This window comes from Schistocerca cancellata, chromosome 7 (assembly GCF_023864275.1).
Source record: "Schistocerca cancellata isolate TAMUIC-IGC-003103 chromosome 7, iqSchCanc2.1, whole genome shotgun sequence".
Taxonomy (NCBI): Eukaryota; Metazoa; Arthropoda; class Insecta; order Orthoptera; family Acrididae; genus Schistocerca; species Schistocerca cancellata.
The window spans coordinates 499,943,607-500,015,695 of record NC_064632.1 but is presented as its reverse complement, the minus strand read 5'-3'; the positions used below and the strand labels follow the sequence as shown (position 1 = coordinate 500,015,695).

Below are 72,089 nucleotides of genomic sequence, written 5' to 3'. Positions count from 1 at the left end.
AGCTTGCGACGTCGGCATGTAAACCTGAACTATCGTTGTCGGTGTTGGTTTACTGTCGATTCTAATAAGAACAACCCTATCACTGAACTGTTCACAATAATACACTCTCTGCCCTATCCACTGTCCATAACAAATCCTACTCCTGATATAACATTTTCTGCTGCTGATGATATTACCCTATACTCACAAGACCAGAAATCTTTGTCTTCTTTCCATTTCATTTCAGTAACACAATATCCAGACTAAGCCTTTGCATTTCCTTTTCAGATTTTCTAGTTCCCTACCACGCTCAAACTTCGGACATTCAACATCCCGATTCCTAGAACGTTATGCTGTCATTGGTTATTCAGTATTTTCTCATGGTCACTTCCCCCTTGGCAGTCCCGTCCCGCAGATCCGAATGGGGAACCATTCGGGAATCTTTTGACAGTGGAGAGATCACCATGATACTTTATGAATTACAGGCCACATGTCCCGTGGCTACACGTGATGTGTCTTTAACGCAGTGGTTAATTGCCTCCTTGCGTCCTCATACCGTTGATCACTGCTGATTTTTGCACCTTCAGGGACAGTATCCCACTCCAGCGACGAGAGTACCCTGAACTTATGTCCTCTTCGACATGGGCAATGAAGGTGACTTCTTACGTCGGACGTCTTCGGCCGCCAGTGCTGATTATTAAGATGTAAGCGGTGAAGTGTTTCAAACCGGGCACCGAGGACGTTTTGATTACTAATCAATGATGCTACCCTTATACCACGGGTGCTATAATTCTCTTTACTTGACAAAATTGCTATAGTCTTTAATCACATCTTCAACTCTGTCAAACTATATTTCCGTAAATAATTCTCATAATGACAAAGTGAGACAAAGACGAGGAGTTGTTGTTGCTGTTGTTGTGGCACAAGCTCCTCTTCTCCCCAATTCTATTCAATACCTCCTCATTAGTTATGTGATCTACCCATCTAATTTTCAGCATTCTTCTGTAACACCACATTTCGAAAGCTTCTATTCTCTTCTTGTCTAAACTATTTATAGTCCACGTTTCACTTCCATACATGGCTACACTCCATACAAATACTTTCAGAAACAACTTCCTGACATTTAAATCTATACTCGATGTTAATAAACTTCTCTTCTGCAGAAACGCTTTCCTGCCATTGCCAGTCTACATTTTATATCCTCTCTACTTCGACCATAATCAGTTATTTTGCTCCCCAAATAGCAACACCCCTTTATTACTTTAAGTGTCTCATTTCCTAATCTAATTCCCTCAGCATCAACCGAATTAATTCGACTACGTTCCATGATCCTCGTTTTGCTTTTATTAATGTTCATCTTATACCCTCCTTTCAAGACAATGTCTATTCCGTTCAACTGCTCTTCTAAGTCCTTTGCTGTCTCTGACAGAATTACAATGTCATCGGCGAACCTCAAGGTTTTTATTTCTTCTCCATAGATTTTAATACCTACTCCGTACTTTTCTTCTGTTTCCTTTGTTGCTTGCTCAATATACAGATTGAATAACATTGGGGATAGGTTACAACCCTGTCTCACTCCCTTCCCAACCACTGCTTCCCTTTCATACCCCTCGACTCTTATAACTGCCATCTGGTTTCTGTACAAATTGTAGATAGCCTTTCGCTCCCTGTATTTTACGCCTGCCACCTTCAGAATTTGAAAGAGAGTATTCCAATCAACATTGTCAAAAGCTTTCTCTAAGTTTACAAATGCTAATAACGTAGGTTTGTCTTCCCTTAATCTTTCTTCTAAGATAAGTCGTGGGTTCAGTATTGCCTCGCGTGTTCCAGCATTTCTACGGAATACAAACTGATCTTCCTCGAGGTTGGCTTCTATCAGTTTTTCCATTCGTCTGTAAATAATTCGCGTTAGTATTTTGCAGCTGTGACTTATTCAACTGATAGGTCGGTAATTTTCACATCTGTCAACATCTGCTTTTTTTGGGATTGGAATTATTATATTCTTCTTGAAGTCTGAGGGTATTTCGCCTGTCTTATACATCTTGCTCAACAGATGGTAGAGTTTTGTCAGGACTGGCTCTCACAAGGATGTCAGTAGTTCTAATGGAATGTTGTCTACTCCGGGGACCTTGTTTCGATTCATGTCTTTCAGTGCTCTGTCAAACTCTTCAAGTGGTATCATATCTCCCATTCCATCTTCATCTACATCCTCTTCCATTTCCATAATACTGTCCTTAAGTACATCGCCCTTGTATAGACCCTCTATATACTCCTTCCACCTTTCTGCTTTCCCTTCTTTGCTTAGAACTGGGTTTCCATCAAAGCTCTTGATATTCATACAAGTGGTCCTCCTTTCTCCAAAGGTCTCTTTAATTTTCCTGTAGCCAGTATCTATCTTACCCCTAGTGAGATAAGCCTCTACAACCTTACATTTGTCCTCTAGCCATCCCTGCTCAGCCATTTTGCACTTCCTGTCGATCTCATTTTTGAGACGTTTGTATTCCTTTTTGCCTGCTTCATTTACTGCATTTTTATATTTTCTCCTTTCATCAATTAAATTCAATATTTCTTCAGTTACCCAAGGGTTTCTACTAGCCCTCGTGTTTTTACCTGTTTGATCCTCTGCTGCCTTCACTATTTCATCCCTCAAAGCTACCCACTCGTCTTCTACTGTATTTCTTTCCCCCCATTCCTGTCAGTTGTTCCCTTATGCTCTCCCTGAAACTCTGTACAAACTCTGGTTTAGCCAGTTTATCCAGGTCCCATCTCCTTAAATTCTCACCTTTTTGCAGTTTCTTCAGTTTTAATCTACAGTTCATAACCAATAGATTGTGGTCAGAGTCCACATCTGCCTCTGGAAATGTCTTACAATTTAAAACCTGGTTCCTAAATCTCTGTCTTACCATTATATAATCTATCTGATACCTTTTAGTATCTTCTGGGTTCTTTCATGTATACAACCTTCTTTCATGATTCTTAAACCAAGTGTTAGCTATGATTAAGTTATGATCTGCGCAAAATTCTACCAGTTGGCTTCTTCTTTCATTTCTTACCCCCAATTCATATTCACCTACCATGTTTCCTTCCCTCCCTTTTTCTGCTCTTGAATTCCAGTCACCCATGGCTATTAAATTTTCGTCTCCCTTCACTACCCGAATAATTTCTTTTATCTCATCATACATTACATCAATTTCTTCGTCATCTGCAGAGCTAGTTGGCATATAAACTTGTACTACTGTAGTAGGCGTGGCTTCGTGTCTATCTTGGCCACAACAAAGCGTTCGCTGTGCTGTTTGTAATAATTTACCCGCATTCCTATTGCTTTATTCATTATTATACCTACTCTTGCATTACCGCTGTTTGATTTTGTATTTATAATCCTGTATTCACCTGACCAAAAGTCTTGTTCCTCCTGCCACCAAACTTCACTCATTCCCACTATATCTAACTTTAACCTATCCATTTCCTTTTTTAAATTTTCTAACCTATCTGCCCGGTTAAGGGATCTGACATTCCGCGCTCCGATCCGTAGAACGCCAGTTTTCTTTCTCCTGATAACAACGTCCTCTTGTGTAGTCCCCGCCCGGAGATCCGAATGGGGTACTATTTTACCTCCGGAATATTTCACCCAAGAGGACGCCATCATCATTTAATCATACAGTAAAGCTTCATGCCCTCGGGAAAAATTACGGCTGTAGTTTCCCCTTGCTTTCAGCCGTTCGCAGTACCAGAGCAGCACGGTGATTTTGGTTATTGTTACAAGGCCAGCTCAGTCAATCATCCAGACTGTTGCCCCTGCAACTTCTGAAAAGGCTGCTGCCCCTCTTCAGGAACCACGCGTTTGTCTGGCCTTTCAACAGATATCCCTCCGTTGTGGTTGCACCTACGGTACGGCTATCTGTATCGTTGAGGCACGCAAGCCTCCCCACCAACGGCAAGGTCCATGGTTTATTTTTGCACCTTCAGGGGCAGTTTCCCACCCCAGGGACGAGAGTACCCTGAACTTACATCCTCTTCGACATGGGCAATGTAGGTGACTTCTTACGTCGGACGTCTTCGGCCGCCAGTGCTGATTATTAAGATGTAAGCGGTGAAGTGTTTCGAACCGGGCACGAAGGACGTTTTGATTACTAATCCAAGGCGCTACTCTTAGACCACGGGTGCTATAATTCTCCTTACTTGAGAAAATTGCTATAGTCTTTAATCACATCTTCAGCTCCGTGAAACTATATTTCTATAAATAATTCTCATAATGGCAAAGTGAGACAAAGATGAAGTAGAAATACTTAACCAGTTGCATAAACTGCGACGTAAACCCCGATTATACGTATTATTTATACTGATTGTGAAGTTCTCGCTGCGAGAGAAAATTATACGCTATTGATGTAACTGACTTTCTGATTAACACTGCTACTAGTATATTAATATGATCACTGTGTTAGTTATGATATTCGTTTCACTTTATCTGTTATTAGGTAATGATTCTGTTGTCTCGTGATATGAACAAAGATGGGAGTCGTGTTTGAAGTCACAGATGTATTCGCTCGTTTAGCTCAAGATCTAACCCACAGTCTAATATAATAGTCGTGACACTCCATCTGTTTTTATGGTACTCACTACGATAGCAGAGCGAGAAGCGGCCAGCTTCTCAATGCAATATCGCATGAGTGCGAATACTATAGTTTATATTGATTTTTAACATAGTTTATCCATTAGGGAGCGTATGTAGTGCAATAAAAATCGAATACAACTGAAAATGACAGCAAATATGTCGTTCTACAGTTTCCTAACACCCCTGGGAAGTTTGAAACGGCACTTTACACCACTGCCGTAGCGGAAGGAAAAGACACCCAGACGTGATAACAACACGTCAAAGGAAATGAAACTGTTTCTCAACACCGAGAAAGCATTTCCACAATAGTTGCTACATCTGAACCACAATCGGCAAGAATATATTCGCTTTTGAAGCAGAAGCAATTACAGTTACGAAAATAGTGATGAATTAAAAAGTCGAGTAAAGTGTAAAACTTAGTGAATCGTGAGAACCCGCAAGAAGTTCATACGTGTCAAGCAAAGTACCTGTCATAATACGAACAGACAGAAATATATTCTTCTCAAGCATAAATATGGGTTTATACTCTCTTGCTTCCGGTGGTATAAACTGCAGCTATACAGATATTCCAAAGTATTTCTTAATGAGTAAGTTGTAGTTTATGTGATTAAATCAGTGCTTTTACCTTTCCTTCACGATAATTATGCATGGAACATGGAACATAACAACTATTTCGTTAACTAAGTACAAAAATAATTTAAAACAAACGTTGTCATTACGAGGCACGTAACTATGTGCTTTCTCACCGCATGGAGCGCTAGTGTCGCTGCAGTTGTCAAACGCTAAAAACTTTCACCCAGAGCGTGTCACGACTGTATTTATTAGACTGTGGTCTAACCTGTGTCTCCGCTGCCGTTGTTCTCGAAGCTCGCTGATGTGCTGCAAGATGGCGGTGGCAATAATGATGATTACTAAAACAATGACGAAACCTGAATTAAAAATATACGGCTGCCTAGTCGCATCATTTAGCGGCAGAATTTACAGAAGAAACGAACTTTAACTGTTTTCAGACTGGCTATGGGACTAGATCTTATCGGGTTAGAAACCTATACACAGATATTGCTCTTTAACAATGACGGCATCGTAACTACGTGTTCAGATAACTAGCCGTCGGATTCTTATTCCACTCAAAACTAAAGGGTGGAAGCTTGGTCTCATACTTCTAAACACAGTTTTGTACGAAATATGTGACAGTTCTGTTCTCAGAATACGTTCTGCTAAATTTCCACTTTGCAAAACAACAAAGATCACAGTCTTTACCTCGCCTTTTATATCACGAAAACGCTCAGTTGGCTGTCCAATATACAGGGTGTTACAAAAAGGTACGGCCAAACTTCCAGGAAACATTCCCCCCCACACAAATAAAGAAAAGATGTTATGTGAACATGTGTCCGGAAACGCTTAATTTCCGTGTTAGAGCTCATTTTAGTTTCGTCAGTATGTACTGTATTTCTTCGATTCACCGCCAGTTGGCCCAATTGAAGGAAGGTTATGTTGAACATGTGTCTTTACAAGTACGACACAACATGTGGTTCATGCACGATGGAGCTCCTGCACATTTCAGTCGAAGTGTTCGTACGCTTCTCAACAACAGATTCGGTGACCGATGGATTGGTAGAGGCGGACCAATTCCATGGCCTCCACGCTCTCCTGACCTCAACCCTCTTGACTTTCATTTATGGGGGCATTTGAAAGCTCTTGTCTACGCAACCCCGGTACCAAATGTAGAGACTCTTCGTGCTCGTATTGTGGACGGCTGTGATACAATACGCCATTCTCCAGGGCTGCATCAGCGCATCAGGGATTCCATGCGACGGAGGGTGGATGCATGTATCCTCACTAACGGAGGGCATTTTGAACATTTCCTGTGTTTGAAGTCAGGCTGGTACGTTCAGTTGCTGTGTGTTTCCATTCCATGATTAATGTGATTTGAAGAGTAGTAATAAAATGAGCTCTAACATGGAAAGTAAGCGTTTCCGGACACATGCCCACATAACATATTTTCTTTCTTTGTGTGTGAGGAATGTTTCCTGAAAGTTTGGCCGTACCTTTTTGTAACACCCTGTATATCACGATAAAATAGTATTCTCCGAACTCTTCCTCGTTTACACACTACTAAAATAGCTGTTTTCTCACAAAGTAACAGACTTTTCTCAAATCTGCAACACGCTGTCCCGTCTTGAACCACCTCGCTCATCAATTGTCTCCTTTGCGCAGGTAAAACTTTTACACAGATTTGATTTTTTGTACTTCCAGAAATACATAGACATTATGTACAAATACTTTTCTAATGATATTACAACTCAAAATAATATCAATTTACACTTTTTCATTACATGGTAGTACACATCATAAAGTTTTCATTCACGGTCGTCGAGGAGACCGTGTAGCCCCTTTGTTCATCTGGGTGGGCAGTTTCTCAACATTTGCCCGTATATTTGCCTGTACACATCTTCAGAGCCGTCTTTCATCCCTGTCACCAACGGCCCATGGTGCAATACAGTTGCTTGGCACCCGTACTGGATAGCCAATTCGCCAAGCAAAGTTTGCTTTAACCATGGCGCCACGCGAACAGTTTACGAACTTCGGCGTTTCGGAAATGCTTCCATCCTTGGCCCAAAAGCCAATGATCATGCCTTTTGGACGTCAGTTAAATCGCTCCGTTTCTGCGATACGACAACGACTGCACTGTTTTCCGCGTCCTCCCGACTAGCATCAAATACTCTCCATTACTAGTGCTGCCACCTGTCGTCTAGAAATGGTTATTGAACGTTCATACAGGACGTAGGTGGTGGTCACATTAGTGTGAATGGATCGTGTAATATATACAGTTCAAATGGTTCAAATGGCTCTGAGCACTATGCGACTTAACTTCTAAGGTCATCAGTCGCCTAGAACTTAGAACTAACAAAACCAAACTAACCTAAGCACATCACACACATCCATGCCCGAGGCAGGATTCGAACCTGCGACCGTAGCAGCCGCTCGGCTCCAGACTGTAGCGCCTAGAACCGCACTGCCACTCCGGCCAGCTATATACATTTTTGTGTTGCTACTTACAAGATATCGACTTAGAAAAACAGTGTTAGAAGGATAACAAAACGAAGGCGAAGATATTTCAGTCACTGATTCTGTCGAAGAAATTTTTCTCGTTTTAGACATCAAAAAAGATTTGCATCACCCCAGTTCTCTGAACTCCTGAAGATAGACGTTGACTATAGATATTGTAACACAGACACAGTCCCTTTGACGTTCACAGATGCCACTAAACACACCCAGAGATGTAAACAACCATGCATGATCAGCACCTATTAGACGGAGGAGGCCCAACAGCCGATCAGTTCCGGTCATTCCACCAGGAAGGAGGTACACAGCTAGTGTTTACTGTAGTTCAGCCATGCCTAGACAGTCAATACCATGGTTCGACCGCGTCCGCATTGTTACTTTGTGCCAGGAAGGGCTCTCAACAAGGGAAGTGTCCAGGCGTCTCTGAGTGAATCAAAGCGATGTTCTTCGGACATGGAGAAGATACAGAGAGAGAGGAAATTTCGACGACGTGCCTCGCTCAGGCCTCCCAAAGGGTACTACTGCAGGGGATGACCACTACCTAAAGATTATGGCTCGTAGTAACCCTGGCAGCAACGCCACCATGTTGAATAATGCTTTTCATGCAGCCACGGGACGTCGTGTTACAACTCAAACTGTGCGCAATAGGTTGCATGATGCAACTTCACTTCCGACGTCCATGGCGAGGTCCATCTTTGCAACCACGACGCACGGTACAGTCAGGCCCAACAACACGCCGAACGGACCGCTCAGGATTGGCATTACGTTCTCTTCATCGATGAATGTCGCGTATACCTTCAACCAGACAATCGTCGGAGACGTGTATGGAGGTAACCCAGTCAGTCTGAACGCCTTAGACACAATGTCCAGCGAGTGTAGCAAGGTGGAGGTTCCCTGCTGTTTTGGGTTGGCATTATGTGAGGCCGAAGTACGCAGCAGGTGGTCATGGAAGGTGCCGAAACGGCTGTACCACACGTGAATGCCATCCTTCGATCAATAGTGCAACCATATCGCCGGCATACTGGAAAGACATTCGTCTTCATGGATGATAATCCGCGCCCCCATCGTACACATCTTGTGAATGACTTTCAGGATAACGACATCGCTCGACTTGAGTGGCCAGCATGTTCTCCAGACATGAACCCTATGGAACACGCCTGGGATAGATTGAAAAGGGCTGGGACGACGTGACCCACCAACCACTCTGACGGATCTACGCCGAATCGCCGTTGAGGAGTGGGATAATCTGGTCCAACAGCGCCTTGATGAACTTGTGGATAATATGCCACGACGAATACAGGCATGCATCGATGCAAGAGGGCGTGCTAATGGGTGTTAGAGGTACCGGTGTGTACAGCAATCTGGACCACTACCTCTGAAGGTCCCGTTGTATGGTGGTACAACATGCAGTGTGTGGTTTTCATGACCAATAAAAAGGGCGGAATGATGTGTATGTTGATCTCTAAGCTAATTTTATGTACAGGTTGCGAAACTCTCGGAACCGAGGTGATGCAGAACGTTTTTTAATGTGTGTATTACTTTTTAATGTCTATCTTCTGTTTCAGAAGTTTTCTAATTACATGTATTGAGCTCTGATGTATCTTAAAAATTTTGTGATTACGTTTTACCTTAGTACAAAACCCTTCTAACATTTTTGTCAGGATTATGGCCTCAGTTTTATATTTCTTAGCGTTTAATCACTACTGTCGTGAAGCATGTCATAGCAAAGGATTTTCATCGACGTGTTTTCAATGGTTAAGGCAGGTAAGAGTTCATGATCTTGCCATTTCATTTTCATCATCATAATTTTTACTGTAAAAAATTTGTTACCGTATCTGCATTTTACCTACTGTACAATTTCGACGCTGCTGCTCAGATGATCTCTGTGATCGGGACGTAGGTGCTAGGCAGTCTGTAGCCGTAATTGGGCTGGCTCCCCGTGTTATTGGCATTCCAGATGCCCGTAGGCTGGTTGTAGCGGATCGGTCAGTTCTGTTCGGCGAATGCGCATAGGCCTCCGCCCGTGGTCGATATTCACACCTGCGTCCCCATATCTGTGTTCGTGAGTCATCTTCCCGGTCCTGAACATATGGGCCACACGTGACGTGCGTACATATATTCGCTAAGCAATTAGAAGCGTGATATCCATTGAAATCAGCTCCAATGCTTTCGCTATGATTAGAATTATGACCACACTGTTCCTTATCTACAGATTCAAAAACTCTCTTATTGTCAGTCACATAGTCTCTTGTAACAGTGCATTCAGTTCACAATCAAGAGACTTTCGATCACCGTGATATGGACACTTTCGGCGTCTGTTTCTTGGTATAGATATATAATCTCTTTATTGTTAGGAACATATACAAATTCATGTCTGAATCCTAACAATGCTGTCCAATACATCACTTCTTATGACTGCCGCAGGGAGTAGAATTTACAGTGATACGGTACTTCTGATTCCATGCTGCATCTGTTGAGGCTTTAGTGGTCGCCGCCGCTTTGTAGAAAACGAACTTGATTATTTAATTAGGAATCTATTATACTGTAATGTTCGTTAGAAAATGCCACACATCATTTGAATTCATTATCAACTCAGAAAGTACTTTGGTCCCATTATGATAGGATGTATTACCTCGCAGGATACTAGAGAATCTTTTGATCGTAATTTAGGACTGACAAATCATCTCAGATTACGAATGCCACGAACTTTCATCCTGATTTTGGTATCGGTAGTGTCAAATTCCATTATACCTTTGTTAACTTTATTTGTTCGTCATACTGCAGCATACCCTCAGGGGAGTGTAAGTCGCCTAATGTAGATCTATAACACGCGAACGAGAGTGCATACGAAAATTTCAATTTATTTGACATCCGTGAGTGTGTAAACGTCTCCGTCGTTGTAGCGTGGAAATGACGACAGTTTAAAATTAATGCAGAAGTTTAATTACCTTAGCTTTGTTCCTTGCTGTGCAGTGTTTGCATAATTCCATCTAAAGACTGTAACAATGCTTTATCGCCTCAAGAAATATCATTATTTAGTAAGTTATAAGTTTTGTTGGTCATTTGCAAGACTGCTATAGAAATGATGTGAAATAAGTCCGTTGAAAGGCACATTTTACGTGGTTTGTTGGTGGTTGTAGGTACAGGCAGGCAACTTGCAGGACAGTAGGAATATGAAATTTCCTGGCAGATTAAAACTGTGAGCCGGACCGAGACTCGAACTCGGGACCTTTGCATTTCGCGGGCAAGTGCTCTACCAACTGAGCTACCCAAGCACGACTCACGAACCGCTCTCACAACTGTAATTCCGCTAGTACCTCCTTGTGCAAGGTTCGCAGAAGAGCTTTTGTGAAGTTTGGGATGTAGGAGACGAGGTATTGGCGGAATTAAAGCTGTGTGGAGGGGTCGTGAGTCGTGCTTGCGTAGCTCAGTTGGTATAGGGAGTGCCCGCGAAAGGCAAAGGTCCCGAGTTCGAGTCTCATTCCGGCACACGGTTCTAATCTGCCAGGAAGTTTCATACACCGCACACTCCGCTGCAGAGTTTCACATTTCTCATTCTGGATACAGTAGGAATAAGTAAAGAAAAGTTACTACGCTGTTCGAATGTCTGGTTAACAAAAATTTTGTTAGATATACTGGCTTACATTCGTCAATAGGGCAATTTTCTTTTGAGTATATCCACTACACTGTTCTTGTTCAGACTGTACTGTTCTACACTCATTGGCGTGATCTTCTGAAAACTCCCACGAGTTGATTTACGAAACGTGATGTAGCAACTTGGAATGCTCAGAAATTCTTACGTACAGGATTTCATCATATGTAAAACTTCACCTTTTATGAACAGAGCCTGCACGTAAATCAAGATCACTAATGTAAATATTTACCTTATAGCTTCAAAACCCACCTCAGCAAAACAGCTAAGAGAAAAAATATACTATGTACTGTAGCTCTCTCGAGATAAAAGCACAAAATATCGGTTCTCGATCCAATGTGAGTGGCATTACACGTGGTATTTTGTTAGAGATGACCAGTATCACACATTTACTGCACTGTCTAAGTATCTGATTTTCGAATTTGGGCCAAAATGTTTGATTGATGAGTGTTGATTCAACAAGATACCCAGATATCGCAATTACAAACAACTTTAATTGGAGCCATCACTTGGAAAATGTTATTTTGTTTGTCCATTCTTCTGATTTGAGGTTTGACGGACTTGGGCCGTTCACTTACGTAATAAAATGGAACACCTACAGTCATGCTTACGATGTTTATTATGTGGCTGCCAGTTTCGATGCTTCTGTGCACCATCCACAGGCTTTTACTAACGCTGACAGTGTTAACTCAAATGGTTCAAATGGCACTGAGCACTATGGGACTTAACATCTGAGGTCATCAGTCCCCTAGACTTAAAACTACTTAAACCTAACTAACCTAAGGACATCACACACATCCATGCCCGAGGCAGGATTCGAACCGGCGATCGTAGCAGCAGCGCGGTTCAGACTGAAGCGCCTAGAACGGCTTGGCCACAGCGGCGATGGTGTTACCTCCAGTCGAATACAAGATTCATTAGTGACCAACATCTATGAACTGGTTTTCGCAGACTAATCGTAAGAACGATATTTTGTCCTCAACCATCATATACAAACTCATATAAAGTATGCTGCAATGCTTCTGGGCTGCTTACAAAGACAGCGAGTTAATCACTTCCGGCTAAATCACTGACGTCGAAACTTCGACATGTCATTATATGCTACTGAACACAGTACAGTTAAAATGTGAATCGTGGGGGATAGTGCTCTAACCTGCTTATTGTCCATGAATAAAGATTGTGTTGCTTTAAACAGTGAAGGAAGACGACGACTGCAGGGGTCGTAATTCTGTTCCTCCACACCAACGCTTTTCTGTATGTCCACGTGGATCAATGGGAATGAAAAATGAAAATTTTTTGGCATGAAGATTATAGTCATGCCGTCTCTCACCCGTTTACTGTGAAAGTGCCTTTGCATTATAAATCTCTTACGAAGGGAAAAGTAGAAGACTTCAGGGCGACGCAGTCTAATCTATACAGCAAAATTTTAAACGAAGCTTTCAGAAATACCTGTGTCCTGCTATGAATAGCATTTCGAAATCATTGCTCACTATGAAGAAAAATCATGGACAGTTTTCTCTGTGAACTGTAGAAAAAAATTATGTGGCAAACGGTTAAGCGAAGTTTGGCTTGCAGGTTAATATTCAATTGGATAATTTTTTTCGTTGCTTTCAGGATTCCCATACAGCCACCTCAGTACTGTAATGTCAGTTATGGTGAAACGAACGAAAAGAAATCACAACAACCAGTCCCAGAGCGAAGAAAACCTCCGAGCCGACCGGCAATCGAAACAGTGTCTCTTCGCTAAGCATTCCACGGCACTTGCCTCGCAGCTACCGAGGACCGAGCGAAGTGGTGCAGTGGTTAGCACACTGGACTCGCATTCGGGAGGACGACGGTTCAGTCCCGCGTCCGGCCGTCCTGATTTAGGTTTTCCGTGATTTCCCTAAATCGCTCCAGGGATGGTTCCTTAGAAAGGGCACGGCCGACTTCCTTCCCCATCCTTCCCTAATCTGATGAGACCGATGACCTAGCTCTTTGGTTTTCTTCCTCCAAAACAACACCCCCCCCCCCCCGCCCCCCAAGCTACCGACGCGGACGATAATCTTTAACACACAAATTCCGAGCCTGTGACGTTCTTCCTAGCGCATTATTCATAGTCTCTCACCGGCAGTGTAACAGTAAACAAAAGACATTCCTTCAGCATCTCATACATAGTAACAACACATTTAAAAAAAAAATGTTGCACAACACGAATCGAGCGCGATGTTCTTACGCTATGTTATTGCAGAAGATGAGATACAGGTATACCATTAACTTTATCGCTTGTTTTTTATTTGCTACGACTTCCTGGTTCCAAGGTGCGTTGCACAACAGCGTAAACTAACACAAACGTATTAAACTTCGCACGTATCAGTAGAGAGAATATTCCTAGCAATACAATACACTCACTTTCTTTTACGGTTTCAAACCTATGTAATTTTAGTGAACGTTTCTCGATTTGTGGTTTGTCGCTGGTGCATGATCTGCTTACGTAATATCTTTATCTTTCTCTAAAGTTCTTCGGGAAAACAAAAGCCAGTATTGTTTTACACGAAATGGAATCTTTCTTATTTGAAAGCTTGTGCAAGATGTTATTTCTTATTTTTTATCTTGTAAGTAGGCTGTTTAGGTTTTTATGTTGGTAACGCCATGTAGCGCTCTGTATGAAAATCACTGACTGTGCTGGTTGGCATTGTTGAAATATTCGCTGTTGTAGTGTTGGGCAGTTGGATGTGAACAGCGCGCAGCGTTGCGCAGTTGGAGATGAGCCGCCAGCATTGGTGGATGTGGGGAGCGAGATGACAGAATTTTGAGAGCGGACGATCTTGTCGTGTGTCCATCAGAGACAATAAATTTGTAAGACTGGATGTCATGAACTGATACATATATGATGACTTTTGAACACTGTTAAGGTAAAAACATTGTTTGTTCTCTATCAAAATCTTTCTTTTGCTAACTATACCTATCAGTAGATAGTACCTTCAGTAGTTAGAATCCTGTATTCAGCTGGCAACATTGGCGCTCGCTATATTGCAGTAGTTCGAGTAACGAAGATTTTTGTGAGGTAAGTGATTCATGAAAGGTATAGGTTATTGTTAGTCAGGGCCACTCTTTTGTGGGAATTATTGAACGTCAGATTCCGTTGCACTAAAAATATTGTGTGTCAGTATAGTGTTGATCAGAATAAGTAAAGAGAAAACCGTTTGAGTACGTTCAGTTTTGCTCAGCTGATTGAAAATCAAATACCAGCACAGTCATTCACAATTTTTCAAAGGGGACGTTTCAATGTCTTTGGAGATGGGTTCATGAAACACTGAGATGTAGGCCCTTTCTGACGTGCAACGTTGTTATTACAACATTTACGACAGAGATTATTCGACATTAGTGATAGCCTACTTCAAACAGTTTTTCTTAGAACTTGCTCATTAGTCACTTTTACTTCGTCAGAGTCCTATGCAGTTAGTGTTCTTCAGTAGATCTGATCAGAGTTTAGTTGGTGATGTCCCTCGTATAAATGTAGTATACTTTTATAATGCTTCGGTTCATCTTTCTCCATTACCAGTTAGTTTACTCGGTCCTTCGAAGTAACATGTGTAGAAACGCCGCTTGCAGCTGTGACTGACTGTTATTATCTGTCACTTGTGTAATATTGACGGTCAACGGCCTTGCCGCAGTTGTAACAATGGTTGCAGTCAGATCACCGACGTTCAGCTCCGTCGGGCTTGACTAGCAATTGGATGGTCACCGTCTGGGTCTGCCGCGTGGACTCAGGGTGCGGTCAGGCCACCAGAGGAGGTGCCTGACAGAGAAGGTGAGGCCTCGGTCACGGAAGCTGACAGCGGCCGGAAGAGCGGTGTGCTGACCGTACGAGGTGCATTCAACTTCTAAGGCCTCCGATTTCTTTTCTAATTAACTACTCACCCTAAATCGATCAAACTGGCGTTACTTCTCGACGTAATCGCCCTGCAGACGTACACGTTTTTCACAACGCTGGCGCCATGATTCCATGGCAGTGGCGAAGGCTTCTTTAGGAGTCTGTTTTGACCAGTGGAAAATCGGTCAGGTAATAGCAGCACGGCTGGTGAATGTGCGGCCACGGAGAGTGTCTTTCATTGCTGGAAAAAGCCAAAAGTCACTAGGAGCCAGGTCAGGTGAGTAGGGAGCATGAGGAATCACTTCAAAGTTGTTATCACGAAGAAACTGTTGCGTAACGTTGGCTCGATGTGCGGGTGCGTTGTCTTAGTGAAACAGCACACGCGCAGCCCTTCCCGGACGTTTTTGTTGCATTGCAGGAAGGAATTTGTTCTTCAAAACATTTTCGTAGGATGCACCTGTTACCGTAGTGCCCTTTGGAACACAATGGGTAAGGATTACGCCCTCGCTGTCCTAGAACATGGACACCATCATTTTTTCAGCACTGGCGGTTACCCGAAATTGTTTTGGTGGCAGTGAATCTGTGTGCTTCCATTGAGCTGACTGGCGCTTTGCTTCTGGATTGAAAAATGGCATCCACGTCTCATCCATTGTCACAACCGACGAAAAGAAAGTCCCATTCATGCTGTCGTTGCGCGTCAACATTACTTGGCAACATGCCTCACGGGCAGCCGTGTGGTCGTCCGTAAGCATTCGTGGCACCCACCTGGATGACACTTTTCGCATTTTCAGGTCGTCATGCAGGATTGTGTGCACAGAACCCACAGAAATGCCAACTCTGGAGGCGATCTGTTCAACAGTCGTTCGGCGATCCCCCCAAAAAATTCTCTCCACTTTCTCGATCGTGTTGTCAGACCGGCTTGTGCGAGCCTGAGGTTGTTTCGGTTTGTTGTGACACGATGTTCTGCCTTCATTAAACTGTCGCACCCACGAACGCACTTTCGACACATCCATAACTCCATCACCACATGTCTCCTTCAACTGTCGATGAATTTCAATTGGTTTCTCACCACGCAAATTCAGAAAACAAATGATTGCACGCTGTTCAAGTAAGGAAAACGTCGCCATTTTAAGTATTTAAAACAGTTCTCATTCTCGCCGCTGGCGGTAAAATTCCATCTGCCATACGGTGCTGCTATCTCTGGGACGTACTGACAATGAACGCGGCCTCATTTTAAAACAATGCGCATGTTTCTACGTCTTTCCAGTCTGGAGAAAAAAATCGGAGGCCTTAGAACTTGAATGCACCTCGTGTGCCCGTCCATATCCGCAACCGGTGACGCCTAAGGTCTGAGGATTACACGGCAGTCCATCAATACCGTTGACTCTTCAAGGCCTGTTCCGACGGTGTTTGCTCGTTTGTGTAGTATCAACACAATGCTGGGTCTTTCTGCCTGCTTATGCGGATGACGTAGTATCAGTTGACGTTGAGTGGCTGTAGTCGTTCTTCACTCTGGTCCTTGTCATAATGTAATATTTCGTTCATTCTCCAAAAATTCTCTCGCTAAAACTACTCCATACGTACGACAGTGACATTCACACTCCGCCCCTGTGAGCTTCTGACATCATATATTAAATCACTTCCAAAATTTCCGTGGAAATAGAAATGAGCGTTTGGCATCATTATCCGGAAGGCCCCTTGCGGGGCAGGTGCGGCCGCCATGGTGCAGGTCTTAATTACATTCGACGCCACATTTGACGATATGCGCGCCAGATGGGGATGAAATGATGATGAAGACAGCACAACATCCTGTTCCTGAGCTGAGAAAAACCCCGACCGAGCCGGGAATCGAACCCGGGACCGTAGGACGGCAATCCGTTAAGCTGACCACTCAGGTATCGGAGCGGACCATAGGTTCTGTAAAACTGCAAAAATTACAATGCCCCATTTACTAAAGGTATCGTTTATGCCTAGTGATCAAAAATGTTTCTTGTTGGAACCGATCCACTGCTTAAATACTGAATAAGAACATCAGCAACGGCACCCGAAGATACTGGACATAAGGAGTCTCACTCTTTTTGTCAACAGACTTGTCAGAGAGGGTGGAGGAGCGTACAGAGTGTGGGAGCACCTTTTACTCTTGTAATAGAAAAGTACCACTAAAAAGCTGAAGAATCAACAACGATCGACAGACTGAGAACGCAGATGGCAAAGGACGCCACATATTGAAGACACACAATGATCTAAACGACATGTGGTCTGTAGTTCAGAAAGTATCATGGTGATCTCCTCGTTGGCAAAATAATCCGTATTTGTAGTTCTCTGGTAGGAACTGTCAGTGGTACGGTCACCTTGAGAAAAGTACTGAGTAACCATCTAAAAGATAGCAATGTAATAGATCGACTTCTACTAGATTTTCTGTTCTTCTGTAAATAATTCGCTTGTTTTGTATTCATGAGCTATGAAACTGGTAGCTCGGTATTATTCCCACCTGTCAGCATCTTTCGTATTTGCATGATTAAGTTCTTCTTGAAGTTCAAAATGGCTCTGAGCACTATGGGACTTAACTTCTAAGATCATCAGTCCCCTGGAACTTAGAACTACTTAAACCTAACTAACCTAAAGACATCACACACATCCATGCCCGAGGCAGGATTCGAACCTGCGACCGTAGCGGCCGCGCGGTTACAGACTGTAGCGCCTAGAACCGCTCGGCCACTCTGGCCGGCTCTTCTTGAAGTCTGAAGATATTTACTCTGTTTCACGTATCTTACCCACCAGGTGGCATAGTTCTATCATGGATGGCTTTCTCAAGAATTTCAATAATTCTGAGAGAACGTGGTCACTGGCCGGGGTGGCCGAGCGGTTCTAGGCGCTGCCGTCTGGAACCGCGCAACTGCTACGGTCGCAGGTTCGAATCCTGCCTCGGGCATCGATGTGTGTGAAGTCCTTAGGATAGTTAGGTTTAATTAGTTCTAAGTTCTTGGGGACTGATGACCTCAGAAGTTAAGTCCCATAGTGCTCAGAGCCATTTGACCCATTTTTTTCGGAATGTCGTTTGGTCCAGGGGCCTTAATCGACTTAGGTTGTGCGGTGTCCTGCCCACTCGTCGCTTATAGGGCGCCTAAAGGATGCTGCTTTCGCAGAAAGCTATACAACAATTCAATAAAATCTCTTTGTTTGCCATCTGTAATGTGACAACTACCATCCGCTTAGGCACAGTGCATGCATCGAGAAAGTCATCGACTTTACTCTGTATGCACACCAACGAAATCACTTAAACACTACATTTTTTATCCGCTTAGGCACAATGCATACGTAAAGAAAATCATCGACTTTAATCTGTATACATACCCACAATATCACTTACACATTACGTTTTTAACTGGGACATATTGCCCCGCTTCTGTCCGAGGTTTCCGGGAAGTCTACCTCGACTGCGAGGTAAAGGGATATCCGATCGCATTTATGTATTCCCAGTTGGGAATCCCACTTTCCCCACAAATTCTCCTGATATTTGAGTGGTAAGTTCCTCACTCTTCAATGGGTTATTATTCAAACGTCCGCTCTACATTAGGGGTATGAAAGGAAAAGTAATAAGAATAATAATAGTAATAATAACAATAATAATAATAATAAATTAATCCACCCACTATATAAAAAGGGAGACAACAAAATGTCAGCTGTTACAGAGGAATCATTGCTGCCAGTGGTATACGAAATATTATAAGAACTTCTCCTAGACAGAGTTGTAGAAATTTCACACAAACAATTGGGATAATATTAAGATAGTTTTCGAAAGGGAAGATTGTTGATAGAATATATGTTTAACTTAAAATCAATGCCTCGCCACAGAATGTTAACCATGAAACCTACAATAGTATCGTTTATTGACTTCAAGAAAGCACTGATTCGGGATACAGAGAAACTACAGGTCAAATCATTAGAGGACTTGAGGTTAAAGCAAAATTTGAAAATATAATTCATGAAAATTATAGCAGAAACGATATCTAAAGTTAAATTAATGGAAGAAGTAAGTCAGACATTTGAAATTAAAACTGGTGTAAGACAAGGGGGTAGTTTATTGCCTTTACTGTTTAACTGTGTTCTAGAAAAAGTGTAATGATTCGGAGTTGAAAGCTAAAATCACAAAATTAAGGAAAAAATAGCAAATAGAATCGGTCTCAAAATTTCAGCTCGAAAAGAAATTCATGGCAAATATTAAAAAATGCATCAAAGTTCACAGGATCACAAACAGATAAAATATAGCAAGTAAGCAATATTAAATACATTGCAGAAATCATGCAACAACAGAACGGACTAGAAAAGTTTGCAATAAATGTAGGCAATAACGAAAAGGAGAGAGCGTGTTTTTTGACAACGAATATTTTCAACAAGAAATACCTACATAGAAAAACAAAACTGGAACATAGTGGTTCGACCAGACTATTTATATGGATGTGAATGTCGAATACTATAGCTTCGACAGAACAGTGTTGGTGGTGATGATAATGATGGCGTGTGACGAGGCTCTCCCGTCGGGTAGATCGCTCGCCTGGTAAAAGTCTTTCGATTTGACGCCCCTTCGGCGACTTGCGCGTCGACGGGGATGAAATGATGATGATTAGGATAACACAACACTCAGTCCCTGAGCGGAGAAAATCTGCGACCCAGCCGGGAGTCGAACCCGGACCTTTAGGATTGACAAAAATGGCTCTGAGCACTATGGGACTCAACATCTTAGGTCATAAGTCCCCTAGAACTTAGAACTACTTAAACCTAACTATCCTAAGGACATCACACACACCCATGCCCGAGGCAGGATTCGAAGCTGCGACCGAAGCAGTCCCGCGGTTCCGGACTGCAGCGCCAGAACCGCTAGACCACCGCGGCCGGTGCTTAGGATTGACAGCCCGTCGCGCTGACCACTCAGCTACCGGGAGCGGACAGTGTTGGTTGAAAGGCGGATCATTCGAAAAAAATAACGAGTGCAATATAAAATACAGATGGTAGGAAAATGAGAACTAATGAGGATATCTACAAAAATGTAGAGAAAATATCAGAAGTAGTAGCTATACGAAGATTAATTGGGTTTTGGCAGCTGTACAGAACGCATAATAACATGGTAAGAAACAAACGTTCTTGTATTTCTGGAAGAAGATCAATAACAGCATGGATTACAGAACTATGGAAAGGAATAGCAATAAACAACATCAAAGAATCGGGAATAAACAAACTTTTTTTAAGAATAAAATTGTAAATTTAGAAGGGTTCCGTAGCAGAAGAAACAAGAAATCGGGAACATCATGGACAGAAGAAAAGACTACATAAGGAGAAAATGAGAACCCATTGAAAAAAACAAGAACCGACAACGAAGAACAAAGTTTGAAGTTATACAAGATCCCATAATGTAAATGAAAACTATAACATTTCCTTCAAACTTACTTACTCTTGCATAACACATTTATGCTTCTATACACTTCTTCCACATATCAGTTTTCTTTCTTTGCTTGGTACTGGCTTGCCAGATGAGCTCTTGGTATTTGTACGGCTGTTTCTCTCTTTTCCAAAGGTTTCTCTAATTCTCCTATAGGCGGCATCTATATTTTCTGTAGTCATGCGTGCATCTACACGCATCTACATCCTTACATTTCTCGTCCAGTCATTTCTGCTTTGCCATTTTGCATTTCATGTAAGTCTAATTTTGTAGAGGTATGTACATCCTTCTGAATCCTTCATTTGCTGTATTTTTATATTTTTTTTTTACGTCAGTTATATTCGCTATCTCATGCATTATCCAAGGATATCTACTGGACTTTGTGTCCATCCTGATATGATCATCCATTGACTTCAGTATCTTATCTCTCAGTGCTACCCGTTCGTCTCGTATTGTGTTCCTGTCTCTTGTTTCAGTTTATCTTTGTGCAGTGCTCGCTTTGAAACTGTGAGTGACCTCTGCTTCTTCCAGTTAATCCAGGCCCCTTTTCTTTAAATTCTTACCTTTTTGAAATTTCTTCAGTTTTGATCCATAGTTCATAACCAATAAATTATGATTGGTATGTAAACTTCTGCCATTGTGAGGGGTGTTGGTTTTGTGTGTACCTTTGCTACGATCGTGCGTTCTCTGTGTTCTTTATAAAAGCTTAGCCGCTTTCTATTTTTTTATTCATTATTAGACCTAAACCTGCATTGCCGATATTTGATTTGATATTTATAGCCATGTACACACCTGACCAGATGCCCTCTTCTTCCTGCCACCACTTTTCATCGTCCACTATATCTAACTTCAACATATCCACATCCTTTTTTAAATTCTCTAACTTACCAGCATGAGAAGGGGATCCAAAATTTCACGCCCCGACACGTAGGAAGTCAGTTTTATTTTACCTACTGAAGACGTCCTAAATAATCCTCGCCTGGAGATCCGAACCAGAGGCTGTTTTACCTCCGGAATATTTTACCCAAGATGATGCCAACATCATTCAACGGTATAGTACACCTGCATGCCCTCTGTATAAATAGCAGCTGCAGTGCCCGCTTGGTTTGAGCAGTTTGCAGTACCAGCATATTAGTAAATTATAAAGAACTTGAAATTCGTGAGTAACCAAAATTATTTTGATGCCTAGCCGGTTAAGAACATACATAAGGAAGTCAAAAACACATATGTATTTGATAATGCATCTCTTCTGAGACAGTTTAAATCTTTTCGGTACGGCGGAGGCCGTACAGTCATAAAAAGTCAGGAACTTACAAATCGCGTGGTAGGGTATCAGTGCGTTACTATAGGTCTGCTCAGTGAACTAATGTCAGTAAGGTACCTTACTAAATGAGATATACCCCTTGCACGTCACAGGTGACTTGTACATTAAGTACATATAAAAAGGAACAGAAATTCCATCCCTCAGGGGATGTTGTTGTCCCTACCTCTTCGGAAGCTTGAAAAGTTGGAACGTGTTGTTGATGAGCACATTCTGGAATAGTAACGATTAACTGAGAAACGCTGCAATACAGGTTTACATAACTGAAATTTGGCTAGAGTGGTTATTAAAACCCCACTAATGTGAGTGTGCTGTAATTAGAAATATCTCTCAAAAGTGCAGAAGTTGTGGGGCCCAATATTTGATATAGGGTGTTGCTGTGTACAAGTAATTGAGTACTTCTGGAATTCCTTGTAAGTACCAAGTTGTCAAAGAGGATTGGTAAGTGCTGTGTCTGGTACTAAAAGCAGCAATGTTGCAGTCAAGAATATGTATGCGAGGATGGGATACATTTTCCTGCCATGTAATACTTGTAATGTGTGAAAAAAAATATTCGACCAAATTTTAAGCGCACAATATCTCCGACAGAAACTTACAGGGAGAACAGGCACGAACGAATACATTAAATTTTGTAATTTTGTAAAATAGTATCGCGGAGTGTCGAATCATTAACATGGGATGGAAGAGCATAAGGGGCTTGGGAGCGATGATATTAATTCTTAGATAGCCCAAAAATGACGAAAGTAATGTGTCTGGGACACTAAAGCCTGACATAGGACGCCTAATGAAAAATAATTAGATGGCGGTGCAGGTGCTGAAATACAGGGAAACATCGAAATTAATGTTAAATGCAGCCACCGGTGGCCGTAACCAGACCTCCCAAATGCAAATCCCTGTGTCAGGAATGGATACAATATGTATTCACCACTTTAAGACTTCTGTCATATTTTTCTCGCCATCAGTACTGGGAAAACGGAAAAAGTAGTAAAGTTTGAAAAAGAGAATGGCAATATCTCAGGCTGAGGTCCTTGGACAGAAACTCGAGAATCAGGGGAGTTCAGGCGAAGAAGGAGAAGGGGGATACGAGTGCCTTTGATCAGGCGGGGCGTGTGGAGTAATTAGTGAAGTTATCCTGCTACGCAGACCCCAGTCGGTGTAATTGGGTCACGTGTGCACTGACGATGTAATTGGTGACGTTACACGGCAAATCAGAAGAAGCTACCATTCAGTATCTACGTCTTTGGTTCTACATGATTTTGCATTTGGGAATATCCAGATCTCTACCCAGTCACATAACTGTTTAGGTTTAAGTTTTATTCAGTAGATCAGCGCTTAGCACGTAAACTAACGATAAAATTCCACTACGTAGAACAATGGTGAGAATCAGTCCGTACTGTAATGGGTGTGTACGGCTTCATTCGTACAGAAAGCAATTAAGATTGCAGAAGAAAGACGTACCGTACACGCGCAGTCAACAGTGTCCCCTGTACTGCGCCAGCCTCCCGCAGCTGCCATCGTCGGACAGAAAAATCAGGCGCCGGTGGGAAGACGAATGGTTTAAAGTGGTACACAAACTGCGGCCATTCGAATTTCCCATTCAGAGACGGCGGAACCACATTCCAGCCACATCAAAGCAGGGAACTAATTCTCACCAGATTAAGGTTAGGACAGTGTCCAACGACAAACAGCTTCCTCCTCTGGCGGGATGATCCACATATGCACTATCCGATCAAAAGTTGGCGGACGCCCCTACTTACAAGGGAACATCCCCATCGCACCCCCCTCAGATTTAGTTATAAGTCGGCACAATGGATAGGCCTTGAAAAACTGAACACAGATCAATCGAGAAAACAGGGAGAAGTTGTGTGGAACTATGAAATAATAAGCAAAATATACAAACTGAGTAATCCATGTGTAAGATAGGCAATATTAAGGGCAATATGAGGCGAGGAGCGCCGTGGTCCTGTGGTTATCGTGAACAGCTGCAGAACGAGAGGTCCTTGGTTCAAATCTGCCCTCCACTGAAAATTTTGCTTTCTTTATTTTCGCAAAATTATGATCTGTCCGTTCGTTCATTGACGTCTCTGTTCACTGCAATAAGTTTAGTGTCTGTGTTTTGCGACCGCACCGCAAAACCGTGTGATTAGTTGACGAAAGGACGTGCCTCTCCAATGGGAACCGAAAACATTTGATCGCAAGGTCATAGGTCAACCGATTCCTCTACAGGAAAACACGTCTGACATTTTGTATACGACACTGGTGACAGCATGTGCGTCACATGACAGGAATATGTTGTCGACCCACCTAACTAGTACACTTGGCGAATGCGTGAAAAGTTTCTTCTACCTTGCCCGATTTAGGTTTTCTTGTGGATGTAATAATCACCCCAAAAAAGTGATGAAAACATAAGAGTTTTTCACATAAACTGAAAATAAAAAGTTAAAGTTTTCGGTCGAGGGAAGATTTGAACCAAGGACCTGTCCTTCGGCAACTGGTCACGCTAACCACGGGACCACGGAGCTCCACGCTTCGCATGGCCCGCAATATTGCCTATCTTGCGCATGGACGACCCAGTTTGTATATTTTGCTTCTTTTTTCATAGTTCCACACAACTTCTTCCTGTTTTCTCGATCGATCTGTGTTCAGTTTTTCAAGGCCTATCCACTGTGCCAACTTATAATTAAATCTGAGGGGGGTGCGATGGGGATGTTCCCTTGTTAGTTAGGAACTGACCGCTCGACGTGACGGGAGGCAGACCCATCACTATAAAAGGGGGCAAGGAGAGTTATCAGTAGGGAAGCAGTCACAGAGAGTCCGGAGAGTCGTGTAACTTCGAATGTTGACTAGTGATTGGGTGTCAACTGAGAAAAAAATCCATCAGGGACATCTCAACCGTTATAAAGCATTCCAAGTTGACTGTTAGTGATGTGAATCTGAAATGAAAATATGGAGGAATAACCATAGCTAAACCGAGAATAAGCAGCTCCCATGTACAGACGGACAGGGACCTTCGGGCATTGTGGAATGTGATTGGAAAAAATAGCGTGAAATCAGCGGGAGGAATCACTTGTGACTTCCAGAGTGCAGCCAGTAGTCGAACTAGCACAAATGTCTATGCGAAGGGAGTTAAGAAGACTGGGATACTGTGGTCGAGTAGCGGCACTAGACAGTGGATGACTGGAAACGATTGCTTTTGAGTGTTGAATCACGCTGTACATCCAGTCAGTCCGATGGAACAATTTGGGTTTGGAGAATGCCTCTCATTGTTTGTAGTGACAACTGACATACGGAAGAGGTGTTACTATTGTTGGGGGTCTTCCAACGTTACGCTGTGGTACCCATACTGCTGTTGAGAAAACGCTAAATGTGGCAGGATATGGAAACATTTTACAGCACTGTGAGCTGCTTACAATAGGGGGACAGTTTGGAGATGATGATTGTATCATAATTGCATTGTTCCCTATCATACAGCAGCAACTGTGAGACAAAGGTTTGTGGATAGTAACACCCCAATTTTATCAGGCCTTTCTATATTAACAACTAGGTGTCCATATACTTCCGATCAGATAATGTAGGTGATGCATAAGGAATACCACTTTCGGGGCAACATATTTTAACTACAAGTCTTTTATATAGTAACACAATGACTGCCTTCATCTCGGCTGGAGACCTGTCCACCACCATAAATGAAATAGATTTCAGTACAAAACTCATTTCAAATTTTCTGTTGTGTTGCGCCTCATAGCTACAGTGTTCAGGAGATGATACAACGGGCTCTGAGTGGATGGCTCGGCACTTGTTTTATTAAATGTTTAGCCAATCACATGACATACTTTTAATTTACCTGTTCATTTTATTCTTGTTCCGTTAAGTAGCGACTCATGGCAGTATTAGTACAGTTTCTTCCACCACGAGGACGCTAATGAACCACCCAGTGTGCAAAAGTCAGTTGACCATCTTAAGTCTAACATATTAGAGTGTAGTTACGACGTTATTCCGATAGTAGATACAGACATCAAAAACGTTTTGCATCAACTCGGTTCCGAGAGTTCCAGAACCTGTACAGAAAATTGGAATAAAGATCAACATAAACATCATTTCCGCCCTTTTTATTGCTCGTGAAAACCACACATTGCATGTTGTACCACCATACAACGAGACCTTCAGAGGTATTGGTCCAGATTGCTGTACACACGGTACCTCTAACACCCAGTAGCACGTCCTCTTGCATCGATTCATGCCTGTATTCGTCGTGGCATACTACCCACAAGTTCATCAAGGCACTGTAGCTCCAGATTGTCCCACTCCTCAACGGCGATTAGGCGTAGATCCATCAGAGTGGTTGGTGGGTCACGTCGTCCATACACAGCCCTTTTCAATCTATCCAGGCGAGTTCGATAGGGTTCATGTCTGGAGAACATGCTGGCCACTCTAGTCGAGCGATGCCTTTATCGTGAAGCAAGTCATTCACAAGGTGTGCACTATGGGGGCCGAATTGTCGTCCATGAAGACGATTGTCTCGCCAGTATGCTGTCGATATAGTTGTACTATCGGTTGGAAGACGGCATTGACGTATCGTACAGTTCTTACGGCGCCTTCCATGACCACCAGCGGCGTATGTCGGCCCCACATATTGCCACCCCAAAATAGCAGGGAACCTCCACCATGCTGCACTCGCCGGACAGTATGTCTAAGGCGTTCAACCTGAACGGGTTACAAGCCTCCGACCATTGTCTGGTTGAAGGCATATGCGACACTCATCAGTGAAGAGAACGTGATGCTAATCCTGAGCACTCTATTCGGCATGTTGTTGGGCCCATCTGTACCGCGCTGCATGGTATCGTGGTTGCAAAAATGGACCTCACCATGGACGTCTGGAGTGAAGTTCCGCATCATGCAGCCTATTGCGCACAGTTTGAGTCATAACACGACGTCCTCTCGCTGCACGAAAAGTATTATTCAACATGGTGGCGTTGGTTTCAGGGTACATGCGAGCCATAATCCGCAGGTAGCGGTCATCCATTGCAGTAGTAGCCCTTGGGCGGCCTGAACGAGGCATGTCATCGACAGTTACCGTCTCTCTGTATCTGCTCCATGTCCGAACAACATCACTTTGGTTCACTCCAAGACGCTTGAACACTTCCCTTGTTGAGAGCCATTCCTGCCACAAAGTAACAATGCGGACGAAATCCAACCACGGTATTGACCGTCGAGGCGTGGTTGAACTCCAGACAATACGAGCCGTGTACCTCCTTCTGGTAGTTTGGTTCGAAGCACTCGGCTGTCAGACCTCCTCCGTCTAAAAGGCTCTGCTCATTCATGGTTGTTTACATCTTTGGGCGGGTTCAGTGACATCTCTGAACAATCACAGGGACTTTGTCTGTGATACAATACCCACAGTCAACATCTATCTTCAGTAATTCTAGGGACAGAGGTGATGCAAACCTTTTTTTGGATGTGTGTAGTTTTATCAGCCATGAATCATATATTTGTCTCGTCATAGCCCGACATTTTGAATATAGCTTCTATTAAAAGTTCCTGGAGAAAAACGCTGCAGTAATTTCTTATTTTAGAACAGCGGTATGTCTATGTTGATATTCAGAAAGAACTATCATGACCGTGTTATTGACCGCAATAAATCATCATCTAGAAGCTAAATTCTTCTGACGGTGTCCTTTCCATGTTTCTTCAACCTAAATTTTCGACAAGTCTTTTCGCTCCTCTTTCTATAGCTTAACAGTGAAATAGCTACACTAGTGTCAAGATGTGAGGTAAAAAAAATTTGAAACGCTAGATATTGTCGTTTTTAGAGAGGGATGAACGCATCCATACCGAAGGTCCAACATTATCTTTGTATACAAAATTGTTAAGGCTTTCGTGGCCATTTGTTGACAAACTGCCTATTGGCTTCTGTCTCGGGTTCTTCGGCCGACGTTCATCTAATGATTTTTCTGACGTTTCGCCAGCACGTGTGCTGTTCATCATTAGATGAACGTCGGCCGAAGAACCCGAGACAGAAGCCAATAGGCAGTTTATCTTTGTATGCTGTAGCTCCAATTTGCTGAAGCACCAACGCGATCTCCTGTGACTGTGAGAATGTGTTTAGAATGTCTGTTTTAACACCGGGAATCATATATTATAACGTGACAAATATACTAAAGCGCCGAAGAAACTGGTATAGGCGTGCGTATTGAAATACAGAGATATGTAAACAGGCGGAATACGGCCCTGCGTTTCCGTCGGTAACGCCTATGTAAGACAACAAGTGTCTGGTGCAGTTGTTAAATCGGTTACTGCTGTTACAATGGCAGGTTATTAAGATTTAAGTCGTTTTGAACGTAGTGTTATAGTCGGCCCACGAGCGATGGGACGCGGCATCTCCGAGGTACCGATTAAGTGGGGATTTTTCCGGTACGACCATTTCACGAGTGTACCGTGAATATCAGGAATCCGGTAAAACATCGGCCGAAAAAAGATCCTCCAAGAACAGGACCAACGACACCTCTGCGAATCAGGCATCCATGCCACGCTAAATTCTTCTCTTCCTTTCGTTAATACAGGGCTGAAGCATATAATGACTTGCCGGCTGTTGTCACCATAATTGTCAAAAGTGGTGTGTCTGTGTGTGTGTGTGTGTGTGTGTGTTTGTTACTTTCTTTCTGTGTGTGCCTGTATTTTTGTGACCTCCTCTGACTTACCTTACCATACATGTTGAATTAACAACTGTATGCATCCGTCGAAGCAGATTGACCATTGTATTATGTGGCGAAGAAGGTCGATTACCTGCTAGGGTTTACTGTATACTAAAATTCACAACAAGTTTATTTTTTTTATATCTACTTGTATTATTTTGATTTTGATACAAAAATTATTCAGTCACACATAAATTTGCATACCACTGACTATAAGTGCTAGATGCTATTGGAGTATTGCATGGTAACGTTGTCTGCAGATTAAAACTCTGCGTATTTTCAGTCGAATTCAGATATGAAATCTGAAAGTTAGCACCCTCAATGATACGTGATCTGAGAGCTCTTTACAGAGTAGAAGAACGAGTCCATGTGATGTGTTGAATACCATAGATGTTTTACATCGCCACATGTTTCACAGGATCTTTTGAAATCGGATTAAATCTGCTATAACGCAAAAAATTCATCGAGAGGTTGACTGCTTATTAGGTTATTTGGCTCAGTACAAATAGAACAGGATGATAGGACATCTTTAAGACATTAGGGAATGTCTTCCATGGTATTTCATGGAGCTGTAGAGGTTTAAAACTGTAGAGGAGGGCAGAGATCGGAATACAAAATTGGTTCAAATGTCTCTAAGCACTATGGGACTTAACATAGGTCATCAGTCGCCTAGACTCATAACTTCTTAAACCTAACTAACCAAAGGACAGCACATACATCCAGGCCCGAGGCCGGATTTGAAGTTGCGACGGTAGGAGCATCGCGGTTCCAGACTGAAGCGCCTAGAACCGCTCGGCCACAACGGCCAGCGATTGGAATACATCCAGCAGATTATTGAGGACGTAGGTTACAGGTGCTTCTCTGAGACGAAATGGTTGGAGGTTGGAAAGAAAAGAAAAGAAAGAAAGGTCTTACGTAAATTCCATATCGCCCGTTACATTTGCACCAGAAACTGGAATCTTCCGTTGATGCAATGAGGAACTCGCGGGATGCCCATGTTCTCGATAAAGTTTATCGTTGGAGTCATCGAACTGACCTAATTTTATTGAAGATGTCTGAGTCTTAACTGATTCACGATTCAGAATAAATCAGGGATAATGATATGGTGGACGAGGATAGTAAACATTACTGGATCAAAGTGTAGTTGTCCAGGGTTGTGCTAAGAAATGAACGTATGAATCATAGTATTTATTTCTTTGAGCGCTTCAGAAATAACTTCATGCTTTCGGTGTAATGCCAGTTGATATATTTTTCTGAAGACCAGGTGACGTTATCGTAAGAGCGATAGTATCTCGTATGTCTGAAATTGTATATGAAGACTCCACAAGAAATCAGCAATACTTTTCAAACGCGATAAAGTAGGATACGGAAGTTATCCGGTATCTTCATTAACTCCATCACTGAGGTTTTAGGTTCAATAACGTGGTTAAAAGAGGAACTAATTAAGTAGGAATATTTTACCTAGCCATTGTCTAAAAAATCATGGAAATTATTTTGGAAAAAAGGGACCAAGCTGTCATTGAGTCCAAGAAAATAGTCCTCTCTGTCTACATCTGTATTATTCAGACTTTGTACAGCTTTTCGCTGGTTTTTCTGATGCATGCAATCACTCTACACTACGTTTCGTGTACTTGTCTGCCAATTTGTTTGTCATTTTTGTATTTTTTTGTTTTGTTTTATATGCGGTTATACCACATAAATGTGTGTATGTGATGGTACCACACAGGTGTTCTAAATTGAAAACCAAAGCAGGCGACCGGCTCATCCAGAAATGCATATGTCACGATAAACTACATCCGCATGAGCACGGGGTACAAATCGTCAAATCGCATCGTAAATATTGGTAAAACGTGTGACTGGCACAGATGCCTGTTGTGTGTTGTTTTGTATCATAACGGCAGGAGATAAAACGTAGAATGGCAGTAGGAAAAACACTTCTGAAGAAGACTAAAATTTTAACATCAAATATAAATTGTAGTATATTGTAGTGTTAACTGTAGAACATGGAAGTGAAATATGGACGATAAACAGAACACCCGCCGCGCGGGAGTAGCCGAGCGGTCTCGGGCGCTGCAGTCCTGGACTGTGCGGCTGGTCCCGGAGGAGGTTCGAGTCCTCCCTCGGGCATAGGTGTGTGTGTTTGTCCTTAGGATAATTTAGGTATAAATAGTGTGTAAGCTTAGGGACTGATGACCTTAGCAGTTAAGTCCCATAAGATTACACACACATTTGAACATTTTGAACAGAACACCCAAGAAGATACTGTGACATTAGAGAAGAATGACGAGGTTGGTATGGGTACATCGGGTAATAAATTAAGCTCTGTAACGAATGAGAGAGTAGTGAGTTTATGGTACAATATGGATAAAAGACTGTAAAGGGTTATGCAAGACTTTCTTAGGAGTGGCAGGCGAAAGGAGAGTGGAGTTTGAATATAGTAAAGCAGTTGCGAACGTAAAGAAGGTTGTGAGTGTTAGCCGGAGATAAATTAGTGTGGAAAGCAGGAGTGACGAATGTCGAACTGGATACTGCACCATCATAAACAGTAGTACTTTTCCAAACAGCCGGCCGGGGTGGCCGAGCGGTTCTAGGCGCTACAGTCTGGAACCGCGCGACTGCTACGGTTGCAGTTTCGAATCCTGCCTCGGGCATGGATGTGAGTGATGTTCTTAGGTTAGTTAGGTTTAAGTAGTTCTTCGTTCTAGGGGGCTGATGACCTCAGAAGTTAAGTCCCATAGTGCTCAGAGCCATTTGAAACATTTTTTTTCCTAATAACAGTTCAACAACGATGGACTAATGGGCGCATCGTGAGGCATCAACGAATAGTTAATTTGGCTGTGGAGGGATACTTTGAGGGTGAACATTGTTGTGGGAAACAATACAGTAAACCTCTGCAATTGGGCAGGTTGCAGTACTCGTACGGAGCCCAGAAGACTTACACTCAATAGACTAGCTTGGAGAGCTGCATCGACCCCGTCTTCGAAGTGAAGGGTACAACGTAACAAATAGTAGAGCCTTTCCACATCGTATGGACGGAACAAGATTAGGATCCAGTGGCGCGAGGTCATGGCACACCCCTTACGGATGGAGACGTTCACCAGACGATCTCTTTCTTCTGATTGTTGACGCTGAGGTTCTGGCCGCTGAGCGTGAGCCACCTGGACGAGCTGAAGATCGCCTCCTCGGTCTTGGCCCTCCTGCCGCAGAGCCTGCCGGCCGCGAGGTCGTTCTGGATGTCCTCGAGCGAGCGGCCCTTGGTTTCGGGCATCACCAGCGCGATGAAGAGCCCGCAGGCGACGCAGCTGGCGCAGAAGAACCAGTAGCACACGTGGTCGCCCCAGGCAGCGGCCACGGACGGGTACAGCTTGGCGACCAGGAAGCACACGCCCCACAGCAGCGTCAGCCCGAGCGAGGTGGCCAGTTCGCGGATGCGCGGCGAGAAGATCTCGGCGAGCACGACGTAGGGCACCGGGTAGACGCCCAGCGAGACGGTCACGACGAAGACGCACAGGGAGGCGATGGGCAGCCAGCCGGGCGACCAGCCGCCGGCGCGCGTCACGTAGAAGTGGGCGCCCAGCGCCGCCGTCGAGACGGCGATGCCCGCGTTGCTAAGCAACAGCAGCGCGCGGCGGCCCGCGCGGTCCGTCAGCAGCGTCGAGACGGCGACGCCGCCCAGCAGGGAGGCGCCCACCACGACGGCGCTGAGCGCGGGGTCGATGGCGCCGCCCGCCGCCGAGAAGATGCCCTCGGCGTACGACACCACCGCGATGATGCCGCTCAGCTGCTGGTTGGCGCACACCACCATCCCGATGGCGAAGGCGCGCCGGTTGGCCTTGGTGGCGAACAGGTCGCGCAGAGACACGTGCCGCTCGGCGTCTTCCAGCTTCTTCTTTTCCACCGCCGCCTGCCTCATTGCGAACTCCGTCTCCAGTTCCTCCTCCTGCAAAGCGCCCCTCGCATCAGCATCCTCTCTATCGTGACCACCGTAGAGCAGTGGTCTCCAATTATTTTTTCTTTTTTTTTTTTTTACCAGGGATCACTTTGTTTTCTTTGTTGTCAGTAAAGACCAAAAGGTTCAAGCGAAAAAAACTGTGTCGATCTAAAAATAAACTATAAGTGGAGTCGTACCACCCTATCTTGACAATCTTAAAATGCCTATATAAATGCCCCGCTTTCTCAGGACCTGTAGAATATATAAATACGAGGTTTTTTACCACATGTTTTCTGTGAATATATTGCTCTGCAATCACTTTAAAACGGCAGTTAGGAAAAAAGTTACGATTTCTTTTCCTAGACATATAATTTTTATGTACATTTTCACAATTTCAATTCCTTCAGTTTTAACTATTAAACTAAATGCTACTAAAGTAGATCTGCAATATCACGACATCATCTATGTTACTTGGTAAATAATTCAGAGGAGTAGATTTAGAAGCTTCCGAGAACAAAAGCCATTTTTATTGAAAAATGTCATTTTGAGAATGTTGGATTTTAAAGAAAAACATTAACACGCATCCAACTGATATACAGCGTGGTCCATTGATCGTGACCAGGCAAATATCTCACGAAATAAGCCTCAGACGAAAAAACTACACAGAATGAAACTTGTCTAGCTTGAAGGGGGAAACCAGATGGCGCTACGGTTGGCCCGCTAGATGGCGCTGCCATATGTCAAACGGATATAAATTGCGTTTTTTTTTTTAATAGGAACCCCCATTTTTATTACATATCCGTGTAGTAGGTGAAGAAATATGAATGTTTTAGTTGGACCACTTTTTTCGCTTTGTGATAGATAGCTCTGTAATAGTCACAAATATATGGCTCACAATTTTAGAAGAACATTTCGTAACAGGTAGGTTTCTTAAATTAAAATACAGAACGTAGGTACGTTCGAACATTTTATTTCGGTTGTTCCAATGTGATACATGTACCTTTGTGGACTTATCGTTTCTGAGAACACATGCTGTTACATGCTGTTAATGCACTAAATGCTCAAAATTATGCCAGTCAACCTCTATGCATTTGGCAATACGTGTAAAGACATTCCTCTCAACAGCGAGTAGTTCGCCTTCGGTAATGTTCCACATGCATTGACAATGCGCTGACGCATGTTGTCAGGCGTTGTCGGTGGATTACGATAGCAAATACCCTTGAACTTTCCCCACAGAAAGAAATCCGGGGACGTCAGATCCGGTAAACGTGCGGGCCATGGTATGGTGCTTCGACGACCAGTCCACCTGTCATAAAATATGCTATTCAATACCGCTTCAACCGCACGCAAGCTTTATGCCGTACATCCATCATGTTGCAAGTACATCGCCATTCTTTCATGCAGTGCAACATCTTGTAGTAACATCTGTAGAACATTACGTAGGAAATCAGCATACATTGCACCATTTAGATTACCATCGTTAAAATGGGGGCCAATTATCCTTGCTCCCATAATGCCGCACCATACATTAACCTGCCAAGGTCTCCGATGTTCCGCTTGTCGCAGCCATCGTGGATTTTCCGTTGCCCAATAGTGCAATTTACGCCGGTTTACGTTACCGCTGTTGGTGAATGACGCTTATCAGTCCCCTAGATGGTTCAAATGGCTCTGAGCACTATGGGACTTAACTTCTAAGGTCATCAGTCCCCTAGAACTTAGAACTACTTAAACCTAACTAACCTAAGGATATCACACACATCCATGCCCGAGGCAGGATTCGAACCTGCGACCGTAGCGGTCACGCGGTTCCAGACTGAAGCGTCTAGAACCGCACGGCTAAACAGGCCGGCAATAGAACGCGTGCAAAAAATCTGTCATCGTCCCGTAATTTCTCTTGAGCCCAGTGGCAGAACTGTACACGACGTCCAAAGTCGTCGCCATGCAATTCCTGGTGCATCGAAATATGGTACGGGTGCAATCGATGTTGATGTAGCATTCTCAACACCGACGTTTTTGAGATTCCCGATTCTCGCGCTATTTGTGTGCTACTGATGTGCAGATTAGTCGCGACAGCAGCTAAAACACCTACTTGCGCATCTTCATTTGTTGCAGGTCGTGGTTGATGTTTCACGTGTGGCAGAACGTTCCTGTTTTCTTAAATAACTATCCTGCGAACGGTCGGGACACTTGGATGATGTCGTCCAGGATAGCGAGCAGCATACATAGCAAACGCCCGTTGGGCATTTTGATCACAATAGCCATACATAAACCCGATATAGACCTTTTCCGCAATTGGTAAACGGTCCATTTTAACACGGGTAATGTATCGCGAAACAAATACCGTCCGCACTGGCAGGATGTTACGTGATACCATGTACTTATACGTTTGTGACTATTACAGCGCCATCTATAACAAAGCGAAAAAAGCGATCTAACTAAAACATTCATATTTCTTTACGTACTACTCGAATATGTAATAAAAATGACGGTTCTTATTTTAAATAAAGCGCAGTTGATAACCGTTTGACCTATGGCAGCGCCATCTAGCAGGCCAACCATAGCGCCATCTTGTTACAACCCCTTCAATCTGGACGAGTTTCGTTCTTTGTAGTTTTTATTTGTTTGATGCTTATTTCGTGAGATATTTGGCACTGTCACTATCAATGGACCACCCCGTATACTGTACGTAAATTGAGAAAAGAAAACAAACAAAGGGATTATTGATGCAAGCTGCATTGGGAAGTTACGCGGAAATAGAGGCGAGGAGTAAAAATGTGTACCGGATCGGAATTCGAATCCGGGATCTCCTGCTTATTACGCAGGTACATTAACCACTCCGGCAACCGGGACACTGTATAACCACACGTGCGCAGACTGTCTCAGCACGCGTCACATCCTTTCCACCCCCCCCCCCCCCCCCCCCCCCCACCGAGCTTTATCTACCCGCAGTCCCTATCAATTCCTACATGCTCGTTACTCTGAGATTCCCGCAGGAGGTCAAATGTACTTGTTCATACGCACATAAGGATGTGGATCCGTTGCCCACGTAGGCGAATTAATTATATAAATACGTGCTGTCTATTCTTTCGGACATGTCCAAAAGAAGAGACACCACGTAGTCGTATAAACAGATAAATCTCGCTCACAAGTGACATGAATTTCAAGTTGATCAGTCCATCGTAACGGTCGCCCATGCACAGTATGCAGGACTTGTCAAACGACAGTTGGAAACTAGATACAAACACATGCTCGACACGTAATGTTATGTCATTGTCAGTAAGCCTTTCCACGAAAAGCTTGGTTTCATTTAATACTGTCAATGTTCGAAGTTCCTTTCATTAGAAATTTACAAATTAAATTATTTTCCAGAGTGAGATCCTCACTCTGCAGCGGAATGTGCGCTATTATGAAACTTCCTGGCAGATTAGAACTGTGTGCCGGACCGAGACTCGAACTCGGAACCTTTGCTTTTCGCGTCCTCACAGCTCTACTTCTGGCAGTACCTCGTCTCCTACCTTCGAAACTTCACAGAAGCTCTCCTCCAGGAAGTTACGTATCAGCGCACACTCCGCTGCAGAGTGAAAACCTAATTCTGGAAACAACCCCCAGGCTGTGGCTGAGCCATGTCTCCGTAATATCCTTTCTTCCAGGAGTGCTATTTCTGCAAGGTTCGCAGGAGAGCTTCTGTGAAGTTTGGAAGGTAGGAGACGAGATACTGGCAGAAGTAGAGCTGTGAGGACGGGGCGTGATTCGTGCTAGGGTAGCTCAGATGGTAGAGCACTTGCCCGTGAAACGCAAAGGTCCCGAGTTCGAGTCTCGGTCCGGCATACAGTTTTAATCTGCCAGGAAGTTTCATAAATATTTTTGATACATACTTTCCGCCTTTTCCCATCGTAAACATTTTACGTTAGATACTTTCAGCTGCTATGGAATTGACACTGATTGGTGTAACCAAGGTATTTGTATCTCGTTTTGTTCGCAGTAGCACAGAAAATGATGTGTGATACGGTACATGGAGAGAGCAGAGTGTACTTACGGTCTTGCCGACCCTGAACCAGCGCAGAGAGGCCTTGGCTTCGTCGGGGCGGTCCTTGCTGAAGTAGTACCAGGGCGTGTCCGGCAACCAGAAGAGGCCCGCCAGGGAGGCGGCGGACAGCACCAGAGACACCACCGCCGTCATCGTGTAGGACAGCGCCAGAGGCAGGGCGTAGCTGCGACACGACACCGAGCCTTTATTGTATGATTATGTGATAGCGGAACAAACACTGGTAGCAGTTACTTCTGTAAAATATCTGGGAGTATGCGTGCGAAACGATTTGAAGTGGAATGATCATATAAAATTAATTGTTGGTAAGGCAGGTGCCAGGCTGAGATTCATCGGGAGAGTCCTTAGAAAATGTAGTCCATCAACAAAGGAGGTGGCTTACAAAACACTCGTTCGATCTATACTTGAGTATTGCTCATCAGTGTGGGATCCGTACCAGATCGGGTTGACAGAGGAGATAGAGAAGATCCAAAGAAGAGCGGCGCGTTTCGTCACAGGGTTATTTGGTAAAAGTGATAGCGTTACGGATATGTTTAGCATATTCAAGTGGCAGACTCTACAAGAGAGGCGCTCTGCATCGCGGTGTAGCTTGCTGTCTAGGTTTCGAGAGGGTGCGTTTCTGGATGAGGTATCGAATATATTGCTTCCCCCTACTTGTACCTCCCGAGGGGATCACGAATGTAAAATTAGAGAGATTCGAGCGCGTACGGAGGCTTTCCGGCAGTCGTTTTTCCCGCGAACCATACGCGACTGGAACAGGAAAGGGAGGTAATGACAGTGGCACGTAGAGTGCCCTCCGCCACACACCATTGGGTGGCTTGCGGAGTATAAATGTAGATGTAGATGTAGAAACTAGGGTCTCCACTTCCAAACTAACTATGAAAGAAACTTGGTTCGTCTTATTGCTGAACGAATACCGTGGTAGCTCATTTTTACACGGTGATTATTCCGCGATGGTGTTACAAATTTTTAGGAACGGTGGAGATGGGTTAAAGTATCAATTTCACGTAAGAGACACTAGTCCAGAAACGACAGAGTCCTCTGAGAGTGGAATACGTGTATCAGTAGTCTTGCTGCAAAGATTGTAGGACAGGCAAGTTTCAGAGATGTTAGGGTGAACCAAAACGAGGAGACAGTATCGAGGATACAAGTGCTCTGAAATTCATACCTTAAGAGCTATGAGCAATTTTTCATCTTTGCTACTATGAACACACCTCTTCCACTGAAAAGTACCCATAGCTTTTAACGGATGCATGTACTGGACTTTTTTCATGTTAGTGTCCGTACTAACTCCTCCAAAAATATGCAAACCAACGAGGTTGCAGTAGGCGATGTGTATAATGAATAAGAATGTGCGAGGGTCACTCCAAAAGGAATGCACACTATTTTTGTAAAAATACAGTTTTCATTATGCATGTGTGAAAGTTTTACAGTGTGTAGATACATCCTTCCCGCTTGTTTTCAAACTTAGATCCACCTGTTCCCATGAGTGGCGGCGTCACAGCATGTCTTCAAGTTGGCTGCTGCACTTGACGTTCGTCAGATGTAACGTGCTGTCATATAATTCCTGTGCTGTGAAAACGAGACCGTGCGAAACATCCACAATAGGTTGAAAAAGGTGTATGGAGATGCTGCTGTCGATCGCAGTACAGTTAGTCGGTGGGCAAGCAGGTTACGTGATGAAAGCGGGCGCGGCAGTATTGATGATTGTCCTCACAGCGGCAGGCCTCGTACTGCACACACTCCAGACAGTGTGCAGAGAGTAAACGAATTGGTGACTGCTGAGAGACGCATCACAGTGAACGAATTGTCACGATACGTTGGGATAGGGGAAGGAAGTGTTTGCAGAATACTGAAAGCGTTGGCGTTAAAAAAGGTTTGTGCCAGGTGGGTTCCCAGGATGCTGACAGTGGCTCACAAAGAAACAAGAAAAACGGTATGCAGCCAACTTTTGGAACAGTACGACAATGGTGGAGATGAATTTCTTGGAAGAATTGTGACAGGTGATGAAACATGGCTGCATCATTTTTCACCAGAGACGAAGAGACAATCAATGGAGTGGCATCATGCAAAATTCACCCAAGGGAAAAAAAATTCAAATCCACACCTTCTGCTGGAAAAATTATGGCTAAGGTGTTTTTCGATTCTGAAGGACTCTTGCTTCTGGCCATCATGCCAAGCGGAACCACCATAAATTCTGATGCATATGTGACGACACTGAAGAAACTTCAAGTTCGACAGAGTCGTGTTCGACCACATTGGCAAAAGCACGATGTTTTGCTGTTGCACGACAATGCACGGCCACATGTCAGTCAAAAAACCATGGGAGCGATCACAAAATTCGGACAACGTGGCTCCATGTGACTATAATCTCTTTGGGAAACTGAAGGACTCTCTTCGTGGAACAAGGTTTGAAGATGATGACTCCCTTGTGCGCGCTGCCAAACAGTGGCTCCAACAGGTTGGTCCAGAATTTTACCGTGCGGGTATACAGGCGCTGGTTCCAAGATGGCATAGGGCAGTTCAGAGGGATGGAAATTATGTGGAGAAATGAAAATATTGTTCCTAAAGGATATATCTACATACTGTAAAACTTTCAAACATGTAGAATAAAAGATGGATTTAAAAAAAAATTGTGTGCATTTCTTTTGGAGTGACCCTCGTTGTGGCCCAGAGCGGTTAATTAAGACACAACTCAAGCTGTACTAGGATAGATAAGAAATGACCTAAGCCGACAAAGGAAGAAATGGATAGGGATGTCTACCACATAGGATTCTGCGAGGGATGCCATTCCAGCGGAAGAAAAGTGGTTGCCCACTAGATGACGCAGCTGGCCAAATGATGTGAAGGAGGCTTTGGCAGCAAGGATTATGAACGTTGAAGAAAGTCAAGACAGAACGAGATGGCGGCTGGGAGCAGAGAAGCGGCGCCAGCCGTTGATAATCCGCAAGAATAAGAAGAAGAAGAAGGAGAACGATAAGAATATTAATGTTTTAAACATTTTAAATAAATTCATCATAAATTATTTTTGAGAGGGTGCTGGTAATCTCAGTTTGAGCGTCCTGTACCAATCTCTCATTTGGGTAGCCAGTTGTCTGTGATGTTATGACGTGCTGCATTCTACAATCGGAATCTCTTTCGCCACGCCGGTCAGTCAAGACAGATGACTTCTGTAGTCAGGCCATACGCATACTGTTGCGATTTCATCTTTTGCATTGTTGTATGTTTCTTCCTGTTAACATCCCACATTAACTCAGTTATATGAGACTACGAATGAAAAGATCACGTCGCTATTCGAGGAACCAAAAACGATAAAATCATGGGACCAGCATAGCCGGGCTGAGATTTTACACCGGATTACAACAAATATGAGCCCATTATTTGAACGTCTAAGGTGTATAGGACGACGGTTCAATTCCGCGTGCGGCCATCCTGATTTACGTTTTCCGTAATTTCCCTAAATAGCCCTAGGCAAATGCCGGGATGGTTCCCCTGCAAGGGCACGGCCGACTTCCTTCCCCGTCCTTCCCTAATCCGACGAGACCGATGACCTCGATGTTTGGTCTCCTCCTCCAAACAACCCATCCCAATCCCAACTGAGTAAAGGCTACTTTCATATTAGCGCAATTTGCGCCTACAACTGATAATGCGGATTACTGAAGCCAGTCTGACTGTACTGCAAGCGAATTCCCTTCTAAACCGCTGAAAGGAGATGACGCCCTTCGGTATGTCATAGGGCTGTAGCTGTATTGAATGAACCAGCAGTGATTGCTTTCTTTTTCATTGTCACTGCATATGACTTCATGAAACGTATAATAATGGCATGTAGTCAGTGAATTCAATGAGTCCTTCTAATAATATGTCGTACAATATACTTAAGAGAGAGAGAGAGGGAGAGTTTAACGGCCGGCCGACAGCGTAGTTATTAGGTAAGTTGCTTATGAAGAGAGGAAAGTGGTGAGTAATGTGTGACATAATGCGCTCTACACATAAAACGGATATCTTACGATGCTAAATCTTATAATAACATGTTGCTGGTCAACTAATTTCGAAATATCATACTACCCATTTTCCAAAAGTCCATTGAGAAATAAAGCAAAAACGTCAACCGATGTTAAACACTGTAGTTTTAAATTTTATATGCTAAACTAAAATACTTAACACAAAATTAAATTTAAAAATTGATGAAGCTATGCTACAACTACGTAAAATGCTTTTGACACAGATACAGTGGACAAATGTTTACCGGTTTCACTCGCCAGATGCGAGCGGCACAATGTATCTCAATTGTTACATCCCTAACAGTGGGCCGCAGGTGTACTCGGCAGCTTTCGTTTTTGTATGTAGCCAATGTAGCCGCTATGAATCAAGACACAAATGAATTAATGATGTTAGCTGTCAGCGGTCACTGACTTAAATCAATGGGGAAAAGTGAAAAATATGTGTCGGACCGGGATACGAACCCAGGTCTCCTGCTTTCTAGGGAGATTCGCTGACAGCTGCCTCCATTCGGTAACAGCGACCAGTGCAACTGCACCTACTACCCTAGCACTGCTCCCTTCAGACCCAAATTCTCAACGTGTCCGAAAGAACAGATACCACATACATAATTAAGGCGAGGACATTGAATGATCAGTTGAGTACAGATGCACACCACGCTGGAACACTTACGGGAATCGGCGAAATATCACGTGTAACAAGGATAATGGGCAACTGGCAATACATCTGTAGTATGAGGATAACGTGCGAATTTGAATCTGACAGGAGGCGTGCAGAAGTTGTTCATGCAATTGCAATAACCACTGTGTCTGGATGGTGCAGTAATCAGCACATCTACCTAACAAGCCGGACACCTGGGTTCGAATCCCAGTCTGGCATAAATTTTCAAATTTCTCCATTGATTTAAATCAGTGCCCACTGGCAGCAAACGTCATTAATCCCTTCGTGTCTACATTTTGATTCGGTTCGCCATTTAAAGCGCATGATATTTTTACTATCTAAACCTTCACACCAGTCACTCAAAGTGGCTAGTGTAAAAGCACCCTTATCTTCCAGTTAAGATATGGTTGGACAGTTCTGGTTGTAAGTAGCAACAGTTGCACGAAAGAAGCGAAAAGAATGCGACTACAAGGGTCGCTTCCGTTTAGAGCTTCTGTGTTTGCAGTAAGACTAGTCGCGACACGAAACAAAGACGCACGTGACATATGAGGAGCCCTTATTTGGTTCAGCGAGTGCAAGACCACAGTTGGCACCGAGCTGTTCTACAGCGAGAGTCCTCTGTTACGCCACAAAGTCGGCAGTAATCCGACAACGCGGTAAACAGAAGTTAGGTGACTTTCTCTCTGATGTTTTCGTTTGTGCTCCACAGTATTTTATGTGAGGCTTTTCGCAAGTGCCGCGGTCTTGAACTGCTTGAAATACCTCGGTAAACAATTACGCGTCGTACTGGATACTTTGTAGAACTGAATGAACCTTGCTCAACCTAATCTTTGAATTAATCCGATATGAGGACTAGAATTAACAACTGAAAGTAGTCCTACCAAACAGTAAATACATTCTCACAATTATCGACTCTTGCGTCCCGTAATGTGACTAAAATTCACCGTTTGGGGAAATAAAATATTACCAAACGGGTGTAGCACAAGGCATAAAAGAAGGTCAGAGTACATTAAGTCGAACTGTCGCAGCAATGACTTGCACTTCTGATAGCGCAGAAGCAGCTGAATAAGCCATACTATTGCCTAGAAGACGAAATAAAAAGAAAATTCCTTGAACTCAGGTCCATGCAAAAAATATATATGTGATGGATACTTTATAGACGATTAGTAAAATGAATATCCACTCTCTATTATTAGTGACATTATCTGACCCCCTTCAAATTTTTATGCGTGGAAAACTTTCGTACTTCATATGTGAAGTATCCCTTGTAGCACTATAATTCGAACGTCTCTTGAAGCTTCAGGTCCTCAGGTAAACGAGAGTGTGGACGAATTTCCAGCTTTGAAGAATGTACAGAAATACCACCCTTTACCGAGGGGGACGCGGTAACTTCAATGCTCGATGCATCTTTCGGTTTCAAAACTGGTCCACATCACTAAACGAGGAATTAAACAGTGCCGCTGTGCAAAAACTCGAGGTTTTTTTTTTTTTTTGTAAAAATATGCTGCTCGCCGACTATGATTTTACAAAAGTCGTATTCGGACGGCTCAGAATATACTGCCGAAGAGACTCAAGATCAGGAAGTCGGTCCTGACTGCTCAAATGCTTTATTTGGCGGCAGCAGTAGTTGTATGTACTATCGATTACTCTACTTAAACAATTCGATTTGTCGATGATTTGCCGGCCGCTGTGGCCGAGTGGTTCTAGGCACTTCAGTCCGGAACCGCGCCGCCGCTACGGTCGCAGGTTCGAATCCTGCCTCGGGCATGGGTGTGTGTGATGTCCTTTGGTTAGTTAGGTTTAAGTAGTTCTAAGTCTAGGGGACTGATGACCTCAGATGTTAAGTCCCATAGTGCTTAGAGCCATTTGAACCATTTTCTTTTTTTTTTTTTTTTTTGTCGATGATTTGACCCTGGAGAGTCCCATCTCCTTGTATGCAATAATTTTTCTTTCTCGTCACGTGATAACTGTTTTCAACGTGGCATTGTCACAATCGTTATTTGCGTACACGACACGCACTGTCACTAATGGTGTCTGTTTCCTGTCTGCAGTAAAGGCATGTATGGACACATTAACACCACACTTAGCTGACTGCCTCCATACCGAGCTACATCCGCTACCACCTCAGTAGTCGATGCCTCGTTATATACTGCACTACTGACATCGGATGCGATACTATTTGTCCGCATTTGTCGGTATACTGGATCTCATAGTATTGCATATACACTGTGCACAGCTACTTCAAGAGACAATGTTATTTTTCCCACAAGTATCCATAACTTTATACTGATTTGCACTACTGCACTGAACAAATTGTGTAAGCGGAAGTTCTGATACAATCAATATTACGCTTCCAGAATGAGATTTTCACTCTGCAGCGGAGTGTGCACTGATATGAAACTTCCTGGCAGATTAAAACTGTGTGCCGGGCGAGACTCGAACTCGGGACCTTCGCCTTTCGCGGGCAAGTGCTCTACCAACTGAGCTACCCAAGCACGACTCACGTCCCGTCCTCACAGCTTTACTTCTTCCAGTACCTCGTCTCCTACCTTCCAAACTTTACAGAAACCCTTTGGAAGGTAGGAGACGAGGTACTGGCGGAAGTAAAGCTGTGAGGACGGGGCGTGAGTCGTGCTTGGGTAGCTCAGTTGGTAGAGCACTTGCCCGCGAAAGGCAAAGGTCCCGAGTTCGAGTCTCGGTCCTTCACACAGTTATAATCTGCCAGGAAATTTCAATATTACGCTTCATTCGCTTTGTTGATCTTTTCCGCCCACGTCCCGTTCCTAAACCATTACTTATGGAAACATGTCTACAATGCTCTCTTTCATTCGCAGAGGCAGATTTGCACCTGGCGGCCAAAATTGGAACCTTTTTTTTTTTTTTATTGCAGACTAAATCGGTCCCGCATTAACAGTTTAGCACATCTACCAAGTTTCGCTGCCGTACGTTATATCAGCCCACATTGTACCTTTGTGAGTAACTGCACTTTACTTATGACCATCGGGTATTCTTAAAGAGCCCCTTTATTTAGCGACTTATGCGGGTTGAAGTGTGACGGAGCAGAGCAGAGTTGTGGAGGACGGATGTCCACAACTGCAGAGGAGGCCGAACGTGTAGGCGATGAAGAGCAAAGAGCAGACAGCTGGAAGGGAACACACGCCTACCTGCAGAGGAGGCCGATTATGTAGGCGATGACGAGGAAGGAGCAGAGCGAGCCGCGGACCGCGTCCTCCGAGATGTCACGCACGTAGGCGCCGCACACGACGAAGCCACCCGCACCGCTCACGCCCGCCAGCGCCCGAGACACGATCAGCACGGCCACGTGCTGGCCCACCAGCTGCGGGCAGTAGACGGGACCACTGTCTCACAGCTGCGTCAACTGCTCTTCAGCACACAAGAATTACAACTACTTGCTAGCCTCCAAAGGAGCACTACTATTCTAGAGGTGAGACCGCAATGAGCGGAACTGCAGTGCAGCAGAGCGGCACGGCACGACGTGATCAAATACCATTAAGCCGTCGGCACACGGACCGTGCCGATGATGTTTCTCCGAAAGTCAGATAGTATATCGCCAGACTCTTACTCACACACCAACGTGAATAATCCCCACCTCGCACAATGATTTTAGAAACTCTGATTAAATGTTATATATCCGTAATGCTTTATTTGATCTTATGTCGCCCAAAGCCGTTGTAATGCTGGCTCCCCTGTATCTTCCCTGTAGACTACAGTTTCTTGTTCTACCACGTGATGAGACAAGTCCTCGCCTCATAGAGGTCTTCAGCGTACTCTTTCCACCTCTCCGCACTTAACAGTGCAATTCCCGCTACGCTCTTCATGTGCACGTACTTTTAATGTGCACGTACTTTACTTTGACATTTCTTTATGCTGTGTCAGTCCTTCAGATAATCATTTCTTCTTCAGTCTCTTTACATTTCTTATGCATCCATTTCGCCTTTGCTGTCCTCAACTTCCTATTTATTTCATTCGTAAGTGACTTGCATTTCTGTATTCCTAAAATTTGCTGGACATATTTGTATTACCTTCTTGCGATGGCCGAATAAAGTATTTCTTCTGATACCCGTGGTTTCTTCGGAGTTGCCTTCTTTGCTCCTTCGTTTTCCTTCCCAACTCCTGTGACTACCGTTTTTAGAGATGTCCAGTCCTCTTCAACTGAACTGCCTACTGGGCTATTCATTATGACAGTATCTATAGTGGCAAAGAACTTCAATCGTATTTTTTCATTCCTTAGTACTTCCGTATCTCATGTCTTTGCCCATTGTCTCTTCCTAATCGCTCTCTTAAACTTCAGCCTGCGGTTCATCATTACAAAATTGTGATCTGAGTCTATATCTACTCGTGGGTACCTCTTACAATCCAGTGTCTGATTTCGGAATGTATGCCTATCACTGATGTAATCTAATTGAAATCTCCCTGTGTCTTCCGGCCTTTTCTAAGTATACCTCCTTCTCTTGAGATTTCTGAATAGTGTGTTCGCTATTGCTAGCTGAATTTAATAGCAGATCTCAGTTAATGTTTCTCCTCCCTCGTTCCTACTACCAATCCCATATTCCCACATAGCCTTTCTTTCTATTCCTTCCCCTTGAACCGCACTCTAATCCCCAATGGCTATAACATTTTCATTTCTCTTTACATGCTGAATCACCCGTTCACTATCCTCTTATACTTTCTGTCTCTTCATCCTCTCCTTGATACTTCGGCATGTACACCTGAACTAGAGTGGTTGATGTTGGTTTGCTCTCGATTTTGATGACTATCACTGAACTGTTTCAAGTAACTCACTCTCTGCCCTAGCTTGCTCTTCACAACGAATCCTACCCCGTTACACCATTTCCTGCTGCTGTTGAATTTCCCCTATACTAGCCTGACGAAGAATCCTAGTCTTCTTTCTGTTTCAACTTCTCTACCCTCACCTTATGATTCCATATTCTGGTGAGATTTGTGTGACTCCAACCACACGAGCAACCGTATATCTATATGTGAAAATGAAGTTCGATAGGTCACGATTCCTGACACATTTATCCTTCCCACAAACAAACAACATTCAAATGCGATATCTACATGATAAATAATCTGCGCAGTCTTTAGTTAATGCTGCGTGGGAAAAATGAAAATATTTACAGATTGAAGTGGGATTGACCCTTGTTTATGCACATCACGGACTATGGCGGAAAAGGCCTCCGTTCTCGTCGATGCTGCACTCTCCTCAATTTATCAAACTGTCAGAATGTGTAGCGGGTTTGACCAGAGGGATAGCAGCAATAGCGTTTTCATTATTCTGCTGTAGCTCTTTCAGTCTTTGGGAATTATTTGGGTACACCCAATCTTTCAGTTTATGCCACAATCATCATACGATCGAGGTAGCCAGCAGATTGCTCTGTCTCTGCTAATTCTCTTGTCCTGACCGAGCACCTCATGCGCTCATGACAAGGTTGTCAACGAGGTTCTGCTGTAGCTGCCCCTTGATAAAAATATGCAAGCAATCGTTCATCTTCAGTCTGGTGAAGGAACCGTTGTAAGACGTTGTGGTCTCCTGACCTTCATTGCTTACATATTCCGCCCTCACAATCATATTCCGCACATCAAGACGCTTCATTCGGACCCAAACTCGATAAGATATAGCCAATGTCGTATGAATTCATGTAAACGAAACGCAAATAACAAGTGCGCACCGGGGTTGAGATACTCGGGGCTGGCGTACATACAAACATTCAAGACATGACGGTCACAACAGCTTTTAGTTCGGGAGAGCCGGACTGCACGCTGAGAGGCCAGTCCCTTCAGAGGACGATTCAGCCCATCTACGTCGGACGGCGACCACCCGTGGAGCGGACAGCGTTTGCCTGAGTGAAAGGGGAGAACGACCCCATGTTCAGCTTAAAAGCAAATTCCGCTACATTGTGTGGGAGCACCCAGCCTACGCATTCTTTACAAACATAGCATGCAGCTTCAGAGGTTTTCACAGGGAGACAGAAAACGCCAAACGCCGATGCTACAGATTTCTGGATTGGTGGCCTTAAGCGAAACGTCATTCTCCTGTTTTAGAAGAGCAATGTTGATTGGCAGACGATATTCCTGACGCCTTGAGCTGAAGGAGTAATGGAAGAGACTGAAAGATATACCCCTTCATGTCTGGCATGGAGAGGGGCCATTCCGTTGTTGCTGTTGGACCAAGAACACGTAACGAGAGCATGTGCGCTCGTACGTGTACTCAAAGAGCGAGGAACAAGTCTGTTCTCAGTACTTCACTGGGAGAGCACCTCTGTCGAGAACGAATCGGAGTGTGACTCTATATTGAGTCATTCCGATTAAGCATTGTTCACTGTGTTGGCCGCCGCACTTACTGTGCGGTGTGAATGGACAGAGTTATAGTTAACCGCCTGCGTGCGAGTTTTTGAGTGGCATCGCAGTGGACTGGTTATCTGACCGGTGTACCACACCAATAGTTAGACTAGGGGCGAATACGAGTCCTTGACTTCATCAAGGTGTAGGGAGAGTTTGATTGGCATAGGTCAATCCAGATAGAACGAGAGTTATCTCATTTGTCAGCAGCGAGCAGCGCAGACAGCAGTCGTCGCAGCTTACAGTATTGTGCGCTACAGCTCTTGCGAGCCCCATTTTCACTGCATTTCACATACAACAGTCTCGACCATACCTAGCAACATTCTAAAGGATAATTATTCAAGATGAGTAGGCCCGCCTCTCAGCCATTCTGCCAAGTCAACAACCATCTTAAACTTTGTATAGAAATTTCATTAGCGAATCTTATCCTTGAGAGGTAACTTCACATTCCGAAAAGAACCAGGATATAACTTGTTCAATTCATAACTAAAAGTGCCATTGTGATTTCTCAGAATTTTTGCAAAATAAATAATAATTTTCGTTAGTTTCATGTTTTTCTTACACTAACAAGCACTACTCCAGTACCCAAGTACCCCACTAGTTACGTAAGAAATTTTGTGAATTTTTGTGCCGTTTCCTTACAGTGGACGACTCCAGAAGACATTTATTGCTGAACGTTTTTCAGGCATTTCTCTTCACAACGTTAGGAGTGTCTGTCTCACATCTGTAGTAGTGTGGGGGTGGAAATTGCATCTTGCATGAACCACAGGGTAAAGGGTACATCTCAGATTAATCCGTTGCGCAGAATTACAGAATAGCACCCAGACGCTCACACCGTGTCACCATGCTGACACCAGTATTGCACACTAAACACCAACAAAAGCTCTTAAAGTAGCCTTTTTCTGCGGCATACTGGCGTGTTCTGAGGATCTAGTTGACCTGATGTCCTGATTCCACTTCGCTCGTAAGGCACCGGCAGATCTCAACACGTAAGTTTACGTCCGATCGCCTGAATTCTTACAGAACAATAAATCTGTAGAATACGAATATAGGTTCTTCTTTGGTAATTTTTCGAAACGACTTCGTAATCGCCAGATGCGCAGATAAACAGCGTTAAGGTTGCCTTGGGTTTATCTCCAGGCTTCCCTGCACTAGAGCAGTGTTGCCTAGTGTTACAACTCATTTCTGGTTGTTACCGTGTTTATTCGTCAAAGAGCACGTTTCACGCCATTTTTCCATTACGTTTTGCGTAGCAGACTTTGCTGGGCTTTTGTTAAAACAGTTCCTCTTCAAAAATTTCATATTACTACCTTGAGCTCTTGGTAAAATATTTTATTTATGCAACCAGTTTCAGTCGTCTGAACATGGTCAGGTTCCTGTATACCATATAAAATAGTACGTAAGTCACATTACAGCCTGAGACTGTCACGAATTTGTCAGCAACAACACACACGTACTGGAATGAAACGTACTCACATAAAAGTATTCACAGCACCATGTTAGTCGAAATACAAAGGCGTGATTGCCAGGTGATAAAATCGTGAATAATACACTGAAAATAAAAGTATACCATAACACAGTGATGTGATTCATTACCAAAACCACATAAGATTAAGACGTAACTTGTTCACATGTGTACCGAGTGACCTATCATCATATAGTAATATAAACTGCTACGTCAATCTATAAAAACTGTGTTAAAATTGTAACCGGCGGTAAATATGTGCAAAGATTAATACCCTTCAGGGGCGACTAAGCATCTGGTCACTGTTTACTAGTAGAGCAAAAGATATAGTGACTAGAACCTTAGGATTACTAAGCTGTGTGTCTTCTGCTACGACAAATTCATGTGACAGTCTTTACAGGTGTTCTGTATGCTGCATCAAATAGCAACCTGCGCATGTTACAATAACAGTTTCAGTGACAAAAAACAAAATGCGTAGAAGTAATGGCTTACAGGTACACGAAGATTGATGACGTATTTTATATTTCGATATGATAACAGGTAACTCTGTACAACTGTGAACCACTTACGTCTTTATCTTATGTGGTTTTCGTCATGAGTCACATCACTGTATTATGGTATACTTCTATTTTCAGTATTCATGATTTTACCACCTGACAATAACGATTTTGTATTTCGCCTAACATGAAGCTGTGAATACTTTTATGTGAGAGACATCCCATTACACGTGTGTTGTTGTTGGCATTTACAACAGATAACAGGTCCATGACAGTTTAAATGTGTAATGTTAGTCGGGTATTATAGTATTTGGTATGTAGTAACTTGATGATGGTCAGAAGACTGAAACTGGTTGTATAAACAAAGTCTTTTACCCGCAGCTCAAGGTGGTAAATGACTTTTTCTAATATGTAAGAGCTATGGGTCACCGCCTTCTGAAAATATAAAACTACTTTCAATCTTAAACTCTTGCAAACCCATTCTCCATGGATATTGTGTTTTGCATAACACTCGACAGTGAATACACTCGTTTTGTTTGGAACACCAGTTCGTACTGCATTCAGCTGGCCACTAAACACGTCTGCTCCTCTCAATGACTCAAACATAATGATGCAGCGAAGTACTCGGAGAAGAGCATGCAGATGTGCATTGGAGACATGTGACAGCAACCGACTAGGGCATAGAAATTACAGTTTCCAGCACTCTCTGTGATGGGCAGTTCTCCTATTGGCTAACAGGCGTCAGTTCTGCGCCAGTCTTATAAATATTTTCTGGCGATTTTATTTGTCCCACTCAGTCTACAGGGTGCAGATGGCACTCCACCAAAACATTCTCTGTGGCTGAGGACAAGAAAAGAGAGTTGGTTGCGTTGTTGAAATTGCTGTTCATTTATTGATCAGTGATGCACTTTTAGCCGAATTCAAGGGATCTTCAGGTTGGCCTACATTAAAATACTTTGGAATTAGAAAGGCTTGACCTTATTTTTGGACTGGGTGAAATTAGAAATATTAAAAATTGTACTTCCCTATAAATGTTGATAAGCAAATTATGGCTATCGATGACAAAACATCGGCAAAAATAAATTGCTCTCGTCATGTGCAAGAAAAATAGTCGAGGCAAAGCTATTAAAAAGATAACATCCAATAACCTCGAAATAAAAGGAATGAATTGAAAGCAAGAACTGCAACCACTCATTTTCATAAAAGTTGTAGTCCGCAAAGCGAAGGAGGAAACAACGGGAAAAGATGCGGAACAATTGCCTCACGGGACGCGTAACGTGGTCCAGTGAATACAAGACTGGATAAAGTCTGCGCATCCTGTCAAATGGTAAACATTCTGAAAGCATCCTGCTAGCTGCTTCGGCCACAAAGACAACACTGAACGCCAAGACACATCAGGTGTGTGGCAAGTGTGCGTAGACCACGGCAGATGGCGTTAGTTTACCATGGGCTATGAAGCGTTATTTTTTAGAATATTATTTAGAAACTTTTATAAATAAGCAACCACAATGTGTTAAAACAAACAGTCTGGAAAACGTACGTTGTTTACAGCAAGAATTTTTCCTAGTAGAAATGTGTCACATCTGAAATACAGTAAATTAAAACTATTTGAAGGTAACTAAGGACGAACTACTATATAATAAAATAATGAAATTACGTGACGTAGCCTAGAAGTATTTATCGCATAGACGGTATTGTTATTCAAATAGGAAAAGAATAGTTACAAAGAACAGTTTCAGTTGTATATGGGAGAGCACACTAAGTGAACTATTTGAATGCTAGATAAGTAGGAATATAGGTGCAGGAGAGTATAGATTTAGATTTACATTCATGGACTGAGTTGTAGCGCCGATACAGAGGCAAACAAAGTAAATCTTGAATTACGCTGAAACAGGGTAAGAAACACTGTAGGCCCGAATTATGCAAAACATAAAATTTACAGGACTGCATAGTACAGTACGAGAGAATGAGAACTTTCTCATAGAAAGTTTGAAGTGGGACACACTTGCAGATAGACGACGCGCTAAACAGAAGGGGCTGCTCACAAAATTCCGAAATCCAATCTTCACCGAGGATGTAGAGCATATATTATTACCACCAACTTCCAAATCGCGCAATGATCATCATTCAAAGATAAGGGAAATAAGAGTTCGTACTGAGGCATTCAGACAGTCGTTTATACCTTGCGCGATCCGCGAGTGCAACAGAGGGCGGAAAATATGACTTTGGCGCGAATTGTGCCCTCCGCCACGCACCGCTTGGTGGCTAGCAGAGTAAATATGTAGATATGTAGATGTAGAGGTAAATACTACGGAACTGAATATTAATGAACACTAGGTAAACCAAAAGTGCTATTTTGGGGTGATCTGCAGTAATCGGCGTTTCGACCCCTCTGCTTTGATTCTCTTCATGATCTTGTGGTGTCGACTGTAAATTGGGCACTGTCAGAGACCAGTGTCGCGTTCTCATATTAAGGGGAGTTCTCTAGTGCTTGATCTGGGGAAGTTACCGTTTGTTTCTGCGTTCACAGACGGTATAAAGCAGAATCCCAAGAAAATATGGTGTTCAGACCGCTTTCTTCAGTCAAAACAAAGTAAAAGAATTTGCCGATGGGAAACGGATGCAGTAAATTGCCTCCACACTGCGGGCGTCTATGAAGTCAAGTGTGGTTGCGGCAAAGTGTATACAGGTGAAACGGGATGGACTGTTAAAGAACATATTAAGGAACACGAACGCCACACGCGGCTGAAACGAAGCATGAAATCGGTGGTAGCGGAACATCACGCGAAATCTGGCCTTGCCATAGATTTCGATAACGTACTTGTGCTGGCTAAGGAAATCAACATTTACCAAAGAAAAGTTCGGGAAGCGATTGAAATTTCCAAGAAAGCATGTGACTTCAATAGAGAGGACGGCTAGGGTTTCGACATCATGGATCCCAGCCATCACGTAGTGGCGGGCGAGCAACACAAACAGCGCCCTGGTAGCCACATCTGCGGACAACAATATTTTGGATAAACATTCCCTATCTCGTGCTCAGTGTGCTCTAGTTCTAGCCAAAGTTACGTGCGCACCAACTGCAACAGGAGGAATTTTAACCAATAACTCTTTTCAGCATAAAAGCGGGAAAAATCCACTTCTAACTAATAACATTAGCACAGGAGTTTTAGCCAGTAATCCCCATCTTCGGCATTAGCGCAGGAAAACTTCTCGTACTATACAGTGATGGTGAGCTAGCAATGGTAGCCCAAGTTTTTGCCCAATAAATCCACTTCTCCAGCACAAGTACAGGAAACTCAGAGGGCCATACACACGGGTTCCCAGGTAGATGCCGTGTTTCTTGACTTCCGCAAGGCGTTTGATACAGTTCCCCACAGTCGTTTAATGAACAAAGAAAGAGCATATGGACTATGAGACCAATTGTGTGATTGGATTGAAAAGTTCCTAGATAACAGAACGCAGCATGTCATTCTCAATGGAGAGAAGTCTTCCGAAGTTAGGGTGATTTCAGGTGTGCCGCAGGGGAGTGTCGTAAGAGCGTTGCTATTCACAGTATGCATAAATTACCTTGTGGATAACATCGGAAGTTCACTGAGGCTTTTTGCGGATGATGCTGTAGTATATCGAGAGGTTGTAACAATGGAAAATTGTACTGAAATGCAGGAGGATCTGTAATGGTTTGACGAATGGTGCAGGTTCAAAATGGTTCGAATGGCTCTATGGGACTTAATTGCAGAGGTCATCAGTGCCCTAGAACTTAGAACTACTTAAACCTAACTAACCTAAGGACAGCACACACATCCATGCCCGAGACAGGATTCGAACCTGCGACCGTAGCGATCGCGCGGTTCCAGACTGTAGAGCATAGAACCGCTCCGCCACTACGGCCGGCATGGTGCAGGGAATGGCAATTGAATCTCAATGTAGACAAGTGTAATGTGCTGCGAATACATAGAACGAAAGATTCTTTATCATTTAGCTACAATATAGCAGGTCAGTAACTGGAAGCAGTTAATGCCATTGATTATGTGGGAGTAGGCATTAGGAGTGATTTAGAATGGAATGATCATATAAAATTAATCGTCGGTAAAGCAGATGCTAACCTGAGATTCATTGGAAGAATCCTAAGGAAATGCAATCCGAAAACAAAGGAAGTAGGTTACTGTACACTTGTTCGCCCACTGCTTGAATACTGCTCACCGGTGTGGGATCCGTACCACATAGGGTTGATAGAAGAGATAGAGAAGATCCGACGGAGAGCAGCGCGCTTCGTTACAGGATCGTTTGGTAATCGCGAAAGCGTTACGGAGATGATAGATAAACTCCAGAGGAAGACTCTGCAGGAGAGACGCTCAGTAGCTTTTGTTGAAGTATAGAGAACATTCCTTCACCGAGGAGTCAAAAAAACAAAAAAAAATCTCAAATGTGTGTGAAATCTTATGGGACTTAACTGCTTAGGTCATCAGCCCCTAAGCTTACACACTACTGAACCTAAATTATCCTAAGGACAAGCACACACACCCATGCCCGATGGACGACTCGGACCTCCGTCGGGACCAACCCCACAGTTCATGACTGCAGCGCCCCTGACCGCTCGGCTAATCCCGCAGGGCCGAGGAGTCAAGCAGTATATTGCTCCCTCCTACGTCTATCTCGCGAAGAGACCATGAGGATAAAATCAGAGAGATTAGAGGCCACACAGAGGCATACCGACAACCTTTCTTTCCACGAACAATGCGAGATTGGAATAAAAGGGAGAACCGATAGAGGTATTCAAAGTACGCTCCGCCACACACCGTCAGGTGGCTTGCGGAGTATGGATGTATATGTAGAAAACTCCCATTATAAGTGAAGGCGACACTGGTCTCTGACTGTGCCCAGTCTACAGAGGACACCACACGATCCTGAAGAGCCGGCCGGTATGGCCGAGCGGTTCTAGGCGCTTCAGTCTGGAACCGCGCGACCGCTTCGGTCGCAGGTTCGAATCCTGCCTCGGGCATGGATGTGTGTGATGTCCTTAGGTTAGTTAGGTTTAAGTAGTTCTAAGTTACAGGGGACTGATGACCTCAGATGTTAAGTCCCATAGTGCTCAGTGCCATTGGAACCATTTTTTGATCCTGAAGATGACACCAGCAGAGGGGTCGAAACGCCGATTGTTTGAAGAAATATGTCGCAGCCCAACAACCCAGATGTTTTTAACTTCAGTTTAACATTGGTAGTGTGCCGCCGCCACACAGTTGTAACGTTAACGGCAGGCGGTGTGGATACTCACGATGAGCACCCAGCTGACGAGCATGAGGGCGGCGGCGAGGAAGGCGGACGGCTTGCAGCCGTAGCGCGCCACGCACAGCCCGAACAGCGGCGTGCCCACGGTGCCCGTCAGCGTGCTGATGGCGCCCACCCACGAGCCCTCCTCCACCGTCAGCGGCACCCCCAGCGGGGAGGCGTCCGACTGCAGCAGCGGCAGCGCCGACGACGTCCACCCGGCCACCACCCCGAACAGCATGCAGCACGACACGTCCACTGCAAACCACGCCGCAAGGCGTCTGTACTCGTCCGTCTACGTCTCAGACCGTCACAGTACAACGAGACCACTCTACCTTTGTACAGTCATATACGTCGGTAGAATGGTGAATGATCCCATCTATGGTGAACTATGGGGGCGCTCTACGGCCAATATAAGAGGGACGTTCAATAAGCAATACTTTTTTCGTCTAGTTTAGGTTGAAAACGTGGAATTTGTTGTGGGACATCGTGGAATATACAACTGGCAATTAAAATTGCTACACCAAGAAGAAATGCAGATGATAAACGGGTATTTATTGGACAAATATATTATACTAGAACTGAAATGTGAATACATTTTCACGCAATTTGTGTGCATAGATCCTGAAAAACAGTACCCAGAACAACCACCACTGGCCGTAATAACGGCCTTGATTCGCCTGGGCATTGAGTCAAACTGAGCTTGGATGGCGTGTACAGGTACAAGAGTAGTGACTGGCGTATTGTGACGAGACAGTCGCTCGGCCACCATTGACCACACGTTTTCAATTGGTGAGAGATCTGGAGAATGTGCTGGTCAGGGCAGCAGTCGAACATTTTCTATATCCAGAAAGGCCCGTACAGGACCTGCAACATGCGGTCGTGCTTTATCCTGCTGAAATGTAGGGTTTCGCAGGGATTGTATGAAGGGTATGGCCACGGGTCGTAACACATCTGAAATGTAAAGTCCACTGTTCAAAGTGCCGTCAATGCGAACAAGAGATAACCGAGACGTGTAACCATTGGCACCCCATACCATCACGTCGGGCGATACGCCAGTATGGCGACGACGAATAGACGCTTCCAATGTGCGTTCACCGCGATGTCGCCAAACAAGGATGCTACAATCATGATACTGTACGTCGCAGGCGCTCCTGTCTGTAATGAAGCGTCAAGGGTAACCGCAGCCATGGTCTCCGAGCTGATGGTCCATGCTGCTGCAAACGTCGTCGAACTATTCGTGCAGATGGTTGTTGTCTTGCAAACGTCCCCATCTGTTGACTCAGGGATCGAGACGTCGCTGCACGATCCGTTACATCCATGTGGATAAGATGCCTGTCATCTCGACTGCTAGTGATACGAGGCCGTTGGGATCCAGCACGGCGTTCCGTTTACCCTCCTGAACCCACCGATTCCATCCTCTGCTAACAGTTATTGGATCTCGACCAACGCGATACGATAAACCGCAATCGCTATAGGCTACAATGCGACCTTTAGAAAAATCGGAAACGTGACGGCACGCATTTATCCTCCTTACACGAGGCACCGCAACAACGTTTCACCAGACATCGCCGGTCAACTGCTGTTTGTGTGTGAGAAATCGGTTGGAAACTGTCCTCATGTCAGCACGTGTAAGGTGTCTCCACCGGTGCCAACCTTGTGTGAATGCTCTGAAAAGCTAATCATTTGCATATCCCGCCATCTTCTTCCTAGCATCTTCATGTAGCACGTCATCTTCGTGGTGTAGCAATTTTAATGGCCAGTAGTGTATTACCGCTACAGCCCCTACGGTTTCATAAATTTCCGAAAAGTCACAGCGCTATATCTAGCCTTGAAACCGACATCTGCAAGAGAGGTGCGATCGAAGCAGGTAGCTGTAACTGAGTTTCTTTTGACGGAAATCCAGAGCATCACAGCTATTCATAGGCGTTTGCAGAATGTCGGCTGGTGCCATGGCAGTGAACAAAGCACGTGGACTCGCTGGATTAGGCATCTGTCATCATTGCAACAATGACGCGCAAACCTGTCCTATCTCAGGCACACCTGTGACTCCTACAAAGTTAGAATGTACGGACATTCTCATTCGATTAGATTGACAGATCACAATAAAACACCTCGCCACACAGCTTTACATCTCTGTTGATACTACTGACACACCCATCGACCAGTTGAAATACTCAAAGTAGTGTGCCCTATAGGTTCCTCACCAGCTACCAATAGACCATAACGAGCAACGAAGGATCATCTGTGCGGAATTGCTTGCGCGTTACAAGTCTAATCGTGACAGGTAGTTTGTCACAAAACGTAACTGGACTGGTGGTTCAAATGGCTCTGACCACTATGGGACTTAAACATCTAAGGTCATCAGTCCCCTAGAACTTAGAACTACTTAAACCTAGCTAACCTGAGGGCATCACACACATCCATGCCCGAGGCAGGTTTCGAACCTGCGACCGTAGCAGCAGCGCGGCTCCACACCGGAGCGCCTAAAACCGCTCGGCCACACCAGCCGGCTAACTGGACTGATCTTATTCGTCTACTCTACAGCCCAGATCTCGCACCTTCGACTTTCATCCTTTTCGCGCAATGAAGGATGCAGTCCACGGGAAGGAGCACAGGGACGATGGGGAGATTATTGATTGGGAGATAATTAATGCTGCAAGACGTTGGCACTGACATTAAACCGCAGAGTGGTACCATGCGGGCGTACATGCCTTTCCAGTAGGGAGGGAAAGGCCGTCATATTGAACAGAGATTATTTTTAAAAATAGATGTTTGCAGCCAGAGGAGTGGGTAATAACATGGTGAATAGGAATCCTCAATAAAACCCACCAGATTAAGAAAAACAATGTGTTGCGTTACTTATTGAATGCCCCTCTTATTTCGAAAGATGCAGATCTTAATCAAGGGCTCAAGAAGTGACGCGAGCACAGCCAAGGGACTCACTCTTAGTTATACCCAATATTTATCGAGTGAAAAAAAAAACACAAATAAGACTACTTTTACGCGACCTTTTCTTTTCTATTTTTTTTTTTTTTTTTTTTTTTTTTTTACGAAACGTTCCCGTAACGTATATAATATGAGAGTATAGAGACCCACTAGATTCGAATAGGTAATCGACACTGCAAAATGTAATTCATACCAGTACCAGCGATTGTCAGTAATCAACTGTCTTAATTTTTCGAATGTGTGTGGTTTTTGTACTGTCTGCCATCGGGTTCCCCTAAATGGCAGGCAGCACCGCATAACAACCACGCTGTGAGGGAAACGAACCAACAGGCGAAGACATCAGGTAAACACGCCGAAGATTCCAGTCGATTAATAGGAACCTTTCCTTGCAGAGGTCGCCGCAACATATCCGGCCACGGGTTCCTGCGCTGGGTTTCTATAGGCTCCAGCTCACTATATAGGCCCGGCCGGTCGAAGGCAGACCAATCTTCGTCCGCTGCTAGTGCAACCGCTATAGCAGAGTCTCCGAGAAGATATCACCGAAGCCGCTGTACTGCACCGCCGATCGAAGTACCAGCCGACCGAGGGGAACCACATCTCCGGCTAGATCGACGGAGTCTACATCTATTGTACAGCCAGCTACTGTATTGTAGAAGAAGACGTTCAATAAACTGTTTGAGAATACAACACTTTTCATAAATAAGAGGACATTGAAAGCAGATTGGTACGGTGTGACGTGACAACGCTCGAGCGAACAGCGGAGTCTTATAGACAACCAAAGGAAGCACCCTCGGAGCAGTTCTCAGAAGGACGGACCAGGAGGGCGGTGGTCAGTGCAGGCAGTCCACCCAACTCTCTTCAGTAGAACCACACTTTGAGTGCCGGACGCACAGCAGGCAACACAGTTACAAACTCCTGCGGCATAAAGACCTCAGAATTGACCGTCTTACGGCCCAGAAGTAGAATGAGAAGAAACTCTGTGTTTAGGCAGGTCCAGGTGGGTGCTAATGTGCACAAAATGTAGGAAGTCTCTTTGGAATGCACTGGGTGGTATAGGTAACATCTAGGAAACTGAGTGAGAAACTGCAGTTAGTGGCGCCTTTGGAAGAGTGAGATTTTTAAGGATTTGTCTTGCCATGTTTTACTTATGTTATTCCTTGTCGACTACACTTTGCCTACGATTCGCCATTCGTACAACCTGATATTTATGTTTAGGTTTATTTAACAATTTTCGTTGAATCATAGGTAAACTAGTGCTATACTGCCTTGCTTCTCTGCTGATCTGCTATACAGCTGTGTAAGTACGTCGGAAAGTGCTCTGTTCCTTGAAACTGCAGTTTCTTGAAACACACTAAACAAGTACGTTTTTGTTCAGTAACGGAACGTATGGTTCTGCAAATATTAAGGCAAGTTGAAGCTGTGGCTGCCGTCTCAAATGCCCCCCCCCCTTCTATTCTCTCTCTCTCTCTCTCTCTCTCTCTCTCTGTCTACTGAGCGAGGTGGCGCAGTGGTTAGCACACTGGACTCGCATTCGGGAGGACGACGGTTCAGTCCCGTCTCCGGCCATCCTGATTTAGGTTTTCCGTGATTTCCCTAAATCGTTTCAGGCAAATTCCGGGATGGTTTCTTTGAAAGGGCACGGCTGATTTCCTTCCCAAGCCTTCCCTAACCCGAGCTTGCGCTCCGTCTCTAATGACCTCGTTGTCGACCAGACGTTAAACACTAACCACCACCACCACCACCTCTCTCTCTCTCTCTCTCTCTCTCTCTCTCTCTCTCTCTCTCCCCTATCAGTCTCTTTCTCTCCGTGTATGTTTTTATGTTTTGGTTGAAGTATATAGCCCCATATCACTATTAACGGCCGTAAGATTATTTTAGATTTAGTTTTCTTTCCATAGGAGCCAAAGTGAGGTGATTCTCGTGGGTGTGGAACATTTCAGATAGTATAACATAAAAAACATAGAACGTTTGAATATACTACTCACTTCCCTGATCATTTATCAATAGCTTTTCAAAATATACTAATAAATTACAGTAAACGGGAACTGATAATATTTCCAGAATTTATACACTGTCAGAATGGAACATAGTTAGGCACTTTTAATAAATTTATCATACACAAAATATGTTACTTGACTGTGGTGATCAAATGTTGTCAAAACTCACATCTAACAGAACTTTTTACTTAAGTTGGTCTAACACTCCTTGTTAAGATATTCATCTCTGGAGTAGGAGGAGTTGCCTAACAAATAGCCTCTCAAACAACGTTTAAACTGTGCTTGATCTGGAACCAAGTCCTTTATGGTTGCTGGTAATTTATTGAAAACGTATGCACCTGAATATTGGATCCCTTTTTGATCCACGGTAAATGATTTTAGGTCTTTATGTAGATTGTTCTTCTTCCTATTATGATATTATGTATTGAGCTATTGTTCTACTACAAATTTACTAATTCGTCTCAAATTACTCCTGATGCTGTAGAAAACTTCTCGACACAGATATTTTTTCGTATACGCCCTTTTATGTCTACGATGAACAGTCTTGTCTGGGCACATTATATTTGTTGCCACGTAACAAACGCATGGCCGATATTCTTATCACCATAACCATTTCTAATTGATTGTATCATTATCTACACAAAGATTTCAGATGTAAAAAAGGAGTTTACATCTTATGTGTGACCTATGATCGTGACCCCCAGTACCTAGTGTGTATGCGGTGCACGTACTGTGCCTCCACTGACAAGAATGTGATAGCTGTGATGTTTAGCAGAACTGATGCGAGCTTGAGACATGAGCTGTGTCCTGTTTGGATTGTCAAAGCTGACATATTTCTCATCTTTGTGATATTACATGACAACAGTGCCTAAGGAAGGAATAGGCCAGTCGTTGGTTGAAGAGGAGACATTTACCCGTGATTAACGTTCCTATTTGGACCCTTGTAGAGTCCTGCTTATCTGTAAGCTCTGCGATATGTTTTTACGTTGTAAGGAGTACGCGGAACGCTCGCTTGTGTAGCCTACAGCGAGGGAAAAAGTTTTATGATATGGCTGCTTCTATGTTAAAACAATAATGGAAACGCTGCTAGTAGTAACAGTTCTGTCGAACGAATGTTTCGTTTTCCTCGTATCATTTAATTTTTGTAATTCACTGCCTCTTATCTGCACAGCTGGGATACAAATGGTAAAGGTGGAGGTGACGAAGAATACTAGAAGAAGAACAGTGAGGTGTTTAACTTCAGTGACACGCTAGAGGATAAAGCGAAAGAATTACGTGGGATTGTAGGATTTCTCGGCAAATTTCATTTATGTAATCTTGTCAGGTTATCTGAAGAGTGCCGGCCGGTGTGGCCGTGCGGTTCTAGGCGCTTCAGTCTGGAACCGCGTGACCGCTACGGTCGCAGGTTCGAATCCTGCCTCTGGCATGGATGTGTGTGCTGTCCTTAGGTTAGTTAGGTTTAAATAGTTCTAAGTTCTAGGGGACTGATGACCACAGATGTTAAGTCCCATAGTGCTCAGAGCCATTTGAACCATTTTTTTTATCTGCAGAGTAATGTCATCGTGTTGTCGCAACGTTTCGATAAGGCTGCTAGTCGTCATCTTCAGGTGAAGTAAAACTGCACTAGATGGCCCAGGTGAAATAGACTGGTGCAGGAGAAGAAAGGCTTCTTCAACAAAATTGTGCTAGTAATGTGAAATATTGATACGGAAATGAAGAAGGATTTTGAAAATGTACATTTCTTTTCGCTGTTTTTAGTAATGGTGAATATTTGTGTGTGTGTGATTGTCTTGTAAAGCCGGCCGTTGTGGCCGAGCGGCTCTAGTCGCTGCAGTCTGGAACCGCGTGACCGCTACGGTCGCAGGTTCCAATCCTGCCTCGGGCATGGCTGTGTGTGATGTCCTTAGGTTAGTTAGGTTTAAGTAGTTCTAAGTTCTAAGGGACTGATGACCTCAGGTGTTAAGTTCCATAGTGCTCAGAGCCATTTGAACCATTTGTCTTGTAGAAAATAAGTTAGTCCTATTACTGATTCGTGCATTGGGATCGATAGGTGGAAATTTATTGTTAGGAAAGGAAGAACTGGGGTGTCGTCTCCTGTGTTAAGGAGGTGGCTAACGTGTATTGGTGGTGGTTAGCGCGCCTAAACACGAGGTTCAAGGACGCGAAGTGACCGAGCCAAGAGAGGAATGGCCGGCAGTCAGTCACTAGTTTTTAGACTGTCAGTGCCTTGGAGCGGAAGAGAGGATAAGCTTTTGAAAAGTTACTGGTAATAAGCCCCGGACGGACATGTAATAGGCTTACTGCAGCACGGCATGTTTCAGCAGTGTCTTACAGTGTTTCTGCGTGGAAGGAACAATTATATTAGAGCAATTTGTAAGCGAACAATGATTATGCAGTACCGTCCTGTACGATGACAACTGCAGCTCAACGTATCGCAGACTCCGTGCTTGTACTGTTTTACTACATTTGTAAATATATACAATCAGTATCTAATCCGATGCGATTTAATACATTTGTTGGAATTTAATCTTCGTGTGTGCCAGGTTAATTCTTCTGCATCTACATGGATACTCCTCAAATCACACTGTAAATGTGTCAATGTGATAGTTATAGACTTTAGTCACGTATTCTGTACTAGAATCCTAATGCCGAAAGTTATCTGAGAGTCTATAATTTTGAATGTACCTATAAGAAGTCTATTTCCAGAATTAATTTTTGCTCTAAAGTGGAATGTGTGCTGATATGAGACTCCATATGTGTGTCGCATCGGGATACGAACCGGAAAGCTTCACCATTCTCGTGCATGTGCTCTATCAACTGAGCTACCCAGGTACGACTCACTTTCCATCCTCACAGGTTTATTTCTGCTAGTACCTCATCTCCTACCTTCCTTACTTCAAAGATGTTTTACAAAAGGGCTGTTTGGTTTTGCAAATAATAACAACTTAGTGCTAAAAATAGGAGTAATGTCACTAGTAAAGTTAATGAAAGATATATTTTTTTTAAATTGCATTATCAGATTTACTTGTTGAAGGAAATAAAATAATACTTCAGTTTCAACAAGTCAGCATTTTTCTTCAATTTCAACATTTCGTTGACAGGGAACAGCAACTTCATTCAAATTCCTTAAATCGTTTATTAATGGTTCTGTCAACAGTTGCAGTATTTATTAGGTGACAAGTTTTGAGCCTGCAACTGTTGACAGAACCATTAATAAACGCTTTAAGGAAGTAAATAATCATTTTCCATTCTGTTCTGAAGCTGTAAGCAATTGATACAAAATTTGAATTTTGGGAATCAGATTTCTGCCTTAGGAGTGTTCCAAAAATTTTTTGCCTTATGTTGTACTGAGAGGCCCTCATATTCTCAATGCTCATTTGCTTATTACTTGTATAGATATAGTAAGAGAATATTCTTTCAAAGTTCGACAGTTCAGTTAGGACACGTTATTTGAGGGAGAGCTTTGCTATTGTGTTCGTATCTCACTGTAGAAAGGTGTGTAGAAGTTTTTGATAGGACGGATTTTGCGAATCTGTCTCTACCTCAGATAAATACTAGAAGGTTCCTGTTTACCTAATTAATATCTAAAGTTTAAATCTATTAACACTTTTTTGAACATTTCGTGTCCGGTTTGGACTGACGACCGTATTTGTATCTGGCTACAAATAATTACAGCTGGTAAATGAATCCATGTACAATACCTGTAACTAGCCATTATGGGAATGTGTTAACGTCCCTTGCCGCTTTGAGAGGTTAGAGGAACGCCTTGCTGCGACATCCATGACTAGTTCACTAGACACTGAGAAATATAATAGGGACATCTCTGGAATAGGCGAAACATTATAGGAGATGTAGGGTGTAGTAGTTCGGTAAGTATGAAACGATTGGGCTAAGACAGGAAATTATTGAAGACAGCATCAGCACGGTCAAAAAACCGACGACTTAAATAGTATTAGGCACTAGAAACACATACTTTTTTACCTCTTTTGGAACCACAGATATCGTATAACTTTAATAGAAAGCAGTTCAAACCACAATGAATTATTTATTTTCAATTCGGGTAACCATCTTCACATCATAGACTCCAGATGAAGGTAGGAGCAAGTACACGAAGCCGCCGTATATTACCAACTGATACCTGTCGCGAATTCAAGAATTAAAAATAAATAATTTCTTGCGATTTGAAGTGCTTTGTATATACAAAAATAATGAAATAAGTAAAAAAAAACAGGAAGAGATGTTAAGTGAAGGTATAAATAATGCGTTTCCCTTCACGAAGTGGCGCAGTCTCGAAAGGTTACTGGTGCGTGCTACAGAGAATATAAGGCCCATGATTTCTTAAGAAAGGTGGCTTAGTCATGCACGAACCGATAGATGACTCTGCTGTAGGTTATCGTGATCCTGCAGTAGCTCCTTGCATCTCCAGGTGGAATTTTCATTGCAATTCTCAAAGCTATTGCTGCCTTTTCTTACTCTGCAACTGAGAACCTGACAACATCATTATCGTTTGGAGTTTTATAAAAATATATGGTCGCCCTGTGCACTAGTCGAAGACAGAATGTGTTAAGTTACAATGATCAGTAGGCATGGTAGCTTGACTAGTGTTCTGAACGATTGGGGCTCAGTCACAGTCAATGGGAGCAACAAATTTTTTTCACCTCTGGCAACGAGTTATTGTCGAGAAAAATGCCAAGTTGCAGAGGGGCACGTGTCCAATGTATAAGCCTTTTTTAAGGTTAGGTTAGTATATCATGTGAGTGCTATTTGCTATGAATTCCAAACGCTTAAGAAAAACGAGGCGCGCGACTGTTTTGTAAGTAGACCCTTTTCAGACTTTCTCTTTAATTATTCTTCGAGCTTAGCGGTTTGCAAAGCTAGAATAATTTCCTTTTCAGTTTGGGTCTTCCGATTTTTTCGAAGGTTGCACTGTCTGAATTCAAAATCTCGATATCTATATTATTCCCATGTTACTGTAACAGTTATGCTTTTTCAGATCTAATTTACATTTGTAAACAGGGCACATCAATTATATTTCAGTATTCTCATTATCCCCAGAAAAAAAACACAACGGGTCTAATAAAGTACAACACGCAATTTTGGTTAATTGACATAATCAGTCGGTGGGTGCAATAGTCGATCTTTGAATTTGTACTGTAGCCTTTTTGTGAAAATCTTTTGTTTCGTTGCCATGATCGCTATGTTCATACAGTAGTGGACTACCAGTTCGGAAAAATAAAATGCCATCTTCAGATGCATAAAAACAAGTAGTGACAGTTATACCATATAATGATTTACACCACTCTGTCACAATAAGAACATACAATGTGCAAAAGATACAGGCACCAATCTAGTAATGTACTAACTTAGCGATCTTGGGAAATAAATAGAAGTTGTACATAAGAAGACTACAGTACACACAGAATTTTGTTCGACAAACTATGTTCTCGAGGCAACATGAACTTTCGTGGATTTTTTTAGAATGCAGGAAATTTATTCAAAATATTTGAATGTGTGTGACTACCTAAGGGACCAAACTGCTGAGGTCATCGCCCCTACACTTACACACTACTTAAACTAACTTATGGCAAAAATAACACACATATCCATGCCCGAGGGAGGACTCGAACATCCGGAGTGTGTGGCCGCGCAGTCCGTGACATGGCGCCTCAAACCACGCGGCCACTCTGCGCGGCGAAATTTATTCGCAATTGTGAATATGAACCATCATCACCTGTATGTTGTAATGGCGACAGCAAATTTTGTGCTGGATGGGGACTCGAAACCGGGTCTCCCGCTCTAAGCGAGCGGTCACCTTAACAGCTTCTGCTATCCACGCAAGAATCACGGCCAGATCCAAACTTCCATAAGTCGCTGTCCCTGTGTCACAACCTGCACTCGTACGTTACAGATATTCCCATCGAAGACAGTGCTGCCAAAGCACATTTACCAAACACAATCTTTCGAAATGCCTTCACAAAAGAAGACGAAGTAAATACTCCAAAATTCGAATTGAGAACAGCTGCCAGCATGAGTAACGTAGAAGTAAATATCCTCGGAGTAGTGAAGCAACTCAAATCACTTAATAAAAGCAAGTCTTCTGGTCCAGATTGTACACCAATTACGTTCCTTTCGGAGTATGCTGATGCATTAGCTCCATACTTAACAATCATATACAACCGCTCGCTCGACGAAAGATCCGTACCCAAAGACTGGAAAGTTGCACAGGTCACACCAACATTCAAGAAAGATAGTAGGAGTAATCCACTACATTACAGGCCCATATCGTTAACGCCGATATGCAGCAGGATTGTAGAACTATATTGTGTTTGAATATTATGAATTACCTCGAAGGAAACTGTCTGTTGACACACAGTCAACATGGGTTTAGAAAACATCGTTCCTGTGAAACACAACTAGTTCTTTATTCACATGAAATGCTGAGTGCTATTGACAAGGGACCTCAGATCGATTCCGTATTCCTGGATTTCCGGAAGGCTTTTGACACTGCACCACACAAGCGGCTCGTAGTAAAATTGCGTGCTTATGGAATATCGTCTCAGTTATGTGACTGGATTTGCGATTTACTGTCAGAGAGGTCACAGTTCGTAGTAACTGACGGAAAGTCATCGAGTAAAACAGAAGTGATTTCAGGCGTTCCCCAAGGTAGTGTTATAGGCTCTTTGTTGTTCCTTATCTATATAAACGATTTGGGAGGCAATATGAGCAGCCGTCTTCGGTTGTTTGCAGATGACGCTGTCGTTTACCGACTAATAAAGTCATCAGAAGACCAAAACAAGCTACAAAACGATTTAGAAAAAATAGTGCGAAAAGTGGCAGTTGACCTTAAATAACGAAAAGTGTGAAGTCATCCACATGAGTGCTAAAAGGAACTCGTTAAACTTCGGTTACACGATAAATCAGTCTAATCTAAAACCCGTAAATTCAACTAAATACCTAGGTATTACAATTACGAACAACTTAAATTGGAAGGAACACATAGAAAATGTTGTGGGGAAGGCTAACCAAAGGCTGCGTGTTAATGGCAGGAGACTTAGAAAATGTAACAGACGTACTAAGGAGACTGCCTACACTACGCTTGTCCGTCCTCTTTTAGAATACTGCTGCGCGGTGTGAGATCCTTACCAGGTAGAACTGACGGAGTACATCGAAAACGTTCAGAGAAAGGCAGCACATTTTGTGTTATCGCGAAATATGGGAGAGAGTGTCACAGAAATGATACAGGATTTGGGCTGGAAATCATTAAAAGAAAGGAGTTTTTCGTTGCGACGGAATCTTCTCACGAAATTCCAATCACCAACTTTCTCCTCCTAATGCGAAAATATTTTGTTGACACCGACCTGCATAGGGCGGAACGATCACCACGGTAAAATAAGGGAAATCACAGCTCGTGCGGAAAGATATAGGTGTTCATTCTTTCCGCGCGCTATACTAAGTTGGAATAACAGAGAATTGTTAAGGTGGTTCGATGAACCTTCTGCCAGGCACTTAAATGTGATTTGCAGAGTATCCATGTAGATGTAGATGTAGATCCATGAAGAGCATTTTTATTGAGAGTCGTGGTAGTGGGGAATAAACACGAACGCATGCTATTTCGCATCTGGTATGCGACGCACGTGTTTGAAACCGTGAGAAGTTCTTTCAGTCATTACGACAATCACCGTCGCGAAAGGGCACTACTTTGAGCAAATTGCAAAGACTGCAGAAACAGCTGTCGGTTCCTACTAAACGACCAGGTGGGCTTCCTTATGGCGTCGAAAACCGTAGCCGGAAGTCCCAATGCGTGCCTGCCCCGAACGGGACTGTCCAGAGACGACGTGTTACACCATTACGGAAAAGTTGAGCTTGACAGACGTACTTCCAACTACTCACCTATGACGGTGGCTGCGAACTGTCGTAGCACGGACATGGTGGGAGGCGGCGTGCTATTGCGTGGTGGCGGCAAGTGGCGGCGTCGCCGAAGCGGGCGTCGTTTTTATAAGTGACGCCGCGACCCGCACTCGTGATCTTCGCCCCGCGGGCGCTGCAGCAGAAAACAGCGTGAGTCGCTTCGTGTGAGAAAAAGGGAGGGGGGGAGGCGGATCTTTTGGTATAAGGTAGGTCCTCAGCACCGCTCGCCTCAGAGCAGGAGCTCCTCCCGCCAAGTGGACTGCTGCTACTGACTCCCACTCCGCGCAGACGCCTCCGAGTCTGGTAAACACCATATATACTTCACAACGCCGTGACACGGCGGGGACTCACCGACAGCGACGTTGGGTACACCAACTATAAATAACACTCGCGAAATCTGCTGAAAATTTCTAAATCGGAGATGCGAACAGTATTCAGTAAACCAGTCGCCTCACTGGAATTCACACAGGAGAAAACGATGATTACTTTGCTCCTTAGAAGGTATCTCGTCAGTGAAACGAGCTCTGGGAAGGAGGATAGGTCGGCCGGGATTTAACTTCTGGTCACCAAGGACGTCATTCCAGACGGATCACCAGTTACACTTTCTGAAAAGTTAGAAGATGGCGATTGTCTTTTTGATCCAAATTAACCAACCTATTGTGGCGTTCGCTGTGTTATTCAGTGGTTTGGTATTTAACTAATTTGTAAATGATAACGGTAATGTTATTTCATTACAGTGAGTAATTACACAATAATTTTTTCGCCCTGCTTAAGATTTGGTCAACTTGCTAAAGAAATCCAAGTTAACGTTGTGTTAAAGTTTTGTCTGTAAGTTGTGTAAGTGTCAGTAAATCATAGTTCATACAACAAATTCTACACAACTATTCATTATGATGGAAACAGTTATCTTCAGCAAAATGATCATTAAAACCACCGAATATCAGCCGCACACAACACTGACGTATGTTACCTGAAACGATATTCTTTGCAACTCGTGCGTAATTAATTTCGGCTCCATACATCAGCAAGAGAAGTTTGTTATACGAATCGTGCTATGAGCACTGTTTGTAAAGAACCAATCTGATTCGAATTATTTTCATTAAAATGAGTTCGGGACCACCGGTGAACATTTATTTTTACACATTTTTATTACCATCGCCGTTTATATCTGCAGAGTTGCGGAGTTTGAATTTCCCGCTGAGATAATTGCTAAGATGGCGGCAGACAACTGACAGAGACTTTCTATTGTTATAGCAAATTTCCTTTTAACAGGATAAGTATTTGAATTAATGCTTACTAAAAATGGTTCAAATGGCTTTGAGCACTACGGGACTTAACATCTGAGGTCGTCAGTCCCCTAGAACTTAGGACTACTTAAACTTAATTAACCTAAGGACATCACACACATGCATGCCTGAGATAGGATTAGAACCTGTGACCGTCGCGGTCGCGCGGTTCCAGACTGTAGCGCCTAGAGCCGCTCGGACACCCGGGCCGGCAAAATGACTACAGTAGGTGTGTCCACGGGAGTTGTGGATTTGAGGAATTACAGATGGGGCTTCGAATCATTTGGAAGAAAGTGAACGTAGGCAGTACTCACTACCAGACTAGCCGTGATCATCGACCGCGGTCCCTGTCAGCAACACTCACCGGCCCACGGCCGTTAACTCTGACGGCGGATGTTTTCCCAAAGCGATGACCTCGCGTTACACTCCGCCTGCGCAGCGTTACGTGAAAAATGCCGAGTCAGCACGACCACATAAATTAAGTGTCCCATGCGTCGGGCGCCCACCAACCCTCTGCGACCAAGTACGCTGGTATCGTTCACCTTGTCCATCCTACACACGAATGGTACGCCGATTGTCAGTACAAAATTAATACCTATTTTGGTATCACTCTTTTAACGGCGGCTTTAGCGAGACATTTCCTGTACATTTGACCACATTAGTATAAATTCCTCGCGAAAGAAGTGGAGAAAAAATACAAAGATAAAACTCTGCTGTTTATATTAAGTAATGATATTTTCTCTGACCACAGCAGTGTTGATGTGTTGAATCATCTCTTTGGCTCAGTCTGTCATTCACTTGATCGTGCAATCACGAGCCTCACCATTTCTGGAAGAAGGCAATCGATTCCGCAAAAGCCGAATCGAAATGTGGATAATTAGAAGTCTCTGCTAAGAATGCTGATGACCCCACACTCGGTTATCAAAATTTTCCTGTTAAGTTTGTTCATCATTTGGTTAGTAATAGTGGTCACCAAAATCGGAGTCGAAACTAGTCAAAGTGCTAATAAAAATAATTTGCCGAAAGAATATGAACCCTTCCGAGTGGAAACGGCAGTTGGTCTCACTGGACAAACCCTACAGAAAAATTAAATTACTCTTGGCCATGGTGTATGTAATCCGTGATAGCTTGTACACTACGATTAGGTAATTTTGCGGCAGAAAAACAAACGCTACTAGTAATGAAATTTAATTACCGTGAATCACATTTCCTAGTAATTTGGAAAACTCCCATACAAAAATACCGTTCTGTAACTACCGAAATTTTAACAGATTTGCGCACGAAATTGCTCTGACGATTCAACATATTAGAACTTGTCATAATAGATTTACACTAGGCAGAATTTTACGTTCTTCAGATTATTGTTTGAAAACGCTTGACGATACTAAATGGAGAAGAAACACTAAAATACAGCTTGCTAAAAACCAAAGATTACATTACACAAAGAAATTCATTGATATGAATATTCAGATATTCAATAAAATAACGTACGATTTTTGCTTTATGATGTAAACGATCCTTAATGCTCTTTATTTGAAGATGCAGTAGACTGAAAATCAGTTACTTTTGAAAAATTAAATGAAGTTCGTATAAGTTTAATTTTTGCAGCTTTTAGGAAAAATTAATTTTAGTTTCTCAGTACTATTTCTTAGATATTTTCTTTCAATTAACGTATCTGATTCACCTAAACACTAAATAGAATAGTAAGAACCTATGTCAGGTAATAAAGTCTCTGAACAGTAATGTACTCTGCTGCAGGCAAACTACAATTACAGAAAAAATTATGTTCTGCAAATAATTTGATCGAACGTAATCCTGATATAGAATTGTTACGTAGCTCATCCAGACTATGATCTTACACATAAGTGGTTCTGGTGTCATCCATCCCAACAGTACGAGAGGGGCGATTTATGTTCTGCAGATAGCAGTTAAAGCCACAGCGCTTTGTGCTAAAAATTATTTATTTGGGCTAAAAAAGCTCAACCTGTAACGACGTACAGTGCTAATTACTTTGTCCTGTAGTATCTAATTGATTACAAGTTTCATTTTACAGTTTAGAAGCATGAAAATATGATATGTAGAAACTTTTTATACGGATTTCTGCGAAGTTTTCATTGGTGTTAGATATAACTTTACATTCGGGAATACAAGATTCATAATATATGATTAACGATTTTACTGGATTGTTGAAAGCACTTTATACATACTGTTTGACGTACTAGGTGATTCATGAACCATGTTCTCATTCTGTATTGCATCTGGCGGCCAGGATTAACGCAGCTGACGGTTGCGATTTCTCCAGATTACCGCACAAGGCGTACTGATGAGAACTCTGCCGTTCTCAATTCAAATTACTTTCACAGCGGTGTCTTATGACGCGGGTAACAATACGTATTTAAGAAATGTTCATTCAGAATTATTTTCGTAAATAATGACTCTTCCTTCCTTCCTTCTTTATCTCTAATGAATGAATTACCCACATTGCCAGTAAATAAACTGTCACGACACAGACGGATCGAGAAGCGAGTGACATATGAAAGACAAAATGAAACACACCACACAAACAACTCACGAAGTACAGCGTGTATCAAAAAGAAACATCCGATTTGGCACGTCTATATTCCTGAAACTAATAAATGTATACAATAAATTTTGTTTTTTGATGAACGGGAAGCTCAAAAAGCTTTTTTTCATACCTTTTCATAGGTGTTGAGATGCACGGCATATGTCAGTGCAGTATTCAGATTGTTCCCACACTACAGCTAGAATGGCGTGTGTGACAGCTTCCACAGCTGCTGTTACGCGATGTCTCAGTTCATTCATTGTTGATGGTAACGAAGGCACATAAGAAGAGTCTTTTACAAACCCCCACAAGAAATAATCACAAAATGCTGCTGCTACCTAGCGGGAAACATTTGCTCTTTCCAACAGCACGTTGTTTACGCACGTATCTCAAGTAACATAATAGTTACGATTTTTTTTTAAATCGGATGATTCTTTTCGATATACCTGTATTTTCCCTACACTCAGTGCACAACTAACCATTTTCTTTGGCTGTTTAAGGTGGGATGTAACGGAAAATGTAAACATTTATTTAAAAAAATCATTA

At 43.3% G+C, this 72,089-nt stretch overlaps 1 protein-coding gene across 1 annotated transcript; it reads right to left on the bottom strand.

Moving 5' to 3' along the window:
* Window positions 1-31,709: 31,709 nt before the first annotated feature.
* LOC126092851 (facilitated trehalose transporter Tret1-like) lies at window positions 31,710-67,734 on the bottom strand. Its single transcript, XM_049908581.1, has 5 exons — window positions 67,677-67,734; window positions 54,848-55,098; window positions 44,415-44,587; window positions 36,583-36,757; window positions 31,710-32,555 (listed from the first exon to the last, which is right to left on the bottom strand). The coding sequence occupies exons 1-5, from the start codon at window positions 67,711-67,713 to the stop codon at window positions 31,710-31,712; spliced, it is 1,482 nt and encodes a 493-aa protein (XP_049764538.1). The 5' UTR covers window positions 67,714-67,734.
* Window positions 67,735-72,089: the final 4,355 nt, after the last annotated feature.

Coding starts and splice junctions, on each gene's coding strand:
- LOC126092851 (XM_049908581.1), bottom strand. CDS start 67,713: ATGTCCGTGCTACGACAGTTCGCAGCCACCGTCATAG. Junction 55,099..67,676: donor GTTCGCAGCCACCGTCATAG/GTGAGTAGTTGG, acceptor CGTGGTTTGCAG/TGGACGTGTCGTGCTGCATG. Junction 36,758..44,414: donor ATAATCGGCCTCCTCTGCAG/GTAGGCGTGTGT, acceptor GTCGTGTCGCAG/CTACGCCCTGCCTCTGGCGC.